We start from the raw sequence: 72,089 nt of genomic DNA on the forward strand, positions 1-72,089 counted from the left end.
GGCCTGAAGCAGCGCGGACCCGCCCCCGGCAACAGGAAATTATGCAACCGGGGATGGGGGGAGGCAACGGGACAGCGGCGTCGGCAATTGGTGCCTCTGCCCCTTCTCTCCCCCTGGCTGTCGGCGCCGGCAATGGGGCGCCGGCACGATAGTCAGGGGGACAGAACGGGCAGCGGCGGTGATAGCCAGGGGGAGAGAAGGGCTGGCAGCAGGGCTCTAGACCCCAAGAAAGGCAGGGGGAGAGAAGCTGGCAGCGACGGCCTCTCTCCCCCTGCCTTTCCTGGGGGGTGTATCGGGGTATACACGCGCACACACGCACCCTCATTTTACCATGGATATTTGGGTAAAAAACTTTTTTTACCCAAATATCCTTAGTAAAATGAGGGTGCATGTTATAGGCCGGTGCGTGGTATACCCCGATAAATACGGTAATCCATTAAAATTCAGGTTTTATCCTTTGATTCTGTTTCAACTGTCCATCCCTTTCTTTTGTGAGTCTTTTTTTATTTTTTTAATTATTATTTGTTGACATGGCTTGTTTTTTGTAGAACAAGTTCCATTTTTAATGACATGTTATAATCTATATATATATAAAACTCAATGGGGGGGGGATTAATCAATCTATATAGAGCATTTTTAAGTGTATTTTCTCACGCAAAATCTTGTGCAATGATATTTTCTGCGTTCTTTTTGTGCGTATTTTTGTGGAACTTTTTCTAACGATGTCACCTTTCGGGTGTACCGTAGAGTAATTTTTCCTGTACACATCGATTTACTAACTGCATTTTTTTTGGGGATGCACAAAAAGAACACGTCTCATTTTTTGTGCAAATATACACCACCTCAGAGGACACGTACCAAAGTGTCTATTTTCACACAGTAAGGACTGCAACTCCCATCATGGACAGACTCTGCCCATGATGGGAGCTGTAGTCCAGGGGTTGAGGTGCAGATAGCAGCAGGTCATTATCCAGAGACCCGCTGCGATCCGCATTTATTAACTGTAAAAAAGCCGGCGGTACATGCGGCTACATCGCGCTGCTGCCAACTCTTGTATATACTGTCATAATTCATAATCCCCGCCGCCGGAACACGGGAGCTCTGATTGGTCAATAGCTATTCACCAATCAGAGCTCCCCTCTCCCGGCAGTGATTATGAATTATTACAGTGTATGCAGGAACTGCATGTACCGCCGGCTTTTTAACTTAAATGCGGATCGCAGCAGATCATACTCTGGAGATCTGTTGCGATCCGCATTTATTAACTATACAAGCCGGCCTTACATGCGTCTTCACTGCGCTGCTGGCAGCTTCTATATACACTGTCATAATTCATAATTTGCCGCCGGAACACGGGAGCTCTGATTGGTGGATAGCTATTGACCAATCAGAGCTCCCCTCTCCCGGCAGCTGCGATAATGAATTATGACAGCTGTGTATAGAAGCCGGCGGCAGCACAGTGGAGACGCATGTACAGCCGGCTTGTTATCTTAATAAATGCAGATCGCAGCGGGTCTCTGCAGAATGACCCGGTGCGATCTGCACCTCAGCCCCTGGACTATAACTTCCATCATGGGCAGAGTCTGTCCATGATGGGTGTAGTAGTCCTAAAAGTCCCGCAGCTGGGCTATGTGCTAGTGCCATCCCTCAGCAGTGCTGCGGTACTACAACTACTCCCATCATGGGACAGGCTCTGTCGCTTGATAGGAGTAGTAATCCAAGGGCAGAGGGACATATCTCTGTTCACATTATGCGTTTTGCACAATGGGAACAGAGCCTTTCTGGCAGTGTGTTCCCAAACAGGGAGACTCGAGCTGTTGCTTAACTACAGGCCCCCCATGATGGGAGTTTTAGTTTAGCAACAATTGGAGGATCCCTGTTTAGGAACACGCTGCATCATGTGCGCTCTTCCCAGGGGAGTGCAAAAAAAATGTAACCCATATTTCTTGTTTTTCTTTTCTTCTCATTTCAGATACCTGAATGATTTTTTTTTTGTTTTTTTTTTAATAAATAAAAAAAGTGTGTGGTTCCCTAATTTTTTCAGTATCAGCCAGATACCATCCAAGCAGCAACAGCATGATATTACCAGGGTAGGTGAGGACCATTGTTACTGGCCCTCCCCAGCCTAAATAACACCAGCCTGTTACCGCCAAGGCCAAAGAGCGCCATTTTTGACGCTCTGGGCCTGTTGGTACCAGCTCTTCCCGGAACCCCTGTGGCGGTGGGAACCGGGGTAATAATTGGAGATTAGCGCTAGCTGTTTTGGGGGCTAACGCTAAGCCCCAGCTTAGTAATGGATTCTTTCTACAAGACGCCTTCCACTACTAAGCCAGAAAATTCAATTATAAAAAAACATAACACATTAGAAAAAAAAATATAAAAAAAAAAAACACTCCCCCGCAGCCCTCGTTAACCCTTTTATTGACATTTAAAAAAACGCTGTTCATCATCGCAATCCACAAAATTTGGCATAGTCCTCTACATTCACGTATCTAAATTTCGAAGAAAAAAAACAACAAAAAGTTTAGTACATTTTTTTGTTTCCACACAAAAACGCAAGAAAAAAACCCAAGAAAAATGACAAAACACAGGAAAAAGCTGGGACAGTTTTTCTGGTGTTTTTTATGATGGACAAAAAACCTCAATGGAATCCTGGCCTCGAGGCAATAGAACAAAATCCCTACGTCCACTTTTCCTGTGAGGTAGATGTCACGATGCCGGCTGGCAGGTAGTGGATCCTCTGTGCCAGAGAGGGATTGGCGAGGACCGCGCTAGTGGACCGGTTCTAAGTCACTACTGGTTTTCACCAGAGCCCGCCGCAAAGCGGGATGGTCTTGCTGCGGCGGTAGTGACCAGGTCGTATCCACTAGCAACGGCTCACCTCTCTGACTGCTGATGATAGGCGAGGTACAAGGGAGTAGACAGAAGCAAGGTCGGACGTAGCAGAAGGTCGGGGGCAGGCGGCAAGGTTCGTAGTCAGGGTGGATAGCAGAAGTTCTGGTACACAGGCTTTAGACACACAAAACGCTTTCACTAGGCACAAGGGCAACAAGATCCGGCAAGGGAGTGCATGGGAGGAGGTCAGATATAGTCAGGGACCAGGTGGAAGCCAATTAAGCTAATTGGGCCAGGCACCAATCATTGGTGCACTGGCCCTTTAAGTCTCAGGGAGCTGGCGCGCGCGCGCCCTAGAGAGCGGAGCCGCACGCGCCAGCACATGACAGCAGGGGACGGGAACGGGTAAGTGACCTGGGATGCGATTCGCGAGCGGGCGCGTCCCGCTGTGCGAATCGCATCCCCAACGGCCGTGACAGTGCAGCGCTCCCGGTCAGCGGGACTGACCGGGGAGCTGCAGGGAGAAAGACGCCGTGAGCGCTCCGGGGAGGAGCGGGGACCCGGAGCGCTAGGCGTAACAGTACCCCCCCCCCCTTAGGTCTCCCCTTTTTTTTGTCCGGTGACTGCCTCCCCTGGGATGAGGACACCGGGAAGGAATGGATGGTTTCCTCAATGGCAGGCAGTACAGCAGGAGTGGGAATGGGGAGGGAGGGCAGAGGGCGAGGCCTGGCACGGGGCAGTGTGACACCAGGACGAGGGCCAAGAGGAGGCACCGAGGCTTGCCTGAGTGGACTGGGAGGGAGGGAGAGGCATTTTCTGTGGCAGGCAGAGTCCCTAACGACCTTAGGGGGACCGGATACAGGAGGAACCACAGGGTCACGGCAGGGAGTACTGGGAACCGGTTTAAGGCAGTCCTTGGAACAAGAGGGACCCCAACTCTTGATCTCCCCAGTGGACCAGTCCAGGGTTGGGGAATGGTGTAGAAGCCAGGGTAGTCCAAGGAGAATTTCGGAAGTGCAATTGGGAAGGACCAAAAATTCAATTTTCTCGTGATGAGGTCCGATGCACATTAGGAGGGGCTCCGTGCGGTAACGCACGGTGCAATCCAACCTGGCTCCGTTGACCGCGGAAATGTGGAGTGGCTTGACAAGACGGGTCACCGGAATGCGGAATTTATTCACCAAGGACTCCCGAATAAAATTCCCAGAGGCACCAGAGTCCAGGCAGGCCACGGCTGAGAGGGAAGAGCTGGCTGAAGTAGAAATCCGTACAGGCACCGTGAGACGTGGAGAAGCCGACTTAGCATCAAGAGACGCCACACCCACGAGAGCTGGGTGCGAGCGTGCGTTTCCCAGACGTGGAGGACGGATAGGGCAATCCACCAAAAAATGTTCGGTACTGGCACAGTACAGACAAAGATTCTTTTCCTTACGGCGATTCCTCTCTTCCAGGGTCAGGCGAGACCGATCCACTTGCATGGCTTCCTCGGCGGGAGGCCTAGGCGCAGATTGCAGTGGAGACTGTGGGAGAGGTGTCCAGAGATCTAAGTCTTTTTCCTGGCGGAGCTCTTGATGTCTCTCAGAAAAACGCATGTCAATGCGAGTGGCTAGATGAATGAGTTCATGCAGGTTAGCAGGAGTCTCTCGTGCGGCCAGAACATCTTTAATGTTGCTGGATAGGCCTTTTTTAAAGGTCGCGCAGAGAGCCTCATTATTCCAGGATAGTTCAGAAGCAAGGGTACGGAATTGTATGGCGTACTCGCCAACGGAAGAATTACCCTGGACCAGGTTCAGCAGGGCAGTCTCAGCAGAAGAGGCTCGGGCAGGTTCCTCAAAGACACTTCGAATTTCCGAGAAGAAGGAGTGTACAGAGGCAGTGACGGGGTCATTGCGGTCCCAGAGCGGTGTGGCCCATGACAGGGCTTTTCCAGACAGAAGGCTGACTACGAAAGCCACCTTAGACCTTTCAGTAGGAAACTGGTCCGACATCATCTCCATGTGCAGGGAACATTGCGAAAGAAAGCCACGGCAAAACTTAGAGTCCCCATTAAATTTGTCCGGCAAGGACAGGCGGAGGCTAGGAGTGGCCACTCGCTGCGGAAGGGGTGCAGGAGCTGGCGGAGGAGATGATTGCTGCTGAAGTTGCGACTGAAGTTGGTGCACAATGGTGGACATTTCCGACAGCTGGTGGGTTAGATGGGCGATCTGTCGGGATTGCTGGGCGACCACCGTGGTGATATCAGAGATATAAGGCAGAGGGACCTCAGCGGGATCCATGGCCGGATCTACTGTCACGATGCCGGCTGGCAGGTAGTGGATCCTCTGTGCCAGAGAGGGATTGGCGAGGACCGCGCTAGTGGACCGGTTCTAAGTCACTACTGGTTTTCACCAGAGCCCGCCGCAAAGCGGGATGGTCTTGCTGCGGCGGTAGTGACCAGGTCGTATCCACTAGCAACGGCTCACCTCTCTGACTGCTGATGATAGGCGAGGTACAAGGGAGTAGACAGAAGCAAGGTCGGACGTAGCAGAAGGTCGGGGGCAGGCGGCAAGGTTCGTAGTCAGGGTGGATAGCAGAAGTTCTGGTACACAGGCTTTAGACACACAAAACGCTTTCACTAGGCACAAGGGCAACAAGATCCGGCAAGGGAGTGCATGGGAGGAGGTCAGATATAGTCAGGGACCAGGTGGAAGCCAATTAAGCTAATTGGGCCAGGCACCAATCATTGGTGCACTGGCCCTTTAAGTCTCAGGGAGCTGGCGCGCGCGCGCCCTAGAGAGCGGAGCCGCACGCGCCAGCACATGACAGCAGGGGACGGGAACGGGTAAGTGACCTGGGATGCGATTCGCGAGCGGGCGCGTCCCGCTGTGCGAATCGCATCCCCAACGGCCGTGACAGTGCAGCGCTCCCGGTCAGCGGGACTGACCGGGGAGCTGCAGGGAGAAAGACGCCGTGAGCGCTCCGGGGAGGAGCGGGGACCCGGAGCGCTAGGCGTAACAGTAGAGAAGGAGTGTACGGTAGAGCGAGGGGGGGGGGGGTTTCTATATTTGCACAAGATTTATCAAAGGAGTGTACAGCCTTAGTAAATTCTGAGCAAGAGTGTACAATAGAAAAGCAGTGTAAAGGGGTAGACCTGTGTCTACAATAGACAAATAATGATAAATCTCCCCCAATGTGTGTATGTATGCCAGCATCTCGTCTAAACGGCTAAAGATGAAATATGAAACTCTGCACACATGTTACTTATATGTAAACAACAAACATAGGATAGGATGCACACCCAATCTGACAAAGACATACCCACATTTTAAGCCCCTCCCCTTTTATTATCTACTCTTTTTGTGCATCCGTCTGGCTTGCAAATCATGCCCAGGATAGGAGGTCGGGATAGGAGGTCAGGATAGGAGATCGAGATAGGAGGACAGGATATGAGGTTAAGATAGGAGGATGGGATAGAAGGAAGAGATATGAGGACGTGATATGAGGTAGTGATATGAGGTAGTATTATGAGGCCGGGATAAGAGGTCGGGATATGAGGATGGGATACGGTATTGGGATGACAACAATGAATGAGGACGGGATATGAAATCAAAAGCTTCCTTCTTTGTTGATTTTCTTCCCAAACAAGGATTAGGAAGGAAAAACCGGGCAACACTGGGTAGTCAGCTAGTATACCATATAAGTTGAGGAACTTAAAAATATTATTTGTTGTTGTTTTTTTTCCACTTAGCTTTATTGTGTAATAAACTTTAAATGTTTACTTTATTCTGTCGGTTAATATGATTACAGTGATATCAAAGTTGTTTTTTTACAGGTTTATATTTTATCTTATATTGCTCTTGTCTGGTTACCATGAATCATAACTTCACGTTTTCTCTACAGTAGCTTCAAAGTCCAACAAGGAGCTTAAAGAGATTTTGGTTTACTGCTGGTTTTTAGAATTACATCAATTCATTTTAATTTGCAAGTGAAATGTTAAACTATACACCTCTGGGAGTTTTTGTTTCCTTAATGGCTACCTAGAGGTTTAAGAGAGGTTTCTTACTATCAACTCTTGTGATATGTCAATTATGTTAGTTTATTTATAAAGCAGTGTCATTATCTATGACATTTGTACCATAAAAACATTACTATAACAAAGCATTAGAAAAAAGACAGTAGCTTATAGTCTAATGGCATTGGGGACACAAGCATTGACTATTGGTTCTTTCCAAAGCCCCCAGATTGATTAACAATAGCTTTTATATGTAGGGGACATATTGTTGTTTACAAGGACAAATTTATATATATATATATATATATATATATATATATATATATATATAACATGATCACTTCTATATGTAAAGTGTCTTTCTATCTTATAACTAACTCCCATTTTTGGATGTATAAAGGAGCCACCTTTTAACATGAGGGGACAATTCTTACAGTTACCACAAGGGTAACAACCTGGTTTTAATTGAGAAGCTAAATTCATCTTTTCTTTAGTTAGGTCAGCTCTGACCAAACGGTCCCTCAAATTCCTTGGTCTCCTAAAGGAAAAAAGAGGGGGGACAGAGAAGTGCTCAATGTTGGGATGATTTTTGGAGAGTATAGCCCAATGGTGACGAATGACACCTGCAATCTTGTCCAGAATATGTAGAAATAAAGGGGATCCTATTAGTGGATTCCTGTCTCCTATTTTTGGGTCTCAATATCCCCTCTCTAGGGATTTCCCTTACTCTATCACACTCCTTTTTAATCAATTTTTTTTGGGTATCCCCTATCTTGAAATTTCTTACTCATCTCCTTAAATCTATTATCTAACTTCTCTGTATCCTCAACAATCCGCTTGACCCTTAACAGCTGACTATGGGGAGTGATTTTACAATTTTCCTCGGATGTTGACTTTCATATCCCAGAAGGTTGTTTCTATCCGTTGGCTTAACATATAGATCAGTCTGTAGTCTATCACCATGGCGATAGACCCAAGTGTCTAGAAATTGTATCCCCTCCACTGAACTAGTCATAGTAAATTTAATGTCCATGTCAATCTAATTGAGATAATCAAAAAAATTGCTGTAATGTCTGTTTATTTGTTTTTGCATTTGTCTGTTTAGGTGTGTATTCACACACTAGTTTGTTCAGAGCAGTTTGCTATGCTACCTGGATAGGGAATGGTTAATGCTCTGAACGAATGAGAAACTCAGGTGTGTCTATTTTAACAAGTTCTTCTGCATTCAGTGCTCGTTATTGAGTGCAATACTACTATGTCTGTTTGTGCTATATTCTGACTATGTCTGCTTGAGCATTTACCTTGTATTTATCTTGCCATTTTATTGTTGTTGTTTTTTTAGCCTTGGTTATATAGCATGATCCTTGTATTTTAATCTGTGTTACATTAGTCAGTTTTAGGATTATGTCTGTTCAGTTTTGTCGATGTTCACACTATTTCTGACTATGTTACCTGTGCCCTGTATGTTATATTCCTATTGTATTCAGTTCTAGTCTAGTGTTTCATGTATTATATTTCTGTTTCCTACTGCGTCAGGTTTTTCTCCACACGGTGGAGTGTGTCTGTTGGCCAGTAGCCTATTGTTAATGGCTACTCCTATAGTGGAGTGGGGAGTCCAATTTGTACGTTCTGTGTCCCAGTGTGAACAATGTCCTATATTTATATCCTGTTTGGTTGATCTGATCTTTATCCTTTGTACTTGTACCTGTTTGCAAACAGTGTCTTATGTTACCTGTTCAGGTTAGTGTTTTGGCTCTCATTTCTTCTGTTTATCCCCTTTATATCCTGGATTCTGCTGTATACTCATATCATGCCTAGTCTTGTTCATTTTATCATATCTGCCGTTTATCTGATATCCGGTTTATGAACTGTTTGTTAATTCACTATATTCTGCCCTGGTAGTATTTGTATTCTGTCTGGTATATCTGGTTGTCTAGTAGTTTTCTGTTTCTGCTCTGGTCTGTGACTGACTATGTATATTATATGTTTTTACGCCACTCCACTTTAGCGCAGGAAGGGACTGGCGCCCAGTAGTGTTGAGCGGCATAGGCCATATTCTAATTTGCGAATATTCGTGAATATATGGACGATTATTTGTCATATATTCGCTAAATTCGCATATTCGTAATATTCTCGTTTTATTTTCGCATATGCGAAAATTCGCGTATGCGATAATTAACATATGCGAAAATTTGCATATCCCAAATTAGCATAAGCGAAAATTAGCATATGCGAAAATTAGCATATGCACATTTTTGCATATGCAAAAATTAGCACGCCAGTCAAACACAGTAGTATTAGAGCCTTCTTTACACCACACAAGCTGGAAGCAGAGAGGGGTGATCACTGTGATGTGTACTGTGAAGGAAAAAAACAAAAAAAAAAATGAATATTTGTAATTACGAATATATAGTGCTATATTCGCGAATATTCACGAATTCGCTTATAAAATTCGAATTGCGAATATTCGTGAGCAAGACTAGCGCCCAGTTGTCGATCCATCATTTAGGATGAATGGGCAAGTAGGCAGGGAGAGATGTTTTAGGGTTAGTTTTGGGCTCACTTTCCCTGTCTCCCCAAACAGTTGCCTCCGATTGACTACTCACTTCCATCCCTTTCACAACAATTCTATTGGATTAAGGTCAGGATTTTGACTTAGTCATTTCAAAAACCTTGCCTTTATTCATCTTTAATCATTCTTTGGTAGAACAACTTGGTGTGTAAGGTTGCTCTCTGGCTTATGACCCATGTTCTCTTAAGATCAATGATGAAAAGCTTTCAAATACAGGTGGCCTAATGCAGCAAAACCGGCCAAAGCCATGATAATATGTTTTACAGATGCTATAATGTTTTTGTGCTGGAAGGCAGCCCCCCCCCCTTTAAACATAACACTTCTGTTTTAAGCCAAAAATCTCTGGTTTCATTTGGTTTCATTCAACCATAAAACATTTGTTTCAATAGCTTTCTGGCTTGGGCAGATGATCTTTAATGAACTGCAGATGGGCAGCAATGTCTTTTTTAACGAGCAGCAGCCTTCTCCTTGCAATCATGCAATGCACGCCATTATTGTGCAGTGTTCTCATGATAGGGGGCTCTTGATAATAAGCAATAGCTTATGTGTTGCTTATATGTTTGGTTTGCCTAGATGTGATTTGCTTCATTTTATCTACATCTAGGAATTGTGTAAAAATACGGTGTAGCTTTAGGTCAACATGTGCAGAAATATAGAAAATGTTTAAAAACGTTCCTTGTTGTTTATCTTTGACTTCAGGATAAGAGTAGAGTTATTTGGGTCTGCTACCAGGATATTATTTCTAGGTCAAGACTAGGTAAAGAAAGTTTTGTCACATGGACATTTTCTTTTAGGTCATGACTAGGTTCCAAAGTTAACAATTTACAGTCCTTCTTATACAGCTACTTAATAAATAGAAACCACCTTTTGGAATATACCATACATTGTATTCACAGAAAATGGGAATCAAGGGGATTTTTCCCAGTGGAACTTGCTTGGAATGTAAGACTCTACATAACTTTTGGTGATCTCTTCAAGAAGAACCTGCAGACTCACTATACAAATCATCTGCAGAACTGTGGTCAGACCCCAAAATATGGTAATCTATAGGAGAATAATAAGGACATTAAAATGCATTCATATTATAACTAGTAATGATTGTTTTTTCCATTTGAGATGCTCAGCAGTTTCGAAGCATACTATAAAACTTCAGCCCTCTTTCCAGTCCCAGAAATGTAATTCATCAGAAACACATGCAGTTTACTGAAAGCAATATATACATTTTAAAGTTGGTATTTTGATATATATGGTCAAATGACTTTCATTGAGTATTATTGTTTCAGTATGTTTTTGAGTATAATAAATATTCAAGGACTTTAGGTCTTGGTTAGAAATTAGCGAGCGAGAATAAAACTGTTTGCCAAACATTGGAACTTTTTCAGACTCGACTCGTGCAAGCCTGGAAACAGTACTATTATAGGAGAAGAGACATGGAACACATGGTCTTTTGGTACCATGTCAGTTTAAGATGAGGAAATAGAAACACGGAGATGACGTTAGGGTAGTCCAGCATACTTGGAAGCTCATAGCAAGATCCCATGACCGCAGGTTAGCCAATCAGTGCTTGCATGTAGCTCCCAGGCCATTCAGGAGGCAACATAGAGGAGGGTTTAAGAGGCTGATAAAACCATATGAACAAACAAATCAAAATCTCAAATAGCTAAAAATATATTTCTTTATTACAAATAACTTATTACAGAATACAGTATATATAAATCCCCATATGATAAAACCATATGCACTGCTTTGAGATCATCATCATGGAGAAAAAGTACACAGAAGAACTTATAATGGAACTGTTCCAAGAATGTCTTCGCAAATAAAATACAAAGGAATTTGAGCAATGCATTATCCAGTTCGCTGACATTAGTTCATGTGTGCAGTTGCTACTATATAAATCCCAGTAGTGTGAATGCAGAACTAGCCAATAGAACACTACCACTCTACAATACAAAGAAAGTTGAGCAAAGCATTGTGCAGTGGGCTGACCAGAATTTTAACATAATTTGTTAAGTATTTTCTGAGTTTAATTAAAAACATCAAATTTGTAGCTGGGTTTAGCATAAATATACTTTTCTAGCTTTTTGAGTGAGCCTGGAAAAGGCATTTTATCTGTATTTTCTGGGTTTAATAAAAAAATAAGCATTTATAGCTGGATTTAACATTCTGAGAGTAAACGTGGAATAGGCCTTCTTTTTTAATCAATTCTTTAGTTGTCCAAGTTAAGTCAACAACAACAACAGGGGGGGGGGATATCAAGGTGTATAAAACAGGTATAGTCATGGTATCATTAGGCAGTCAAGCCTGTAAAGAAAAGTACAAGTATAACCTGATTTGCTTTGTTGCACAAAAGGTCCTCACTCTAAAGAACAGCAAGGTAATATTGGATGTTTCTCATGTGGGAAGGGGGAAGCAACTACAGTAGATTCAAACAGAAAAATAAGACGAAGTGACTAAGACAGTTCAGTCTAAAGAAGCTGAAGTTAAATAGGGAGAAGAGAAGTAAAAGAGACAGGGAGGGATAGAAAAGAAACAGATAAGAGAAAGATAGTACAGAATTTAAAGAGGTGGAAGGGGAGAACCAGAGCTACCAAGGGAGCCCTCAATCTAGTCCGTGGGACCTTCCCTCCGGGAGCTGCAGCCAGTCAAAGTAGGGGCCCCAAACATTTTTTCCTTGTAGGGTAGAACCAGTCCTTTCAGGGGACCCCTGAACCAAGTCTGTGCGACCTTCCCTCCGGGAAGCGGAGCTGTTAAAAAACGATCAACTTCTGCAGGCCTTGGACGCACCCTTTCCCGTAAGGATTGTGCCAAAAGTGCCCTCCCCTGAAGGCGGTGCCCAGCAGCCCCCTTATGGGCTAGAGACACCTTTCCTTGTAGGTGAGAATGAGCAGATTCAGGGGACCCCTGAACCAAGTCTGTGCGACCTCCGCTCCAGAAACGGTAGCCTTGAAAGCCGATCAATTTCTTCGGGCCTCGGGCGCACCTTTTCCCGCAAGGAATAGTGCCAAAACGGCCTCACTTGGAAGTCACCCCCAGCGGCCCCCTTATGGGCTATGGACCCCAAATTTGGAGGGGTGGTAGGGTACCAGGGGAGCCCTAGCTAGTTAGTGGAACCTTTGGTTCCTGGGGTACCACAAGCTTGAGACCACCCAAGCTTGCAGGGGTGGTAGAGGAGAACCATACCTACCAGATGAGCTCTGAACCAAGTCTGTGGGACCTTCCCACTGGGAACGCTAGCCAGTGAAAACCGGTCAATTTCTGCGGGCCTCGGGCGCACCTTTTCCCGCAAGGATTTTCCCAAAAGTGCCCCCCCTGGAAGTCACGTCCCTTTATGGGCTAGGGACCCCAAATTTGGAGGGGTGGTAGGGGTTGTCTAGACAAACCAGTGGAGACCTCAAGCTAGTCTGCGCAACCTTCCGTCCGGGAGCGGCAACCGTTCAAAGTCTGGGACCGCTGGTGTGGCCCCCTTTGGGGTTAGGTTTTTTCCTTGTAGGGGAGAATCAGACCTTTCAGGAGAGTGTGGGTGAAGAGGAAGAAAGGAGGGGGGTAGTTCAGAATGTGGTCTGGATACAGGTAATAAGAATACGAAGGATAAGATAATGGGTGATGTTCTGAAGGTATTAATGTATAAGAATTGCTATTATAAAAGAGTAATGAGAGAAGATGAGGGAGTGGGGGATAGAGGAGCAGATGTAGAGAAAGATGTGGACGTTGGGGGAATCCCAGGTCCAGTGTCCCAAAATCCCAAAACCAAATCCATGGTGCCCATATAGTCCAATATCTATTGTACTAATGATCGCTCCAACTAGAGAGCTCTTCAAGTCTACAGATCCGAGACACCTTGGCCATCCACAGTTGGATCGAAGGGGAGGGGTCTCCTGATGTCAGTGCGGGGGACAAGCGCTTTTGCTGCAGAAAGCATGTGCCTATTTAATGACTTCTTGGTCAGAAGACAGTCTTTACTAGACAGACGCAGCAACACAGACTCAGGAGTTAATGGGACATGCCTACCCATGACAATGTCAATGATGGAGCCCACTTCTGTCCAATATGATTTTATTTTGGAACACTGCCACTATATATGTGACAGGGAGCCCACATTATTGTGACATCTCCAGCAAACGACAGATTCAGCTAGTCCCCAATGATGCAAAAGCTCAGGAGTTCTGTACCATCTAGCTACAAGTTTGTAATGATTTTCTTATAGTTTGACGCATTTAGAGAAGGAATAGGCAAAGTTTTTACATCTGGTATTCCACCCTGACATGAGTCATCACCAAATAAATATATTCCACCTTCTGAACAAAGATGATGCATACCTAAGCTGTGTTCTTTCTTTGACAGACACCATAAGCCCAGACTCCATGGATTTATGGGTCACCAGATATGACCATTGGTCAGTACTTTTCCAGTTTGCCATAGGTGTTCTATTTTGTCTACCCCTTAGTGTAGCATCAAAAAGTATTCAACGCAGCAGTAGAGGCATCACCCCTAAGAGAACAAATCAGGCATGGATCAGTAATTAATTTAAAACTCCTGTGTCAGATATTACTGATTAGATGTAGTACCACAGCTACCCCCCATCTCCCTCTACTGTTCACTGGATACTACAACTCCCACCAGTCCCCCACTGCCTGCTGTCTACTTGCTACTACTTCATCACTGGTCAGCCAACCACTATATTCTGTCCTGTCCGCTGGTTAAAACCGTCACTAATCTACCCACCACTGCCAGCTGGCTACAACTATCACTAGTCCACCAAGGCCCACTGTCCACTTCCACCAGCCCACCACTGCCTTTTGTCCACATACTACTATAACTATCACTAGCCCACTCACCACTGCCTGCTGACCTCTGTCTACTAAAACTGCAACTAGTTCACTACTACCTGTTGTCTGTTGGCTACAATTAACACAAATCCACCACCCTTGCTGTCGTTACAACCAGCCAGGCCTTCACATACACAACCCATGATGCCCCAAAAAAGGGGTAATTTTTGGGCTTTTATATAAAAGCTATTTATTCTTTACTATTTTGAGACAACAATCTTGCTGCAATTCCAAAAAGGAAGAATTGTTGGAACACTTTGAAAAATGTATTGCATCTTCACTTGCCAGCTTCAAAACCTCTTACTACTCTCAAACAGGGAGAATTTTGTTGAATGCTCAGAAAAGGCCATTGCATCTTTGGTGCATTTTAACACTAGATGTCGTCATAACTTTGACATTAACATAGCTTTTAGACTACTTTAAAACTATTTGAATACCTATTTAAGTGACCCTTGCAGTTTTATACAGGGCTTTAGAGCTCCTAGGCAGTGGTATACACATACATTCATGGTTATTGCATTGCCGTTTAGCAAAGTATTTGTTCATCAAACTTCTTTAAACTTTCAAAAAGTTTTCTCAACTCTAGTCTTTTAGACTATTCAACTATTAGTTTTGCAGTTGTGTAGATTGTGTTTGTATTTCTTTCATATGTTTGTGTATGTTTTGTCCGGTACTTTATTATATGCAGGACAAACATAAATGGTTGTAATATTTTGGTAAAGTTACTTTTATGTACTGAGCTCATTGCTTGAATAAGCATAGAATAAAATAAAACAATCTGATAACAGAATGTGACATTAACTAAAATGCCATGTAAATTATGCAGGAGGTCCACTAAATAATGCAGGTTACCAAAACACACGTCATGTATTCATGTATGCAACATTCTATTATTCATTTTATAACCAAATTCATTACATATTTATCAATGAGGTCCACATCACCACTGAAAGTAATTATTATTATTTTTTGACAGATGTCTAATAGTACAAAGAGTTTAGAAACAAACAAAATGGACAAATGTATTTTATGCTGTCACATTTTCTTTGTAGTGTCAGAAAATGTATTGTAGTGTGATTTTTAACTTAAAAGTACAATGATGCCCTGGCAGAACCACATGCACATGCAGAGAAAAATGAAAATCATTATATTTGTTAAAATGTGCTGCACCAAACAGTTCAATAACATCATTATAAATCTTCCTTCACTTTTGTTATCCTCCTTCCTTTGATACAGTTCACAGAGGGAAAGGTGTAACAGTCAGCAAAATAACAAAGTATAAAGTAGAGAAAATGACACTTTTTATGTATGGCTAGAAAACACTAACTATTGAAGCTGCCACAAGTTTTGAAAAGCCTTTAGGGTCTCAAGAGATTATAAATGTACGTTTAGTGTACTCAGAATGCTGTTTGACAAACAGTTTTTGCTAAGCTCGTACTTTTTCCCAGGCATATTTTTGAGCAATATAATTTATAAGTCAGATAGACTTTTTCTTTGGTACAAATAAAACTTTTTTGCATTGTCACATGTTACAAGTAACATTTTCTAATACTCTAAAACTACAGGTTAAGTAGAGTTACATTCTGTAAGAGTAAGTAAAGTGTTAGTAAAGAACTATATTACTGTTGTATACAAAACCATAGTCAACAAAACATTGCATGAAACAAGCATACCTGTAAGGCAAGTAAATCTAACACCTTTTTCCTACTGTACCTAGTAGGATCACACATCTCATCCCCTATCCTCTGGGTAGGGGATAAGATGTCTTTGGCCGCAATACCCCTTTACGCCTAGCATAAATTAAAAGGGTATTCCCATCTCAACTAAAAGTAGGACGGTCCAGCCAGACCACCACTTTCAGAGTAAAGCGGCGGTCTGTTATCTAAGCCACAAGTTGTCAACAGGGGGAGAAATGAACAAGAATATCAGGAGAAGTAGGCAAATTTGGTAACTGAATGTATTTGAAAACATATTTAGCTTGACATACCCTACAAGTTTAACTACTTTAGTTGAGATGGAAAAACCCCTTGAAAAAGCATAACTAGGGTTAGAAAAACATAGCTGCTTTTTCCCAGAAAGAGCACCACTCTTGTCCTCATTTTGTTTATGGTATTGTAACTCATTTGTAATACCAAAGACAACTTGAAGGCATATTTTTCTAATCCTGGATAACCCCTTTAAGACAAGTTACTATATAAGTTGGGGTAGTTCTGATTATGAAGTACAATTATTGTGGATAAATCAAATTCTCATGACATTTCTGCAGCCTATAAGCAATGCATGACAACCTAAGGCATTATCTATGTTGCTAATACTTCTCACTGGAGTTATTCTGATTATGTACATATGTTAACTTGTTAAGGAAATAAGGAGTAAAGGTACTCCCTTGTGTACTAGTACCAAGGACATATATGTACGCCCTGAATCCTTAAGTGATTTTGAAGCGAGCACAGGAGCTGCACTTGCTACAGAGCAATGAGTGTTGGCTAATATTATTAGCCAGACACTCACTGCCTATGACAGCATTTAACCCTTTAGACACCATGATCAAGACTGATCACTGTGCCTAAAGTGAAAGAGGAAGTTGCTGGTAGCTCAGTGGAACTCACCAAACCACCTCAACAAGATCCCGGGGGGCTCTGTTAGCTAAAATGGAGGAGGTGGGTTCCCTTACCTGCCTCCTGCTGCCGATCTAATGTTGCAGCCTGGCTTAGATAGGCTGCATCAGTGTATCATCAGTCATACTATATAATGCTATGCCATAGGCATGGCATTATACAGTAAATGCAATCTAATGATTGTACAGAAAAGTCCTCTATCTTGAAAAAGTCTATAAAAATAAATAAAACATCATGATAATATTCGTGCTAACATGTCCAAACTATTAAAATATAATGTTTATGTAAAAAAACTACCAAACAACAAAAATACTTATTTTTAATCACATCTTATATCAGAAATAATAATAATAATAATAATAATAATAATAATAAAAGTGATCAAAAATTCCCATCAAAACAAAAACGGTACTGATAAAAACTACAGATCACTGCGCAAAAAATGAGCCCTCATACATCCTTGTTTATAGAAAAAGATAATGAACAATTTTTACACTAAAGTGCAAAAACAAAGCCCCCAAAAGTTGCAAAATTGCAATTTTCTATTTTTTTCCACAAATAATTTTTTGGTTTTGCGGTACATTTTGTGGTAAATTAAAGATGTCATTACAAAGTACAATTGGTCGCACAAAAAACAAGCTCTTACATGGTTCTGTAGGCTGAAAGATGTGTGTTAATCAAACCACTGGTGTTTGTCTCTGAGCGCTCCATGAAGTCCATCTTCTCCCAGACCCTCTGCCTGGCTGATATGAGCAGTTGAAGCTACAGGTTTATTGCATTGAGTCCGGGACTAATATATTCTACATTTACCTTTGAAAATAAAAGAGAAAAATAAGAGTTATAGATTTTAAAAGGAGAGGAGAAAAAAAAAATGAAGATGCAAAAATGAAAATTGGCTGTGTCCTTAAAGGGTTACTACTCTCCTAGACATCTTATCTCCTATTCAAAGGATAGAGGATAAGATGTCTGATCGTTAGGGGTCTGGCCGTTGAAACCCCTGCGATCTCCCGGCACCCACATATATGTGGTTAAGACATCATGCTCCCTCCCTTGATGTCTATGGAAGGGGGTGTGGCGGCTGCAAGAAAACCATGTCATTTAATATACAAGAGCTGAGACACATAATCATTTTGTAGAGATGACTGGTAGAGCACATAAACAACTTTTGCGTGGCTCTGAGATATGACAGGAAATTCCTACACAATCTTTATGTTTCAAATTTTTTGTAACAAACATCATAGGAGGCAGTAATAGCAGAATAACCATGGCATACATGTTAACTAAACACCTCATTTGTAATTTTTATGACTAACAACTAAGGAAAATGTTAAATAATTTACAATTAATTTTAGATTAGTAGAGCAGATTTTCATTTAAATCAGCCATATAATAATATAGGAGTGTTTTCTAACATTTAACCCCTTAAGGACCAGGCCCATTTTGGCCTTAAAGGACAACTGTAGTGGAACACTTTTATATATTCCCGAGCCCAGGCCTCAAAAATAAACAAAATGAACTTATACATACCTTTCTATGAGCCCCCGTTGGTCTGGCACAGGCCTCACGGTCCGGCAGTGCTGACCTCATTCCACTTCCTGGGGACGGGGACGCCGCAGAGCCGTCAGCGTATCACCGGACGCAGCAATGTCCTGCCCCGGCCAGTGATAGGCTGAGCCCACTGTCATGTAAGAAGCCGGCCAGAGATCCTTACATGACAGTGAGCTCAGCCTTTCCCTGGCCGGGGCGGGACATCGCTGCGGCCGGTGATATGCCAACGGCTCTGCGGCGTCCCCATCCCCAGGAAGTGGAATGAGGTCAGCACTGCCGGACCGTGAGGCCTGTGCCAGACCAACGGGGGCTCATAGAAAGGTATGTATAAGTTCATTTTGTTCATTTTTGAGGCCAGGGCTCGGGAATATATAAAAGTGTTCCACTACAGTTGTCCTTTAAGACCAAAATGGGCCTGGTCCTTAAAGTTATCCTTTAAGGACCAGACCAATTTTATTTTTGCATTTTAGATTTTTTCTTCCTCGCCTTCTAAAACTCATAACTCTTTTATATTTCCATCCACAGACCCATATGAGGGCTTGGTTTTTTACGTCACCAATTGCACTTTGTAATGGTATCACTTGTTTTACCATAAAATGTATGGCGCAACCAAACAAATATTATTTATGTAAGAAAATTAAAAAGAAAACCGCAATTTAGCAAATTTTGGAAGGTTTTGTTTTGACGCTGTACACTTTCCGGTAAAAATGACATGTTTTCTCTATTCTGTGGGTCAATACAATTATACCCATGTTATTTGCTTTTCTATAACTGTACCGCTTAAAAAAAAATTGTATGTTTGAAATTGCCCTATTTTGACCACCTATAACTTTCAAATTTTTCCACATATGGGGCGGTATGAGGGCTCATTTTTTGTGCCATGATCTGTAGTTTTTATCAGTACCACTTTTTTGCTTAGGTTTTACTTTTTATACATTTTTTATTAAAAAAATTGGAATAAAATGTGACAAAAAAGCAGCAATTTTGGACTTTTTTATTTTTTTACGTTTACGCCATTCACCGTATGGGAAAATGAACAATATATTTTAATAGTTCAGACTGTTATGCACATGGCGATACCAAATATGTGTATAAAAAATTTTTTTACGCTTTTCAGGGGGTAAAATGGGAAAACCGGACGTTTTACTTTTTTTATCGGGGGATGGGATTTTAATTTTTTTTTACTTTTATATTTTACATTTTTTTAAACTTTTTTTTACATTTCAATAGTCCCCATAGGGGACTATTTATAGCAATCATTTGATTGCTAATACTGTTCAGTGCTATGTATGGGACATAGCACTGATCAGTATTATCGGTGATCTTCTGCTCTGGTCTGCTCAATCTCAGACCAGAGCAGAAGACCCCGGGAGATAGCCGGAGCCAGGTGAGGGGACCTCCGGCTGCCATGCTGGATGATCAGATCGCCGCGGTAGCGCTGCGGACGATCATCCACTCAAAGTACCGCACTGCCGCAGATGCCGTGAATTGTATTGATCACGGCATCTGACGGGTTAATGGCGGACATCTACACAATCACGGATGTCCGCCATTACCAGCGGATCCCTGGCTGCTAATAGCTCTGGTGTTCATGATCATGGCAGCGCGTAAATGTACGTCATGGTGAGTTAAGCACCACAGCACAATGACATACATTTACGTCCATTGTCGTTAAGGGGTTAAGGTTATGGTGTGGCTTTTGATGCCAAAGCCAGAAACATGAATCGAGTATTTATAAATATGAGAAACTGAAACTTCTCTCTTAAAATCCATTCCTGACTTTGGCTTTAAGCCAAACTGTATCCAAAATACCAAATCTGAAGATAGAAACGTACCCTCTATTTCAATATTCCTTACCTTTTTTTGGGGATTGTTAATGATAATAGTTCTGTCCATAATCATTTTTTTTTTTCAGTCATAAGATCCTGTCCACAGAAGAATATACCCGGCACTGTTACGTCACACATAAATGCGTAACTGTACTCCTCTAGCTAAGGGACCATTCAGGTGCTCACATGTAGAGTAGAAGATACCTCCAATGCAGAGATATAGAAGAATGGAGCACTCACCTGGTCTTGGCGTGAGAAAAACTTCCTTATTGTATCACGGCATGCTTAACGTTCCATGATATGTGGGAGAGTGGACAGAAAAAAGGAGGTGGGGAAGTGGGATGGGCAATGGTCTGTATTATGCAATCAGCGTTTCAAGGGCATGATGAAGCGCTGATTGCATGATACGGACTGTCACCCATCCCACTCCCCCACCTCCCTATTTCTGTCCGCACTCCCACATGTCATGGAACGTTAAGCATGCCATGATCCAATAAAGAAGTTTTTCTTATGCCAAGACCAGGTGAGTGCTCCATTCTTCTATATCTCTGCATTGGATGTATCAGTCATGAGATCATTGTGTGTTTTTTGAAGATATGGAGGTTTATAACCTTTAGTTTTCGGTGCCGTTTTTTATGTTAGTTTTTGAGTCAGAGCAGGAAATAATATTAACTATTTATTTATATAGCATACACAGATTGCAAAGAGCTGTACACTGAAATTGATCCCTGTCCCCATTTGGGCTCACAATCAGTATGTTTTGAAGTGTGGTAGAAAACCATTGTACCCAGAGGAAACCCATGCAAACACGGAGAGAACATACAAACTTGTTGCAGATGTTGTCCTTGGAGGGATTTGAAACTAAGAGCCCAGCGCTGAAAAGCAACAGTGTTAACCACTGCACCACAGAAGCATCTAAGGCTGGGTTCACATACATCAGGCATCCGGCATAGTTTCCCTGCGGCGTGCACTAGAGGGAATCTGATGCTAGAACTGATCCCATTCATTTGAAGGGTTCACAATCATCCAGCATCTCTATTTTAACGCCAGATGGTTGGACACGCCTGAGGGCACCGGACAGGGGAACATAGCTTGATGCGTTCCCCTGTCCGTCATCCAGAAAAAATGGATGCCAAATGACAAACAGCTGATGGCAACTTGCCATCAGTTGTAGCATCAGTTGCGTTGAGATCTAGGCTGAGTTCACCTATGCTGGATGCCAGACATGTGTGAACCCAGCCTAAAAATACTGCACCACAACAGCATCTAAAGCAGTGATTCTAAACCTTTTTTGTGGCTGTCCCCCCAAAGGGTGAAAGTATGTCCTCGGGTCCCCCTTGCGCGTAAATTTGTGCGGAACTTACCTGCGGACAAAATAAGTCATGAAAGTACTTAATTTCATAATGGTGTGTGCTTACCTTTCTAATGAGATACTAATGCGATACTTAATCCCCTTGTGCCATTATTCCCCCTCCATCTTAATCCTCTTGTGCCATTATTCCCCCTCCATCTGATCCACTTTTTCCATTATCTCCCCCTCCATCTTAATCCCCTTGTGCGAACATTTGCCCCTTCATCTTAATCCCCTTGTACCATTATTCCCCCACCTTCTGATACACTTTTGTCATTATCCCCCTCCATCTTAATCCCCTTGTGCCATTATTACCCCTTCCAATCACCCTGGACCAATATATAAGATACATACATTAACACAGTCACATACTGTGGTGTTACACTTAGTTTAACATGCTTACCAGGCCTGTGTCTATCCTGTTTGGTGGGAGTCGGAGGGCTGCACTGAAGACCGACATCCTTCTGCACTGTGCCAGCATCTACGTGCAACGTCAGGGATGTCACACGTCAGGCCCAAACCCCGCTCTGCTCTGACAAATACTGGCCAATGCATGGCCGGTATTTGTAAGTGAATTGCCGCACTCCCGCACAACCCTTGGGGTACTCCTAGGAGTATGCGTACCTCTAGTTGAGGACCCCTAATCTAAAGCACATGTGTTATTTCAGTTAAACTCATTGCAGAAATATCTGCAGACACTCCACTAGAAAAAGTTAAATATCTTTTTATGTATTTTTCAACCAACATAATTATATAAACTTGGAGACTTTTGAAGTTAAACTGTAAACAATAATCAGTTTCCTTCACTACACCAAGGTGTCAAGCTTTAGCTTTGACTGCCTACTGTCTTGTTTTAAAGGTTGAGCAATGGGAAAAAGCATTGCTAAGGGGTAATTGATTTTTCATATATTGTTTTTTTTTTCTATTCTTGTAGCTTCATGCAATAGAACTATTGATTTAGATCTTTTGCTATTTTCATCAAATATATTGTTTCAGCACTGAATCTAAAAGTTAAACAATAAGAAAATGTCACATTTTAACTATAGGTTTGAATTCATTACCAAGGCTGAACACAACCACTTCTAATACAACTGTAGCAGCCTTTCAGTTCTACACATAGATGTAGTGTAGGGATTTTTTTTTCTTATAATTTCAGCTTTTCAAACATGCAGAAACCTTTTATTTCGCATTTGTATTGTGCACATATCAAAATGTATTGATAGAATTTAAAACTGCTAACTTTTCTTTTTAATATCTATTATTATATCTAGTCTTGTATTGATCCATTCGACTGGCTAAGTATATGAGAAAAGTAAGTAGTGGCCTTTTTCTTAAACCCTCAAGGTATAGGATGGTGACCTACAGTAAAAGTGTTGCAAGGGACCTGAGGGGGAATGACCATCCTGATGAGTAGATGTCACAGCAATAATTGGACATACACAGTCCTACGTTTGAAACTTTGGAACACTTAGATGAAGCACATCAAGCTTTGTGGTTACAGGGAACATATAGCCAAATTCTCAGACCTTGGCATTCTCTTGTAAATAATGATATTTGCGGGGGGAGGGGGGTATATATATATATATATATATATATATATATTGATTCCAGCAAAGTTTCTGCTTTAACAATTGACCTACTTTAGGGATAACACTGCACCGTCTCTGAGCTACTCCAGTGCCACATACTGTACTCAGATGATATTGTAACGGCAGTGGAGAAGTGGATCCGCTGAGCCTGTGTGGATGATGACATGGGCCGTACCAGGGAGCGGAGTCTCAGGTGCCGCTGGTTTTCACCAGAGCCCACTGCAAAGCGGGATGGACTTGCTGTGGTAGGTGGCACCCAGGTTGCTACCCCTGATGCGACTCGTCCACACAGGCTGCTGAGTCGAAGCGTGGCACAGGAAGCATATGGCAAACTTGTAGTCGGGGACAGGCGGGAAGGTCAGGACAGGTGGCACTGGGGCGTGGTCAGGAAACATAGCAAGGAGGTTTGGTACTCAGTAAGGTAGAGCACAAGTATCGAATGCTGCGGGACACAAAGATCCGGCAGGGGTAAAAGGAATTTCAGACATATATAGGGGCAAGAAACAACAAGGACCTATTAGTGGCGTACTGGCCCATGGTAGCAAATTTTCCCAATTGTCCTGTTGTGCAGAGACAAAGTGACGGAGGTAATCACCAGAATTTGATTCACCCTCCCTATCTGTCCATTGGTCTGCGGATGACATGCAGAAGAAAAGTCCAACTTGACTTTGAGGTGAGAACAGAGCACCCACCAGAACTTGGAGACAATTTGGACCCCTCGGTCAGAGACAATGGGTAACGGCAAACCATGTAAACAAAAAATATGCCTAAAAAATTGATCTGCAAGCTGAGGAGAAGAGGAACATAAAGGCAAAGGAAGAGAAACGATCTGTGACAACCCAAATTACTGTGTTGTTAGAGGAGGATGGTAGGTCAGTGATGAAGTCCATGGCAATGTGTGTCCAAGAGCACTCTGGAATAGGCAAAGTTTGAAGAAGACCTGCAGTTTTGAAACGTGAAGTCTTGTCTCCGGCACAAGTAGTGCAGGAACGGACAAAATCCGAATCCAAGTTCCAAGTTCGGCCACCAATAATGAGAGGAGAGATGAGCTGAGTAGACTTTCGAATTCCGGGGTGAGGGGCAATAGAGAAGACATCTACTTCGAGGAAGAAGGGTTTTTCTGGAGCAGAGGCAAATGCCGATTTCAATCAGGAGAAGGTTTCTTCGGCCTCGGGAGGCCAGGATTTGGGGTTACTGTTCTTAGAGCCACTATCGGAGCAACAAAGGAGAAGTGTAGAATAAACTGCTGATAATAATTGGCAAACCCCAGAAAGCGTTGTATAGCCTGCAGGCCAGAAGGTCGGGGCCAGTTAAGACAACTTATCAGTGTCCATCTGGTGGCCTTGATTGGACACTAAATATCCAAGAAACGGAAGACTTGTCTTCTCTAAGAGGCATTTCTCGAGTTTTCTGTAGAGACGATTGTCCCGTAGGCATTGCAGGACCTGTCGCACATGTGTGCGATGAAGCTCCAAGTTGGGTGAGAAGATCAGGATATCATCCAGATACACCACAACACATGTGTAGAGAAGATAACGGAAGATGTCATTGATGAATTCTTGGAAAACGGCCGGGGGTTACATAGACCAAATTGCATCACAAGGTACTCGAAGTGCCCATCACAGGTATTAAAGGCCATCTTCCATTCGTCTCCTTCCTTAATTCTGATGAGGTAGCATGCTCCTCGCAGATCCAACTTGGAGAAGACCTAGGCACCCCGCAGGCGATCAAAGAGCTCAGAAAACAAAGGTAAGGGGTATCGGTTTTTGATTGTGATCTTATTAAGTCCTTGGTAATCAATGCAAGGACGGAGAGACCCGTCCTTCTTTTCTACAAACAAGAATCCAGCTCCGGCAGGGGATGAGGACTTCCGGGTGAAGCCCTTCTGGAGATTCTCCTTTATGTATTCTGCCATAGCTTGTGTTTCTGGAACTGACAAGAGATAGATTCTTCCCCAAGGAGGCATAGTCCCTGGCAGAAGGTCAATCGGACAATCATAAGGCCAATGTGGAGGAAGACTTTCAGCCTGCTTTTCGCAGAAGACATCAGAATAGTCCTGATAAGGAAGAGGAAGACCAGGCAGGGAAAGAGACTGAAAGACACTCTTGGGTAGTGGAGTCGCCAGACAGTGGTTCTGGCAGTAGGATCCCCAGCCGGTGATCTCACCAGTTTGCCAGTCTAGAGCCGGGGTGTGACATTGTAGCCAAGGGAGACCGAGAAGAAACTCTGAAGTACAATGAGGAAGCACATAGAACTCGATCTTCTCCTTGTGCAAAACTCCCACTTGCAACAAAAGTGGCTCATAGTTGCGGCATTCTCCGTTGATGGAGATGTACAAGGGATTAAAAAGTGTGACCGGTAGACAGTGTTCATGGACCAGGGAGGCATTGGTAGTTTCCAGCAGATCCTGAATCCAGGAAGGCTGTGGTGGGGAATGATGCTCCGGTAGGGATAAAGACTTGAACAGGTAAGGTCAGTCAAGGAGAGGTGGAATTCACACCTAGGGATGCCTCTCCCATGTTCCCTAGGTGTGTGCGTTCCCCGGACATGGAGGTCGCAAAGGACAATCTTTGAGGAAATGCTCCGGGCTGGTACAGTAGAGACACAAATTTTCATTTAGTCGGCGGAACCTCTCCTACAGGGTTAGACGGGCACGATCCACCTGCATAGCTTCTTTTTGGCTGAGGGCAAAGAGGGTGGTTAAGGTGGCTGCTGGAACACAGGCACCAAACAGAGAGGATGACGTGTCCGAACTGGTTCATGTTCTTGGTGAAATTCCTCCTGCCTCTAGGCAAATTGCACATCTATTCAAGTAGATAACTGAATGAGGTCGCTCAGGGAAGATGGAGGATCCCGTGCAGCAAGATCATCCTTCACTCTACTGGAAAGTCCTTTTTTAAAGGTAGCACAAAGGGCCTCATCATTCCAGGCCAATTCGGAGGTAAGGGTGCGGAACTGGATTGCGTTGTCACGAACAGTAGACTCCCCTTTGTGGAGGTTCAGTAGTGTGGTTTTGGCCAAGGAGGCCCGTTCAGGCTTTTCAAAAACACTGTGCAAAGCTGAGAGGAAGGCTTGCAAGTTGGAAGATACAGGATCATTTCAGTCCCAGAGAGGAGTAGCCCAGGCCAGGGCTTTTCCGGAGAGTAGATAGACCACAAATGCCACCTTAGCTTGCTCTGTCGGAAACTGGTCAGCCATTAATTCCAGATGCATGGAACACTGAGTCACAAACCCTTTGCACAATTTTGGATCCCCTTCATACTTTTTCGGGAGGGACAGACGTAGCTTGGAGCCAACGGAGACCACGGAAGCTGCAGACACTGAAGAAGTCACAGGAACAGGATGAGGCTGCTGCGGCTGTTGAACAAAGAGGAGCTGCTGCATCATGGTGGATAATTAATTCAACTGTGGATCCGCTGAGCTTGTGTGGATGATGACTTGGGTCATACCAGGGAGAGCGAAGTCTAAGGTGCCGCTGGTTTTCACCAAAGCGGGATGGACTTGCTGTGGCAGGCGGCACCTAGAACATTACCCCTGATACGACTCGTCCACACATGCTGCCGAAGTGAAGCATGGCACAGGAAGGATAAGGCAAACTCGTAGTCGGGGATAAGTGGGAAGGTCAGGACAGGCGGCACTGGAGCATGGTCAGGAAGCATAGCAAGATGGTCTGGTACACAGTATGGCAGAACACAAGCATGGAATGCTTTCTCTAAGGCTGTGGGGCACAAAGATCCGGCAGGGGTAAAAGGAATTTCAGAAATATAGGGGAAGGAAACAACAAGGACCAATTATTGGCATACTGGCCCTTTAAATTTCAGAGAGGCAGGGATGCACGTCAGCAGGCAGGAAGAACAGAGGAGACACAGGGACGATGGGGAAGGTAACGGGCAGTGGGCTGGGCACGATCACATTGCGGGATGCGAATCGCAGTGCAGACCGCGCCGGCCAGCGGAGAAAGAGTGCGTCCGGGGCCAGCATGTCTGGCCGCGGTGAGACTCCTAACAGATATTATTAATAATAATAATAATAATAAATATTATTATTATTACTATTATTGTAATTATTATTATTATTATTTTTAGAGCACCAACATATTCAGTTTACTTTGCTGTCTCTGATGTTGTTCTGACTACACCGTCAGTTATTACACCTCACCCAGCAACCCTGGCTTATCCCATTGTAAGTTGAGTAGGGGACTACGGTCATTATTTGACAGAATCCCCTGCTCCACATACGGTACACAGTTTCCATGGTGCTTTATGCTGTAGCGGGTACCACAGAAACTACTGTGAATGAGGATGTCTATTCATTGCCTATAAAATATTGTGCACAGCTAAACTGTGTCAATCTGTGTACTGTAGTCAGTGCAAAGGATGTCATGCTGGTGCACTGCAGCACCAAAACTCTTGCGTGACATCTTTGGTGTTGGTTACATCGGTGCATCAAATTTATTTCTAAGGGGAAGAGGACCTGACAGCATGGAGGGCATCTGACAGTTAAGGTCAGTCAGATGAAGAACATGGCAGTAGGGTCATTAGCCCCCTAATGGCCAGGCCATTTTACACCTTAGGACAAGAGCGTTTTTTGAACATCTGACCACTGTCACTTAAAACATTAATAACTCTGGAATGCTTTTAGTTATCATTCTGATTCCGGGATTGTTTTTTCACGACATATTCTACTTTAACATAGTGGTAAAATTTTGTGGCAACTTGCATCCTTTCATGATGAAAAATCCCAAAATTTGATGAAAAAATGAAAATTTTGCATTTTTCGAACTTTGAAGCTCTCTGCTTGTAAGGAAAATGGATATTCAAAATACATTTTTTTGGATCACATACACAATATGTCTACTTTATGTTTGCATCATAAAATTGATGAGTTTTTACTTTTGGAAGACACCAGAAAGCTTCAAAGTTCAGCAGCAATTTTAAAATTTTTCACAAAATTTTCAAACTCACTATTTTTCAGTGACCAGTTCAGTTTTGAAGTGGATTTGAAGGGTCTTCATATTAGAAATACCCCATAAAAGACCCCATTATAAAAACTACACCCCCAAAGTATTCAAAATGACATTCAGTAAGTGTTTTAACCCTTTAGGTGTTTCACAGGAATAGCAGCAAAGTGAAGGAGAAAATTCAAAATCTTCATTTTTTACACTCGCATGTTCTTGTAGACCCAATTTTTGAATTTTTGCAAGGGGTAAAAGGAGAAAATTTTTACTGGTATTTGTAGCCCAATTTCTCTCGAGTAAACACATACCTCATATGTCTATGTAAATTGTTCAGCGGCCGCAGTAGAGGGCTCACAAGGGAAGGAGCGACAAGGGGATTTTGGAGAGAACATTTTTCTGAAAAGATTTTTGGGAAGCCCCTAGGGTGCCAAAACAGCAAAAAAAAAAAAAAAACACATGGCATACAAGTGAGCCTTAATACCCCACAGGTGTTTAATGACTTTTGTAAATGTAAAAAAAAAAAAAAAATTACGGAAAATGCTTGTTTTCCCAAAAATTTTACATTTTTAAAAAGCCCAATTTCTCCCGATTCAGAAAACACTCCATATGATGGTGAAAAGTGCTCTACTGGTGCCCTACAGGTCTCAGAAGAGGAGTAGTCACATTTGGCTTTTTGGTAGCAAATATTGCTCTGGGGGCATGCCGCATTTAGGAAGCCCCTATGGTGCCTGAACAGCAAAAAAAAAAACACACGGCATTATATTTTGGAAACAAGACCCCTTGGGGAACGTAACAAGGGGTAAAGTGAACCTTAATACCCCACAGGGGTTTCAAGACTTTTGCATATGTTAAAAAAAAAATTACCTAAAATGCTTGGTTTCCCAAAAATTTTACATTTTTACAAAGGGTTAAAGCAGAAAATACCCCCCAAAATGTGAAGTCCAATTTCTCCCAATTCAGAAAACACCCCATGTGGGGGTGAAAAGTGCTCTGCTGGCGCACTACAGGTCTCAGAAGAGGAGTAGTCACATTTGGCTTTTTGGAAGCAAATTTTGCTCTGGGGGCATGCCACATTTAGGAAGCCCCTATGGTGCCAGGACAGCAAAAAAAAAACACATGGCATTATATTTTGGAAACTAGACCCCTTGGGGAACGTAACAAGGGGTAAAGTGAAACTTAATAACCCAAAGGGGTTTCACGACTTTTACATATGTTAAAAAAATAATAATAATTTTACCGAAAATGCTTGGTTTACCAAACATTTTTCATTTTTACAAAGGATTAAAGCAGAAACTACCCCCCAAAACTTGAAGCCCAATTTCTCCCGATTCAGAAAACACCCCATAAGGGGGTGAAAAGTGCTCTGCTGGCGCACTACAGGTCTCAGAAGAGGAGTAGTCACATTTGGCTTTTTGGAAGCAAATTTTGCTATGGGGGCATGCCACATTTAGGAAGCCCCTTTTGTGCCAGGAAAGCAAAAAAAAACCACATGGCATTATATTTTGGAAACTAGACCCCTTGGGGAACATAACAAGGGGTAAAGTGAACCTTAATATCCCACAGGGGTTTCACAACTTTTGCATATGCAAAAAAAATATATATATAATTTACCTAAAATGCTTGTTTTCCCAAAAATTTTAAATTTTTACAAAGGGTTAAAGCAGAAAATACCCCCCAAAATTTGAAGCCCAATTTCTCCCGATTCAGAAAACACCCCATGTGGGGGTGAAAAGTGCTCTGCTGGCGCACTACAGGTCTCAGAAGAGGGGTAGTCACATTTGGCTTTTTGGAAGCAAATTTTACTATGGGGGCACGCCGCATTTAGGAAGCCCCTATGGTGCCAGGACAGCAAAAAACAAAAAAAACACATGGCATTATATTTTGGAAGCTAGACCACTTGGAGAACGTAACAAGGGGTAAAGTGAACCTTAATACCCCACAGGGATTTCACAACTTTTGCATATGTAAAAAAAAAAATTCACTAAAATGTGGGTTTCCCCACAAATTTCACATTTTTGCAAGGGTTAATAGTAGAAAAGACCCTCCCAACATTTGTAACCCCATCTCTTCTGAGTATGGAGGTACCCCATAAGTGGACATCAAATGCACTACGGGCGAACTACAATGCTCAGAAGAGAAGGAGTCACATTTGCAAACTTTGCTGAAATGGGGGGGACATGTCGCATTTAGGAAGCCAGGACAGCAAAATACCCCCCACATGGCATACCATTTTGGAAACTAGACCCCTTGAGGAATGTAACAAGGGGTAATGTAAGCCTTAAAGGGGTATTCCAGGAAAAAACTTTTTTATATATATCAACTGACTCCAGAAAGTTAAACAGATTTGTAAATTACTTCTATTAAAAAATCTTAATCCTTTCAGTACTTATGAGCTTCTGAAGTTAAGGTTGTTTTTTCTATCTCAATCCTCTCTGATGACACCTGCCTCGGGAAACACCCAGCTTAGAAGAGGTTTGCTATGGGGATTTGCTTCTAAACTGGGCATTTCCCGAGACAGGTGTCATCAGAGAGGATTTAGACAGAAAAGAACAACCTTAACTTCAGAAGCTTATAAGTACTGAAAGGATTAAGATTTTTTAATAGAAGTAATTCACAAATCTGTTTAACTTTCAGGAGCCAGTTGATATATAAATTTTTTTTCCTGGAATACCCCTTTAATACCCCACAGGTGTTTCACAACTTTTGCATATGTAAAAAATAATATTAATTTTTCACTAAAATGTGTGTTTCCCCACAAATTTTACATATTTACAAGGGTTAATAGCAAAAAAGACACCCCACAATTTGTAAATACATTTCTTTGGAGTAAGGACATACCTCATTTTTTGATGATTTAGGCTTGACGGGTGCACAGCAGGTTTTGCTTGAGTGGGAGCGCAGTCAGGGACCTTGATATGGAGCCAGGATGTGGGACCCCCCCTCAAGGAGCGTTAATGGGGGGAGCACTGAGCCCTAAAATAGGGGAACACTATGGGGGACAACGGGCCGTAACTGGGGTAGACAGGTGGGGTACAGAGGCCCGTAATATGGGGTACAGTAGGCCAGAAAATTATAAAACATAATAAAACAGGATATGTTCCCAGAATGATGACCCAGAGCAAAGCCAAAACTAAAAAAAATATGCCCGCCCCAAACCCTATGCTCTGAATCATCATTCTGGGAATGTGATGTGTGTGGCCGTCCCTAACGTGCTGCCTCAAATGCGCACCCGCTCAGGTGGAGAGAGAGCGCTGCACATTTGAGGCAACATAAAAAAGTCCCCGATGATAGTGACTCAGTAACCTATGACCCATTTTTGACAAAACACCCCCAGAGGTCTTATTAGGGTTTTTTTTTTTTTTTTTAAGGTTTTTTTGCGCAATTTAGTGATTTATGGGGGTTATATTTTGGAATGTACACTGGACTTGGTACATTGGTCAAATCATGGAAAATTCAAATAAAAAGGGAAAATTTAGGGCTCCATGAAAGTGTGATACTCCCTGAAGCAGCCTATGCAAAGGCCCGGATTATCTGGGCAAGGGTCACACTGAATGGTGGTGTCCCTCCGTCTCCCCTTCCTGTAACACACTCTGCATTTTTTCTGGGATCGTCCCTTCTTTCCACTGGGGGAGGGGGGACGGGGGAACCTCACCTGGAAAGTGTTGGCCTGGGACGATCCTGGCATCTTTAACTCCAGACCCTTGGGAAGTCCGGCCTGATCAGGAACCTTTGGACTTCTTCTTGGTACTGGAGGAATGTCCCTGTGTTGCCAGCGTACTGGGATAGTACAAAAGCGTTGTACATGGCAACCTGTACCAAGTAGACCGCAACTTTTTTGTACCATGCCGTGTTTTCCACATGGCGTTGTATGGCTTGAGGACTTGATCTGAGAGATCTATCTTATCCTTATACTTCACCAACAACAGGTTATCATGGGTGAGGGCACGGGACTCACCCTTGGGGATAGGCGTCTTAGCAAAATTTAGAGGGAGGCCTCTCTGGTTCTTCCGCACGGTCCCACAAGCGGACGTGGATCTGGCGGAAAGGGATTTGAACAGAGGGATGCTGGTATAAAAGTTATCCACGTACACGTGGAAACCCTTATCCTGCAATGGGTGCACAAGGTCCCAAACGAGTTTCCCGCTAACACCCAGAGTAGGGGGACATTCTGGGGGTTCAATACGGGAATCTCATCCCTCATATACTCTAAACTTGCAAGTGTACCCGGAGGTACTCTCGCAAAGTTTGTAGAGTTTCACACCATACCGCGCCCGCTTCGAGGGAATATACTGGCGGAAGATGAGTCTCCCCTTAAAACTGATGAGAGACTCATCTACCGAGAGGTTCCTGAACGGTACGTAGCCCTCCAAAAATTTGGCCCCCTTCCTTTGTAAAGCCGGTCATGGGCGGGATCACCTCGGGGCGGACATGTCGCATTATCTGCATAATGCAGGCATTTCCGAATGGCCTCGAACCGCCTCCGTGTCATCGCCATACTGGAAAGCGGGGTCTGATAGAGGACGACCCCGCTCCAGTAATGACGAGCACTTGGTTTTTTGTCCAGGCCCACATGCAGCGTGAGGCCCTAAAATGTCCTCATTTCCGCTGCATCAATGGCGCGCCATTCATTGGGCCTGGCCAAAAGCGAATCAGGGTGGGGGGCAATGAACTGCTGGGCATACAAGTTTGTTTGCTCCACCATGTGATTGACCAAGCAGTCACTGAAAAAAAACTTAAAAAAGTCCAGATCAGTGAAGCCAGCATGGTCAATCCGGATTCCTGAGTCGCCAACAAACTCAGGAATCCGTGGCTGATAACCCTCTGGGGGGCTCCAGACAGGGTCACCGGAAGGGGGCTCTGGTGCACTTGTCTGGGGGGGCCGGACTCCTATTACGAGCGGCATTGCCACTCGTACTAGTGTCGGCCACTGGGTCACTCTCATGGGGGGTGCGTGGTCTCGCCTGGCGGCGTCTCCGCCGCCGTACAGGGAACTCATCATCACTACTAGATGATGAGGAGGGCGAGGAATAACACAAAAATGTAGGATCTTCCTCGTCCTCACTGGCAGATTCGGAGTCGGAGGCTAAAAAAGCGTAAGCCTCCGCTGCCGAAAATGCCCGGCGGGCCATCGCCTTTTTTCTACGGTGGGGGTGTGTGTGTGCGGGGGGGGGCGGTGAAGTATGTAGTGTGTGGTGCTTGGTGTAATAACAGTAATAGAAAAAAAAGCTGCGGCCCCAAAAAAAAGGGGTGGCAAACAAAGCTCCCTGAACCCCTAATAGGACTCGGGGTAAGCGATCAGACCCTAATAGGACCCTGGGGAACCTATTAGGTGGTCAGGGTTTTTTTTTTTTTTTTTATAAAAAAAAAGCTGCGGCCAAAAAAAAAATGGATGGCTCACGCAGCTCCCTGAACCCCTATTAGGACCCGGGGTCAGGGATCAGACCCTAATAGGACCCTTTTTAGGACGTATTTTTACTTTTTTTTTTATTTATTTTTACTTATTTTACTTTATTAAATCCTACCTGTCCCTGCAATCCACTGTTCCTATTTTCGAAGGCTCCTGAGGGGGCTCCGGAACTCTGAGGGGGGATCCACGGTCTTCTCCTCACTGCTGCACCCGCTGACTGAACACAGAGAGCGGGTGCAGCAGCGGGAAGGGACCGTTAACCCCTCCTCTGCCGGACTGCTATTGGCTGGACGATCGACGGCCAATAGCAGCGTTGCTGGGGCGGTGACAGTATTGTCACCGCTCCCCAGCAACGGCAGTTGATTGGCGGTGAATTGTACACCGCCGATCACCATTTATTACCGGGTCCCGAATGACCTGAATCGCTTGCGTGACCGCCGACATGCGGGGGTCCCGGGACCCCCCTAGGCATTTGCACGGCATGCCTGCTGAATGATTACAGCAGACATGCCGTTCCGATCTATGCCCAGCGCGCGGCAGAGACCGGAGAAACACCAGGACGTTCTGGAACGTCCTTGGTCCTTAAAGCCCAGGGTGCGGGGACGTTCCAGAATGGCCTTGGTCCTTAAGGGGTTAATAGTAGTGGGCATCACTGCTAGATAAGTGGGCAAAGAATTGAAAAATCAACATCTAGTCCTAAAATAGAATCCTTCAGCAGCTGCCTGCTACAGTGGTCTTCTTAACCACTATTGTTTTAGCATATGTCACATTCCTACAAAATAACTTAACCCTTTGGGGACAGAGCCCATTATGACCCTAAGGGCGGGAGCCTGTTTTGCAAATCTGACCTCTGTTACTTTATGCATTAATAACTCTGGTATGCTTTTACTTATAAATTTGGTTCCATGTTTGTTTTTCAAGACATATTCTACTTTATGTTAGTGGTAAGTTTTCATTGATATTTGCATCATTTCTTGGTGAAAAATGTGAACATTTCAGGAAAAATTTGAAAATTTAGCATTTTTCTGCTTGTAAGAAAAGGGGACATGTCAAATAAATTATATATTGATTCACATATACAATATGATAACTTTATGTTGGCATCATAAAGTTGACATGTTTTTACTTTTTGAAGGCATCAGAGGGCTTCAAAGTTTAGCAGCAATTTTCAAATGTTTCACAAAAATTTCGAAATCTGAATTTTTCAGGGACAAGTTACGTTTTCAAGTGAATATGAGGGTCTTTATGTTGGAAATCCCTTATAATGGACCCCATTATGAAAACTGCACCCCTCAAAGTATTCAAAATAACATTCAGAAAGTTTGTTAACCCTTTAGGTGTTTCACAGTAATAGCAGCAAAATGGAAGAGGAAAATCCAAATCAAAATTTTTTTACACTAACATGGTATTGTAGCCCCATTTTTTTCATTTTTACAAGGGGTAAAAGGTAAAAAGGTCCCCCCAAAACTTGTAATTCATTTTCTCTCAAGTAAGGAAATACCATATGTGGATGCAAAGTGCTCTGTAGGTGCACTAGAGGGCTCAAAAGGGAAGGATCAACAATGGCATTTTGGAGAGCGAATTTTGCTGAAATGGATTTTGTGGGGCATGTCACATTTAGGAAGCCCCCATGATGCCAGAACAGTGAAAAAAAAAAAAAAACACAAGACACACTATTTTGGAAACTATACCCCTCAAGGAATGTAAAAGGGGTAAATTGAGTCTTTATACCCCACCGGTGATTGACAAACTTTCACTAAAATGGGACGTGAAAATTTTTATTTTTAACACTAAAATGCTGGTGTTACCCCAAACTTTTCATTTTCACAAGTGGTAATAGGAGAAAATCCCCCCCAAAAAAATTTGTAAAGCCATTTCTCTCAAGTAAGTTAATACCTCATATGTGGATGTAAAGTGCTCTGTAGGTGCACTAGAGGGCTCAGAAGGGAAGGAGAGACATTGGGCTTTCAGAGAGTGAATTTTGCTGAAAGGGTTTTTTGGGGGGGCATGTCGCATTTAGGAAGCCCCCATGATGCCAGAACAGCAAAAAAAAAAAACACACATGGCACTCTATTTTGGAAACTACACCCCTCAAGGAACGTAACAAGGGGTAAAGTGAGCCTTAACACCCCACAGGTGATTGACAAATTTTCGTTAAAGTGGGACATAATATTGAAAAAAAAAATGTTTTCAATAAAATGCCGGTGTTACCCCAAATTTTTCATGTTCACAAGGGGTAATAGGAGAAAATGCCACAAAAAATGTGTAACCCCATCTCTTCTGATTATGGAAATACCTCATATGTGGATATAAAGTGCTCTGCAAGCGAACTACAATGTTCAGAAGAGAAGGAGTGTCATTGGGCTTTTGGTGAAAGAATTTGGTTGGAATAGAAGTCGGGGGCCATGTGCATTTAAAAAGCCCCCGTGGAGCCAGAACAGTGGACCAACATGTGACCCCATTTTGGAAACTACACCCCTCATGGAATGTAATAAGGGGTGCAATAAGGATTTACACCCCAATGGCATTTGACAGATCTTTGGAACAGTAGGCTGCGCAAATGAAAAATGTAATGTTTCATTTTTTTGGACGACAGTTCAAAAAATCTGTCAGACAACAGTGGGGTTTAAATGCTGACTGCACCACTTGTTACATTACCTGGAGGGATGTAGTTTCCAAAATGGGGTCACATTTGGGGGGGGGGGGTTGTCCACTGTTCTGGCACCATGAGGGCTTTGTAAACGCACATGGCCTTCAATTCCAGCCTAATTCTCTCTCCAAAAGCCCAATGGCGCTCCTTCTCTTCTGAGCATTGTAGTTCGCCCGCAGAGCACTTAACATCCACATATGGGGTATTTCCTTACTCAGAAAAAATGGGGTTACAAATTTTTGAGGGCTTTTTTCCTATTACCCCTTGTGAAAATGAAACATTTAGGAAACACCAGCATTTCAGGAAAAAAAACACATTTTTAATTTTCACATCCAACTTTAACAAAAATTTGTCAAAGACCTGGGGGGGTGTTAAGGCTCACTATGCCCCTTGTTACATTCTTTGAGGGGTGTAGTTTCCAAAATGGGGTCACATGTGGGTGTTTTTTGTTTTGCATTTGTCAGAACTGCTGTAACTATCAGCCACCTCTGTGCAAATCACCAATGTAGACCTCAAATGTACATGGAGCTCTCTCACTCCTGAGCCGTGTTGTGCGTCCGCAGAGAATTTTACGTCCACATATGGGGTATTTCCGTACTCGGAAGAAATTGCATTACAAATTTTGGGGGTCTTTTTCTACTTTTACCTCTTGTGAAAATGAAAAGTATGGGGCAACACCAGCATGTTAGTGTAAACATTTTTTTTTTTTTACACTAACATGCTGGTTTAGCCCCTAACTTTTCCATTTCATAAAGGGTAAAAGGAGAAAAAGCCCCCCAAAATTTGTAAAGCAATTTCTCCCAAGTATGGGAATACCCCATATTTGGCCCTAAACTGTTGTCTTGAAATATGATGTGGTTCCCCACCACTGAGTTAGGAAACAGACTCTAGCTCAGTGTTTCCCAACCAGTGTGCCTACAGCTGTTGCAAAACTACAACTCTCAGCATGCACTGACAGTCGAAAGGCATGCTAGGAGTTGTAGTTATGCAACAACTGGGGAAGAACAGTTAGGAGACCGCTAAGTCCTGGCATGCTGGGACTTGTAGTTTGGCAACACCTAAAGGGCCAGATGTTGCAGCACTACAACGCTTATCATGCTTTGCTGTCAGGGCATGCTGGGAATTGTAATTTTTCATCATCTGGAGGTCTACAGTTTGGAAACCACTGTATAGTGGTCTCCAGACTGTGCCCATCCAGATGTTTCAAAACTACAAGTCCCAGCATGCCAAGACTGTCCAGGCATGCTGGGAGTTGTAGCTCTGCAACATCTGAAGGGCCAGTTGTTACAGAACTACAACTCCCAGCATACCTGGACTATCTGGGCATGCTGAGAGTTGTAGCTTTGCAGTTTTGCACCCCCTTCCGCTCTGCCTGGACTTCTATGGGTGGGCAGAGCAGGGGATCAAAACTTACCAATGGAAGAGCGGGGTCCTGACTGACCAAAGGCAGGGGATTGGATGAGGTGGCATTCCTGTCACCTCACTCCCATCCTTAACCTCTTCAGGACATAGGGCGTATGGATACGCCCTGCATCCCGAGTCCTTAAGGACCGAGGGCGTATCCATATGCCCGTGGGAATTCCGGCCCCCACCGCTAGCCGGTTGGGGACCGGAGCCGGATGCCTGCTGAAACCGTTCAGCAGGCATCCCGGAATATCGCCCAGGGGGGTCATTATGCCCCCCCATGTCGGCGATCGCCGCAGATCGCTGGACAATTCAGTCCAGCGATCTGCGGCGATTCCGGGTCAATCGGGTCTCCAGTGACCCGGTGACCCGGAATTACTGGCTGTTCGGGGCCGTCTCTGACGGCCCCGAACAGCCAGAGCCTGCAGGGGTGAGGTGGCACTGGTGCCACCTCACGATCGCCCTGATTCGTCGGACGGATTACCAGCCGACCAATCAGGGCGCCTGCTGCGGGTGTCACTCCCGCACCCGCTCCGCCCCTCTTCCGGAGGACGTGAGCGAGTGCGGGACGTGCACCCCGGGTGCTGGGGACCCCGATCCCCGGCGTCAATGTTGGGATCGGGGCCCCAGGAGCAGCGGCGGCGGCGGTGACGACGAGGGACTGACTCCTGCTGTTGCTTAGCAACAGCTCCCAGCATGCAAAAAGGGCAAGCTGGGAGCTGTAGTTATGCAACAGCAGGAGGCAGACAACCAAAACTCCCAGCATTCCCTTATGGGCATGCTGGGACTTATGGTTTTGCAACAGCTGGAGGCACATTTTTTTATGGAAAAGTGTACCTTCAGCTGTTGTATAACTACAACTCCCAGCTTGCACAAACAGCTAAAGTGCATGCTGGGAGTTGTAGTGGTGCATCTGCTGGTTGCATAACTACAACTCCCAGCATGCCCGTTGGCTGTCGGTGACTGCTGAGAGTTGTAGTTTTGCAACAGCTGAAGGCACACTGGTTGTGAAACTCAGAGTTTTTTTTTACCTAACTCAGTGTTTCACGACCGGTGTGCCTCCAGCTGTTGCAAACTACAACTCTCAGCAGTCACCGTACACCATGCACCGTACATGCTGGGAGTTGTAGTTTTGCAACAGCTGGAGGCACACTGGTTGTGAAACACTGAGTTAGGTCACAAACTCAGTGATACATAACCAGTGTGCCTACAGTTGTTGCAAAACTACAACTCTCAGCAGTCACCGACAGCCAACGGGCATGCTGGGAGTTGTAGTTATGCAACAGCTGGATGTCCCCCCCCCCCCAATGTGAACGTACAGGGTATACTCACATTGGCGGAGGATTACAGTAAGTATCTGGCTGCAAGTTTGAGCTGCCGCAAACTTTCTGCTGCAGCTCAAACTACCAGCGAGAAACTACTGTGAACCCCCCGCCCGTGCGACTGTACCCTAAAAACACTACACTACACTACCACAAAAAATAAAATAAAAAGTAAAAAACACTACATATGCACATACCCCTACACAGCCCCCCTCCCCTCCCCAATAAAAATGAAAAATGTCTGGTACGCCACTGTTTCCAGAACGGAGCCTCCAGCTGTTGCAAAACAACTCCCAGTATTGTCGGACAGCCGTTGACTGTCCAGGCATGATGGGAGTTTTGCAACAGCTGGAGGCACCCTGTTTGGGAATCACTGGCGTAGAATTCCCCTATGTCCACCCCTATGCAAGTCCCTAATTTAGGCCTCAAATGCGCATGGCGCTCTCACTTTGGAGCCCTGTCGTATTTCAAGGGAACAGTTTAGGGTCACATATGGGGTATCGCCGTACTCGGGAGAAATTGTGTTAAAAATTTTGGGGGGTATTTTCTGCTTTTACCCTTTTTAAAAATGTAAAATTTTTGGGAAAACAAGCATTTTAGGTAAAAATTATTATTTTTTTTTTACATATGCAAAAGTCGTGAAACACCTGTGGGGTATAAAGGTTCACTTAACCCCTTGTTACGTTCCCCGAGGGGTTTAGTTTCCAAAATGGTATGCCATGTGGTTTTTTTTTTGCTGTCCTGGCACCATAGGGGCTTCCTAAATGCGGCATGCCCCCAGAGCAAAATTTGCTTTCAAAAAGCCAAATGTGACTCCTTCTCTTCCGAGATCTGTAGTGCGCCAGCAGAGCACTTTTCACCCCCATATGGGGTGTTTTCTGAATCAGAGAAATTGGGCTTCAAATTTTTAGGGGTATTTTCTGCTATTACACTTTTTAAAAATAAAACATTTTTGGGAAAACAAGCATTTTAGGTAAAATTTTTTTTTTTTTTTTTTTTTTTACATTTGCAAAAGTCGTGAAACACCTGTGGGGTATTAAGGTTCACTTTATCCCATGTTACATTCCCCGAGGGGTCTAGTTTCCAAAATGGTATGCCATGTGGTTTTTTTTTGCTGTTCTGGCACCATAAGGGCTTCCTAAAGGTGACATGCCCCCCAAAAACCATTTCAGAAAAACGTACTCTCCAAAATCCCCTTGTCGCTCCTTCGCTTCTGAGCCCTCTACTGCGCCCGCCGAACACTTTACATAGACATATGAGGTATGTGCTTACTCTAGAGAATTTGGGCTACAAATACAAGTAACAATTTTGTCCTTTTACCCCTTGTAAAAATTCAAAAATTGGGTCTACAAGAACATGTAAGTGTAAAAAATGAAGATTGTGAATTTTCTCCTTCACTTTGCTGCTATTCGTGTGAAACACCTAAAGGGTTAAAACACTTACTGAATGTCATTTTGAATACTTTGGGGGGTGTAGTTTTTACAATGGGGTCATTTATGGGGTATTTCTAATATGAAGACCCTTCAAATCCACTTCAAACCTGAACTGGTCCCTGAAAAATAGTGAGTTTGAAAATTTTGTGAAAAATCCGAAAATTGCTGCTGACCGTTGAAGCCCTCTGGTGTCTTCCAAAAGTAAAAACTCATCAATTTTATGATGCAAACATAAAGTAGACATATTGTATATGTGAACCAAAAAAAAATGTATTCGTAATATCCATTTTTCTTACAAGCAGAGATCTTCAAATTTAGAAAAATGCTAAATTTTCTAATTTTTCATCAAATTTACGGATTTTTCACCAAGAAAGGATGCACGTATCGACAAAAATTTACCACTATGTTAAAAATTTACCACTATGTTAAAGTAGAATATGTCACGAAAAAACAATCTCGGAATCAGAATGATAACTAAAAGCATCCCAGAGTTATTAATGTTTAAAGTGACAGTGGTCAGATGTGCAAAAAACGCTCCGGTCCTTAAGGTCAAAATGGTCTCCGTCCTGAAGGGGTTAAGGATGATCGGGGCTGTCTCTGATCACCTCTGATCATCCCTATTTTCCAAGCTATCAGGTCATCAGAGACCCAGAATTGCCGCAAATCGCCGATCTGAATAGGCAATGTCACGGGATGCCTGCTGATAGATATCAGCATTAGTGATGTCGCGAGCATAAAATTTTCGGTTCTCGAACCACGAACGCGAACATCCGCAAAAGTTCGCGTACCGGCGAACCGGGGGAACCGGTATTGACTTCAATGGGCAGGCGAATTTTAAAATCCACAGGGACTCTTTCTGTCCACAATAGTGATTTAAAAGTTGTTTCAAGGGGACTAACACCTGGACTGTGGCGTGCCGGAGTGGGATCCATGGCAAAACTCCCATGGAAAATTACATAGTTGATGCAGAGTCTGGTTTTAATCCATAAAGGGCATAAATCACCTATTATTCCTAAATGGTTTGGAATAACGTGCTTTAGCCCCCTTTAGGCAGCACATAGAGCCCCCCTTTAGGCATCACATAGTTAGATTCCCCCCTTTAGACAGCACATAGATTCACCCATATTAGGCAGCACATAGTTAGATCCCCCCTTTAGGCAGCTCATAGATTCCCCCATGTTAGGCAGCACATAGTTAGAGCTCCCCTTTAGGCAGCACATAAGATTCCCCCATATTAGGCAGCCCATAGTTAGAGCCCCCCTTGAGGCAGCACATAGTGGGATTTGAACAAGGCCCCAGCGCCGCAAGGCAGCAGTGCTAACCTCTGAGCCACCATGCTACCCTTAGCATACATCTAATATCCACGGTTGCAAAAATGGACAGAGATGTCAGCAGAGAGTACCTGAAAAATTAGTCATGTACACATGCCTGAAAATTTGGTATTGTTGCAGACGCTTCTGTAGCAGCGGCCATAAAAATTGCAGCACCATAACAATTGCAGCAGCAGAGGCCAGAAAAATTAGCCATGTACACATGGATGAAAAATCAGGTATTGTCGCAGCTGCATCTGTAGCAGCAGCCAGAAAAATTGCAGCACCAGAAAAAGTGCAGTAGCAGAGGCCAGATAAATTAGGCATGTACACCTGGCTGGAAAATTTGGTATTGTCGCAGCTGTAGCAGCGGCCATAAAAATTGCAGCACCATAACAAGTGCAGCAGCAGAGGCCAGAAAAATTAGGCATGTACACATGGATGAAAAATTGGGTATTGTCGCAGCCGCAGCTGTAGCAGCAGCCAGAAAAATTGCAGCACCATAACAAGTGCAGCAGCAGAGGACAGAAAAATTAGGCATGTACACGTGGCAGGAAAATTTGGTATTGTCGCAGCTGTAGCAGCGGCCATAAAAATTGCAGCACCATAACAAGTGCAGAAGCAGAGGCCAGAAAAATTAGGCATGTACACCTGGCTGGAAAATTTGGTATTGTCTCAGCCGCAGCTGTAGCAGCAGCCAGAAAAATTGCAGCACCATAGCAAGTGCAGCAGCAGAGGCCAGAAAATTTCTGTTTGTTTTGCCAGGCAGAAAGTGCCCTAAAACATTGCGGCTTGAACCCTAGTTGGTGGTGGATAAGTCACGCAAGTCATCCGGCATTCAGAGTTCAAATACAGCAGCGTGTGGACCATTTTCAGGCCAAGGCAGCTCATCTGATCAGGCCTTGTTCAGTCAAATGTATCGCCCAGTGTCAGTCCCTTCGGGATCCATCCCTCATTCATCTTGAGAAAGGTGAGGTAATCCAGACTTTTTTGACCAAGGCGACTCCTCTTCTCAGTGACAATACCTCCTGCTGCACTGAAGGTCCTTTCTGACAGGACACTTGAAGCGGGACAGGCAAGAAGTTCGAGTGCAAATTGGGATAGCTCAGGCCACAGTTCAAGCTGACAGACCCAGTAGTCAAGGGGTCCATCGCTCCACAGAGTGTCGATATCTGCGGTTAAGGCCAGGTAGTCTACTACCTGTCGGTCAAGTCGTTCTCTGATGGGGGTGGACCCCGAAGGGCTGTGGCGATGCGTAGGACTTAAAAAGCTCCGCATGTCCTTCATCAACAGCATGTCTGTACAGCTTCCTGTCCTTGCCGGTGTGTTCGTGGGAAGAGGAGGAGGATTACTTTTACCTCTTCCCCTGTTAGATCCCTGTTGTGCTGTGACATGACCCTTATACGCTGTGTACAGCATACTTCTTCATTTATTTTGGACCTGCTGAATCCTTTCTGCCTCGCTGTAATGTGGTAACATGTCAGGCACTTTATGTTTATAGTAGTGTGGACACCTAGTACAAGTCGTTCTCCTTCATCCTTTTTATACGAGGGTCCTTCAACAGGCACGACAGCATGAAAGAACCCATTTGCACAAGGACGGATGCCGAGCTACTCATGTCCCGTTCCTCGTCCTCAGTGATGTCAGGGAAGGTATAATCTTCTCTCCCCCAGCCATGTACAACACCACGGGGACAAGATAGGTGACAAGGAGCACCCTGGGATGCCTGCTGTGGTTGGTCTTCCTCCTCCTCTTCAAAGCCACATTCCTCCTCTGACTCCTCCTCCTCTTCCAGTATTGCCGCAGGTCCAGCAAGCGATGCTGATAAGACTGTTTCTGGTGGTGATGGTGTCCTCAACTCTTCCTCTTCACGCTCATCTACTGCCTGATCCAGCACTCTTTGCAGTGCACGCTCCAGGAAGAAAACAAACGGTATGATGTCGCTGATGGTGCCTTCGATGCGACTGACCAGGTTTGTCACCTCCTCAAAAGGACGCATGAGCCTATAGGCATTGCGCATGAGCCTCCAGTAACGTGGCAAAAAAATTCCCAGCTCCGCAGATGATGTCCTAGCACCCCGGTCATACAAATATTCGTTGACGGCTTTTTCTTGTTGGAGCAGGCGGTTGAATATTAGGAGTGTTGAATTCCAATGTGTCGGGCTGTCGCAAATCAAGCGCCTCACGGGCATGTTGTTTCGCCACTGAATATCTGACAAGTGCGCCATGGCGGTGTAGGAACGCCTGAAATGGCCACACACCTTCCTGGACTGCTTCAGGACAACCTGTAAGCCTGGGTACTTGAGCACAAAGCGTTGTACAATCAGATTACACACATGTGCCATGCACGGCACATGTGTCAACTTGCCCAACCTCAATGCTGCCAACAAATTTGTTCCGTTGTCACAAACCACTTTGCCAATCTCCAGTTAGTGCGGAGTCAGCCACTGGTCCACCTGTGCGTTCAGGGCCGACAGGAGCGCTGGTTCGGTGTGACTCTCCGCTTTGAGGCAAGTCAACCCCAAGATGGCGATACACTGCCGTATCTGGGATGTGGAATAGCACCTGGGGAGCTGGGGGGGGGGTGCCGGCGATGTGGAGCAAGACGCAGCAGTGGAAGAGGACTCGGCCGAGGAGGTTATGGAAGAGGATGGAGTAGGAGGAGTAGAGGAAGTGGCAGCAGGCCTTCCTGCAAGTCGTGGCGGTGTCACCAACTCCTCTGCAGAGCCACGCATTCCATGCTTGGCAGTCGTCACCAGGTTTACCCGATGAGCAGTGTAGGTGATATACCTGCCCTGACCATGCTTTGCAGACCAGGTATCAGTGGTCAGATGGACCCTTGCACCTACACTGTGTGCCAGACATGCCATAATTTCCTTTTGCACAATGGAGTAAAGGTTGGGGATTGCCTTTTGTGCAAAAAAAATTTCATCCGGGTACCTTCCACTGCGGTGTCCCAATGGCTACAAATTTTTTAAAGACCTCAGACTCCACCAGCTTGTATGGTAAAAGCTGGCAGGCTAGCAGTTCCGACAAGCCAGCTGTCAGACGCCGGGCTAGGGGGTGACTTTGAGACATTGTCTTCTTGCGCTCAAACATCTCCTTGACAGACACCTGACTGTGGGCAGATGAGCAGGAACTGCTCAAGGCGAGAGACAGAGAGGCGGACAGTGACGACTGATTTTATTTAACAGCCAAAAAAGGTATTTTTTTTTTAATTTGCACAACTGTCACACCTAATGTGATTTGCACTAGGGTGACACAATTTGCCCTGCAGGCAGGAAAAATGGCAACTGTGACATGAACTAACAGTGACGGCTGATTTTATTTAACAGCCAAAAAAGTAATTTTTTTTTAATTTGCACAACTGTCACACCTAATGGAATTTGCACTAGTGTGCCAATGTGCAAAAAAAACTTGCCAGCAGAGTTCCCCTTTTATGCAGTGGTCCCCAACCAGGGTGCCTTCAGCTGTTGCAAGACTAACGGACTGATATCTTTCAGCCCTTTGAATTCTGTAGTAGTTAGTTGCTTTAAAGAAAAAAAGCTTGCCAGCGGAGTTCCCCTTTTAAGTAGTGGTCCCCAACCAGGGTGCCTACAGCTGTTGCAAAACACACGGACTGATATCTTTCAGCCCTTTGAATACTGTAGTAGTTAGTTGCTTGAAGGAACTTAAGTTTGATTCTGGAGTACCCCTTTTAAACAGCGGTTCCCTCCCAACCAGGGTGCCTCCAGCTGTTGCAAGACTAACGGACTGATAACTTTCAGCCATTTGAATACTGTAGTAGATAGTTGCTTGAAGGAACTTAAATGGGCACTGTCATGAAGTACAAAAATTGATATGTTGTAGTACTTAAGTACTACAACATATCTCTAATATACTTTAATTAAAAAAAGTGATTTTAAACAAGTCTAAAATCACTTTTAAATTCGGCCACTAGGGGTCGCCCTCCTAGTGGCCGAATGCATTCAGCAGTGACGTCACCACTGAATTTTGACTAATTTCAGCCTGGCAATGAGTCGAAATTCAGGCACTGCTGTGCTCGCTCCCGCCTGTCAATCAAACAGGCAAGAGCGAGCACGCTGATAGCTGGGGCTGCGCGCTTTGGCCAGCAACACTGGCCTTGCGCGCGGCCTTGCCCGCCCACCCCCGTTACCCTGTCCGGAGGCAGCGCTAGCACTCATTGCTGCGCTGATCCTCCGGATGGGTAAGTCTGATCTGAGGTCTTATATTAGCCGGTGTGAGGTGGACGCATGGATCTACGGGCGCAAAAAACCACCTCACACCGGCTGTAATATCGTGCACGGCAGGCCGGCGATGCTCCTCTACTCCTCCTCCCTGGATAGCACATGCACAGCTAAACAGGGAGGAGGAGACCCCGGAGCTGCCTGCCGTGCTATTGTCAGATCGTCTATGCAGCGCTCCTGACAGGAGCGCTGCATAGACGATCTGAGGGCGGAAGCAAGCGCCCGGAAAGGCATCAGTGACGTCGTGCCTGCTGGGAAGCACTGCTTCCTGCCCTGCTTGATAGAGCAGATTTAGAAGCACTAAATCTGCTCTATTAAAGCGATTTAAAATGTTTTTAAAGCCAGGTAGGGGGTTAGGGCTAGATTATTAATAGGTAGGGACATATTAGATTATATATAACTTGGTGGGAGCTACACTTTAAGTTTGATTCTGGAGTACCCCTTTTAACCAGCAGTTCCCTCCCAACCAGGACTGATATATTTCAGCCCTAAAAAGGGCTTTTTTGGGTGCTGTCCTTAAAGCAGATGTTACACTAGTGCTTTAGGAGTAAACTGGACCCTGAATACACCACCTAGCAGCAACCTAGCTATCGCTTTCCCTATACAGCAGGAGCAGCTTCTCTAACCCTCCACTTCCTAAGCCTGCAGCATGCTGAATGAGGCTAAAATGGCGTCCGTGCAAGAGGTAGGAGGGTCTGGAAGGGAGGGACTGCTGCTGATTGGCTGTAATGTGTCTGCTGACTCTGACTCACAGGGTCAAAGTTTACTGCAATGTTAAAGTATAGGGGCGGATCGAACTTCACATATGTTCACCCGGCGATGTGAACGCGAACATGCAAAATTCGCCGGGAACTGTTCGCCGGCGAACAATTTGCGACATCTCTAATCAGCAGTAATCCCGGTCCGATCACCGCCTGGCAAGCAGGTACGCCCTCTATCCTTAAGTACCAGGACATATACGCCCTCTGTCCCCAACAGGTTAAAGGGGTACTCCACTGGAAAACATTTATTTTTTTTATTCAACTGGTGCCAGAAAGTTAAACAGATTTGTAAATTACTTCTATCAAAAAATCTTAATCCTTCCAGTACTTTTCAGCTGCTGTTATGATCCACAGGAAGTTGCTTTCTTTTTGAATTTCCTTTCTGTCTGACCACAGTGCACCTTGGAATTGTGTGACACTGTGCACTCCACCATTAATACGAGAAGCAGCAATTATGACCAATCACAGTACATGTTGTTGGCCAAGGGCTTATAGTAACATGTCTGGAATTGTGCACATCTGGTACAAACACTGCATGCTTTTCTGCCTAATCCACTTCTTCCTAAATGGTCACTCCATCTCTCTCCTTTAATATGTGTATGCTAAAGCACTGCCATGCACTTGATGAATCAGGGTAAGAGAAGCCACACAGCGAGTCGGTTACTGTTCTGTATTGATCGGCAAATTAACTGGGCAACATAGACAGAGACAATAGTAGGAACACTGCACTGCTTTTAGAGAATATGACATGGCTGCGTGGCTCATGTCATAAATTTGTTGGTTCAGTGATTTCTAAAAATGTATGTTGGCTTGAAAAGTTTCCTAGCATGTTTGGGAAAAGCAAGCTCTGCACATTTCAGCTGTTCTTACATGGCTAGAGGACTCCATACATAATAGTTAAAATTTGACTGACTTTGGTGGGACAGGATGACTGTCTAATATGTATAGAGATTATCTTAAATAAATAATGAGAGCATTGATGGTGTAGAGACTTGGGAAAGCTTAAAGGGGTACTCCGGTGGTCAACGTGTTTTTCCGTTTGTGACTTACCCTATTTATTTTGTTTCATTTCTATTCTTGTTGTTTAGCCTATTCTATTTCCGTTCTTTGTTGTCTTTTTATCCCCCACTTTGTTTTCCTATCTTTGCTTCTATTTCCTGTTTCTTGCTGTGCTGAAAACTACAAATCCCAGCATGCCACATGCCTTGCTGGTTTGGGGCGGCTCATTATTTTTTTTGTTTGTTACGCCCTTTACCCATCCTACTATTTTACCGGGTCAGCCCCCTTATACACAGCACACTAATATAATCAGCCTTGGTTGGGATACACTGTCATACACACAGAAAAGGGACTACAACTCCCAGCATGTGTCATTCAGGAGTCTTCAGTCTGTGGTATAACACCAGCATGCTGCCTCTGTAGTCTCCTGGGGGTTGTAGTTCACCACACCTCTGTAAGGCATACACCAGTGTTTCCCAACCAGGGTGCCTCCAGGTGTTGCAAAACTACAACTCCCAGCATGCCCTGACAGCCTTTGGGCATGCTAGGAGTTGTAGTTTTGAAACAGCTGGAGGCACACTGGTTGGGAAACACTGGTGTAACATGATGTGTATGCTGAATAGGCTAGAACAGTGTTTCCCAACCAGTGTACCTCCAGCTGTTGCAAATCTACAACTCCCAGCATGCCCAAAGACTGTCAGGGCATGCTGGGAGTTGTTGTTTTGCAACAGCTGGAGGCACACTGGTTTGTAAACACTAGCATACACACACACACACACAACAGGGGCTACAACTCCGAGTATGTGTCATTCAGGAGTCCCCCCCCCCCTCCCCCTTCACATATAGGGGGAGATTTATCAAAACATGTGCAGAGGAAAACTTGCCCAGTTGCCCATAGCAACCAATCAGCTTGCTGCTTTCATTTTTATGAAGGCCTGTGAAAAATGAAAGAAGCAATCTGATTAGTTGCTATGGGCAACTGGGCAAGTTTTCCTCTGCACATGTTTTGATAAATCTCCCCCATAGAGATCATTCCCAGTATGAGATTTATTCCCCTGCAGTCCATACATCCCCAGCCCGTGCACCTTCTCATCCTCCCCTTCACTTATCTTCTCTGTGTTCTTTCTCCTGTGCAGACCTGCGTCCTTAGAATACAGAGCAGGGGGAGGGGAAGTGAGGAGCTGTGTACCCAGCTGGATGAGATGAGGGGGCGTGGCTTATTTCTCCTCATGCAGACAGAGAAAAAAAAAGCTATGACATCTTGTCCACAACAGACTCAGAACTGTGGACAACAGTAAAAGAAAACCCTTTGAACTACAGAACTTCCTGCCAAACAAACAGGTAAGAAAAACACACACATGCTGCCAAAACATATAACACATGTATATTGCAAAAAAACTAAACTTACAAAGAAGAGGCCATATAGTCAAAAAATTAACCACCGGAGTACCCCTTTAAATTCACACAAATGTAACTGTGTTTACCAGATCAGGTTGTGTATTAATGATGAAAGGCAAAGATGCTGCCCTTCCTGATTTTCACAACTATATAACAATACCAAAATTATTTAACCCCTTAAGGACCAAGGGCGTACAGGTACGCCTTTGCTCTCTGGTACTTAAGGACCAAGGGCGTACCTGTAAGCCCGTGGGAATTTCGGTCCCCGCCGCGCGCCGGACGGGGACCGGACCGGGGTGACTGCTGATATCTATCAGCAGGCAACCAGCACAAAAGCCCAGGGGGGTCATCAGACCCCCCCATGTCAGCGATCGCCGCAAATCGGAAGTGAATTCACACTTGCGATTTGCGGCTATTCCGGGTCACACGGGTCTATAGTGACCCGGTGACCCGGAAAATAAAGGGGATCGCGGATGTCCTTGACACCCACGATCCCCTTGAAGCAATAGGAGTGAGGTGGCAGGGGTGCCACCCCTCCTATCTCTGCTATTGGTGGTCTAGACGCTACCACCAATAGCAGATCGGGGGCGGGGGGCTTTATTTTCGGTTTCCCCATTCTGCCCACCCACAATAGGCGGGGCAGGACGGGGAAACCGACAGGGACCGACGCCGAAGATCCACTTACCCATCGGCGACGGCAGCAGGCGGCGATCGGCGGCGGCAGAGGGCGACGATCGGCGGAAGAAGAGGACGGCGACGCAGCTCCCTGGATCCGACGGAAGCCGGTGAGTTACTTAGCAACATCTGGAGGGCTACAGTCTGAGACCACTATAGTGGTCTCTAAACTGTAACCCTCCAGATGTTGCAAAACTACAACTGCCAGCATGCCCAGAGAGCTGTTTAGGCATGCTGGGAGTTGCAGTTTTGCAACAGCTGGAGGTCTACAGTTTGAGACCACTGCACAGTGATCTCTATACTGTGCACCTCCAGATCTTACAAAACTACAACTGATAGCATGCCCACACAGCAGTTTGCTGTCTGGGCATGCTGGGAGTTGTAGTTTTGCAACATCTGGAGGTCCACAGTTTGGAGACCACTGTGCAGTGGTCTCTAAACTATAGCTCTCCAGATGTTGCAAAACTGCAACTCCCAGCATGCCTAAACAGCAAACAGCTGTCTCTGCATGCTGGGAGTTGTAGTTGTGTACCTCCAGCTGTTGCATAACTACATCTCCCAGCATGCCTTTCGGCGATCAGTACATGCTGGAAGTTGAAGTTATGCAACAGCTGGAGGCACACAGGTTGGAAAATACTGAGTTAGGTAACAGAACCTAACTGAAGGTTTTCCAACCAGTGTGCCTCCAGCTGTTGCAAAAGTACAACTCCCAGCATGCATTGTCTGTCAGTACATGCTGGGAGTTGTAGTTTTGAAAAAGCTGGAGGTTTGCCCCCCCATGTGAACGTACAGGGTACATTCACACTGGCGGGTTTACAGTAAGTTTATTACTTCAAGCATGAGCTGCGGCAAATTTTTTGCCACAGCGCAAGCTCCTAGCGGTAAATTCACTGTAAACCTCTGCCAGTGTGAACGTACCCTAAAAACACTACACTACACTACACTAACACATAATAAAGGGTAAAACACTACATATACACCGCCTTACACTGTCCCCCCAAAGAAAAAAAAAAACGTATTGTACAGTAGTGTTTCCAAAACAGAGCCTCCAGCTGTTGCAAAACAACAACTCACAGCATTTCCGGACAGCCACTGACTGTCCAAGCATGCTGGGAGTTTAGCAACAGCTGGAGGCACCCTGTTTGGGAATCACTGGCATAGAATACCCCTGTGCAATTTCTAATTTAGTCCTCAAATGCGCATGGCGCTCTCTCACTTCAGAGGCCTGTCGTATTTCAAGGAAACAGTTTATTGCCACATATGGGGTATCTCCGTACTCGGGAGAAATTGAAATACTAATTTTGGGGGCTTTTTTTCCTTTTCCCCCTTATGAAAAAGAAAAGTTGTGGTCTACACCAGCCTGTTAGTGTAAAAAATTTTTTTTTTTTTTTACACTAACATACTGGTGTTGTCCTTTACTTTTATTTTCACGAGAGGTAAAAGGAAAAAAAGACCCCCAAAATTTGTAACGCAATTTCTCCTGGGTACAGAAATACCCCATATGTGGGCGTAAAATGCTCTGCGGACGCACAACAAGGCTCAGGAGTGAGAGCGCACCATGTACATTTGAGGCCTAAATTGGTGATTTGCCCAGGGGTGGCTGATTTTACAGCGGTTCTGACATAAACCCAAAAAAATAAATACCCACATGTGACCCCATTTTGGAAATGACACCCGTCATGGAACATAACAAGGGGTATAGTGAGCCTTAACACCCCACAGGTGTTTGACGAATTTTCAATAAAGTTGGACGGGAAAATGAAAAAAAAAAAAAATTCACAAAAATGCTGGTGTCACCCTAAATTTTTCATTTTCACAAGGGAAAATAGGAAAAAAGCCCCCCAAAATTTGTAATCCCATTTCTTATGAGTAAGAACATACCCCCATATGTGGATGTAAAGTGCTCTATGGGTGCACTACAATGCTCAGAAGAGAAGGAGCGCCATTGGGATTTTGAAGAGAAAATTTGTCCGGAATTGAAGGCCACTTGTGTTTACAAAGCCCCCATGGTACCAGAACAATGGACCTCCCCCCACATGTGACCCCATTTTGGAAACTACACCTCTCATGTAATGTAATAAGGGGTACAGTGAGCATTTACGCCCCACAGGTGTCTGATATATTTTTGGAACAGTGATCCGTGAAAATGAAAAATTTTATTTTCCATTTGCACAGCCCACTGTTACAAAGATCTGTCAAACGCCAGTGGCGTCTAAATGCTCACTGCACCACTTATTAAATTCTGTGAGGGGTGTAGTTTCCAAAATCGGGTCACATGTGGGGGGTCCACTGTTCTGGCACCATGGGGGCTTTGTAAATGCACATGGCCCCTGAGTACCATTCCAAACAAATTCTCTTTCCAAAAGCTCATGTTACGCCGAGCGCTCTGGGTCCCCGCTCCTCCCCGGAGCGCTCGCAGCATCCTCTCATTCGCAGCGCCCCGGTCAGACCTGCTGACCGGGTGCGCTGCAATATCTCTCCCAGCCGGGATGCGATTCGCGATGCGGGAGGCGCCCGCTCGCGATGCGCATCCCGGCTCCCGTACCTGACCCGTTCCCCGTCTGTCTTGTCCCGGCGCGCGCGGCCCCGCTCCTTAGGGCACGCGCGTGCCGAGTCTCTGCAATTTAAAGGGCCACTGCGCCACTGATTGGCGCAGCAGGCTTAATCAGTATGTTCACCTGTGCACTCCCTACTTATACCTCACTTCCCCTGCACTCCCTCGCCGGATCTTGTTGCCATTGTGCCAGTGAAAGCGTTTCCTTGTGTGTTCCTAGCCTGTGTTCCAGACCTTCTGCCGTTGCCCCTGACTACGATCCTTGCTGCTTGCCCTGACCTTCTGCTACGTCCGACCTTGCTCTTGTCTACTCCCTTGTACCGCGCTTATCTTCAGCAGTCAGAGAGGTTGAGCCGTTGCTGGTGGATATGACCTGGTTGCTACCGCCGCTGCAAGACCATCCCGCTTTGCGGCGGGCTCTGGTGAATACCAGTAGCAACTTAGAACCGGTCCACCAACACGGTCCACGCCAATCCCTCTCTGGCACAGAGGATCCACCTCCAGCCAGCCGAATCGTGACAGCTCAATGGTGCTCCTCCTCTTCTGAGCATTGTAGTTCGCCCGTAGTGCACTTCAGGTCAACATATGGGGTACCTCCATACTCAGAAGAGATGGGGTTACAAATTTTGGGGGTATTTTCTGCTATTAACCCTTGCAAAAATGTGGAATTTGGGGGGAAACACACATTTTAGTGAATGACATTTTTTTTTTTACATATGCAAAAGTCATGAAACACCTGTGGGGTATTAAGGCTCACTTAATTCCTTGTTACGTTCCTCAAGGGGTCTAGTTTCCAAAATGGTATGCCATGTGTTTTTTTTTTTTGCTGTTCTGGCACCATAGGGGCTTCCTAAATGCAACAAGCCCCCCCAAAACCATTTGTGAAAAACCTACTCTCCAAAATCCCCTTGTCGCTCCTTCGCTTCTGAGCCCTCTACTGCGCCCGCCAAACAATTTACATAGACATATGAGGTATGTCCTTACTCGAGAGAAATTGGGCTACAAACATAAGTACACATTTTCTCCTTTTACCCCTTGTAAAAATTCAAGAATTGGGTTTACAAGAACATGCGAGTGTAAAAAATGAAGATTGTGAATTTTCTCCTTCACTTTGCTGCTATTCCTGTGAAACACCTAAAGGGTTCATACACTTACTAAATGTAATTTTGAATACTTTGGGGTGCAGTTTTATAATGGGGGTCATTTGTGGGGTATTTCTAATATGAAGACCCTTCAAATCCACTTCAAACCTGAACTGGTCCCTGAAAAATAGTGAGTTTGAAAATTTTGTGAAAAATTGGAAAATTGCTGCTGAACTTTGAAGCCCTCTGATGTCTTCCAAAAGTAAAAACATGTCAATTTTATGATTCAAACATAAAGTAGACATATTGGAAATGTGAATAAAAAAAAATTGGAATATCCATTTTCTTACAAGCAGGGAGCTTCAAAGTTAGAAAAATGCAAACATTTTTCTAATTTTTCATCAAATTTTGGGATTTTTCACCAAGAAAGGATGCAAGTTACCACAAAATTTTACCACTATGTAAGTAGAATATTTCACGAAAAAACATTCTCGGAATCAGAATGATACCTAAAAGCATTCCAGAGTTATTAATGTTTAAAGTGACAGTGGTCAGATGTTCAAAAAACGCTCTGGTCCTAAGGTGTAAAATGGCCTGGTCCTTAAGGGGTTAAACCAGGGGAACAAATGAAATGGAACTGACCAGACAACGGAGAAACAAAAAGTGAAAGCTGAAGAATCAAAAAGTGAAAGCCATGTTTTATTGTCATGCTGGAATCCGTTGTTAAGTTGATACGATCTCTTTGACAGGCATGTTAAGAATGAGCAATTAGACACATAAATAGAATACAAACATTCAGTCTCACAAAGGTGACTTGAAAGTATTAAAACATACAGAGAGCAAAAAAACTGAAATGATAATTAGATTTAAAGGGGTACTCCGGTGAAAAACTTTATTTTTTTTTTTAATCAACTGGTGCCAGAAAGTTAAACAGATTTGTAAATTACTTCTATTAAAAAATCTTAATCCTTCCTGTACTTATTAGCTGCTGAATACTACAGTGGAAATTCTTTTCTTTTTGAAACACAGAGCTGTCTGCTGACATCACGAGCACAGTGCTCTCTGCTGACATCTCTGTCCATTTTATGAACTGTACAGAACAGCATATGTTTGCTATGGGGATTTCCTTTTACGCTGGCAGTTCCTAAAATGGACAGAGATGTCAGCAGAGAGCACTGTGCTCAGGATGTCAGCAGACAGCTCTGTGTTTCAAACGGAAAATAATTTCCACTATAGTATTCAGCAGCTAATAAGTACAGGAAGGATTAAGATTTTTTAATAGAAGTAATTTACAAATCTGTTTAACTTTCTGGCACTAGTTGATTTAAAAACAAAAGTTTTTCACCGGAGTACCCCTTTAAAGAAAAAAATACCTGTACACATGAAATGATACACAACTCAGTAAAAACATCTGAAATAAAACCCAACCAGTATTTTTAATAGTTTTGTTTGGACCGTCGGGAAACAAATAAGATAATTTAAATATCTAAAATAATGGAAGCTTGCGGGTTGCCTTCCTTTTACTCATAGAGCTTCAGGTTCTTAACAGCCCTATTTCTTGGAAGAGCTGTCAAAAACTGTTGAACACATGTTCAAAAGACAATCCCCTGGCCAGTAATTTTTGGATATTTCGGCCCCTCATTTACTGCAGTTGTTTAATTCCTTCTTAATGGGTGACCCCATCCTGACCCCAATGTTGGACTCTTATGCCATAGTATTTGCCAAACCTGGTAAGAACCTGACACACCAAAAAGGAAATTATTTTTCACAGCTTGTAATAAGCCATAGCTTCTTTCCTTTCCAGGCACAAAACCTGTTATTACTCCTAAAAAAAGAATACAAACACTGGCAGGCATCTGTCAGAGAAAATTTTAGGACATTCGTTTTAAAAAGAAAAATACAAATCCTAGTCCAGTTTGTTTTTGTTTAACCTGTTAGCACAAGGTACCATCCTTGCACCCATAGCCATACATGTTGCCATAACTTTGTAATTAACGTAACCCCTTAAGGACACAGGGCGTATCCATACGCCCCCATTTCCAAGTCCTTAAGGACACAGGACGTATGGATACGCCCTGCGCATTTTCCGGCCCCAGCTGCTAGCTGGAGCAGAGCCGGTGCCGGATGCCTGCTGAAATCGTTCATCAGGCATCCCGGCATATCGCCCAGGGGGGTCATTATGTACCCCCATGTCGGCGATGGACGCAGATCGCTGGACAATTCAGTCCAGCGATTTGCGACGGATTCCGGGTCAATCAGGTCTCCAGTGACCCGGAATTACTGGCTAATCTCTGACGGCCCCGAACAGCCATAGCCAGCAGGGGTGAGGTGGCACTGGTGCCACCTCACGATCGCCCTGATTCGTCGGCCGGTTTCCCGGCCGACCAATCAGGGCGTCTGCTGCGGGTGTCACTCCTGCAACCCGCTCCACCCCTCTTCCGGCGTCTCTGTTGGGATCGGGGCCCCAGGAGCGACGGCGGCTGCAAGGGACTGACCTGCGCGGGGGCGTGGAGCAGCAGTTGGAGGTGAGTGACAGCCTCCTGCTGTTGCTTAGCAACAGCTCCCAGCATGCAAAAAGGGCATGCTGGGAGCTGTAGTTATGCAACAGCAGGAGGCAGACCCCCACAACTCCCAGCATTACCTTATGGGTATACTGGGACTTATAGTTTTGCGACAGCTGGAGGCACTTTTTTTCTATGGAAAAGTGTATCTTCAGCTGTTGTATAACTACAACTCCCATCTTGCACATTCAGCTAAAATGCATGCTGGGAATTGTAGTGGTGCATCTGCTGGTTGCATAATTACAACTCCCAGCATGCCCGTTGACTGTCGGTGACTGCTGAGAGTTGTAGTTTTGCAACAGCTGGAGGCACACTGGTTGTGAAACACTGAGTTAAGTAGCAAACCAGTGTGTCTCCAGCTGTTGCATAAATACAATCCCCAGCCAAAGTAGTATGCCTCCAGCTGTTGCATAACTACAAGTCCCAGCATGCCCTTCCACTGTCCGTACATGCTGGGGGTTGTAGCTTTTGCAACAGCTGATGGTACACTGGTTGCAAAACACTGAGTTTGCTACCAAACTCTGTGTTTCACAACCAGTGTGCCTCCAGCTGTTGCAAAACTACAACTCCCAGCATGCACTGATAGACCGTACATGCTGGGAGTTGTAGTTTTGCAACAGCTGGAGGTATCCCCCCCCCCCCCACCCCAATGTGAATGTACAGGGTACACTCACATGGGCGGAAGTTTACAGTAAGTATCCGGCTGCAAGTTTGAGCTGCGACAAATTTTCTGCCGCAGCTCAAACTGCCAGTGAGAAACTACTGTGAACCCCCGCCCGTGCGACTGTACCCTAAAAACACTACACTACACTAACACAAAATAAAATAAAAAGTAAAAAACACTACATATACACATACCCCTACACAGCCCCCCTCCCCTCCCCAATAAAAATGAAAAACGTCTGGTACGCCACTGTTTCCAAAACGGAGCCTCCAGCTGTTGCAAAACAACTACTCCCAGTATTGCCAGATAGCCACTGACTGTCCAGGCATGCTGGGAGTTTTACAACAGCTGGAGGCACCCTGTTTGGGAATCACTGGCGTAGAATACCCCCATGTCCACCCCTATGCAAATCCCTAGTTTGGCCTCAAATGCGCATAGCGCTCTCACTTTGGAGCCCTGTCGTATTTCAAGGCAACAGTTAAGGGTCACATATGGGGTATCGCCGTACTCGGGAGAAATTGTGTTACAAATTTTGGGGGTATTTTCTGCTATTACCCTTTTTAAAAATTTAAAATTTTAAAAAAAACCAAGCATTTTAGGAAAAAAATTTTTTTTACATATGCAAAAGTCGTGAATCACCTGTGGGGTATTAAGGTTCACATTACCCCTTGTTTTGTTCCCCCGAGGGGTCTAGTTTACGTAATGGTATGCCATGTGTTTTTTTTTTTTTTTTTGCTGTTCTGGCACCATAGGGGCTTCCTAAATGCGGCATGCCCCCAGAGCAAAATTTGCTTTCAAAAAGCCAAATGTGACTCCTTCTCTTTTGAGACCTGTAGTGTGCCAGCAGAGCACTTTTCACCCCCATATGGGGTGTTTTCTGAATCAAGAGAAATTGGGCTTCAAATTTTGGGGGATATTTTCTGCTATTACCTTTCTGGCACCATAGGGGCTTCCTAAAGGTGACATGCCCCCCAAAAACCATTTGTCGCTCCTTCCCTTCTGAGCCCTCTACTGCGCCCGCCGAACACTTTACATGGACATATGAGGTATGTCCTTACTCGAGAGAAATTGGGTTTCAAATACAAGTAAACATTTTCTCCTTTTTACCCCTTGCAAAAATTCAAAAATTGGGTCTACAAGAACATTCGAGTGTAAAAAATGAAGATTTTGAATCTTCTCCTTCACTTTGCTGCTATTCCTGTGAAACACCTAAAGGGTTAAAACACTTACTGAATGTCATTTTGAATACTTTTGGGGGTGCAGTTTTTATAATGGGGTCATTTGTGGGGTATTTCTAATATGAAGACCCTTCAAATCCACTTCAAAACTGAACTGGTCACTGAAAAATAGTGAGTTTGAAAATTTTGTGAAAAATGTCAAAATTGCTGCTGAACTTTGAAGCCCTCTGGTGTCTTCCAAAAGTAAAAACTCATAAATTTTATGATGCAAACATAAAGTGGACATATTGTATATGTGATCCAAAAAAAATTATTTTAAATATACATTTTCCTTACAAGCAGAGAGCTTCAAAGTTAGAAAAATGCTAAATTTTCAATTTTTTGATCAAATTTGGGGATTTTTCACCAAGAAAGGATGCAAGTTACCACAAAATTTTACCACTATGTTAAAGTAGAATATGTCATGAAAAAACTGTGTACAGAGCCCTGCTTTCCCTCAGTGTAGAGAGCCCTGTTTGTCCTCGGTGCACAGAACCCTGCTTGTCCTCAGTGTACAGAGCCCTGCTTGTCCTCATTGTACAGAGAACTGCTTGTCCTCAGTGCACAAAGCCCCGCTTGTCCTCAGTGCTCAGAGTTCTTCTTGTCCACCTACACTTCTTGTTTTTGGTCTCTTTACAGACACACACAGACAATAGCTGCAGATACTCATTTTTAACCAATGTATATTACACATATACATATAATGTTATTTTCTACAGTACATAAAATATTTTGCTAATAAGGCTTCATTCACACAACCGTTATGCCCGTCAATAACTCTCTCTCATTAAATTTGTCACACTCTGCACTCCGTTCCCAAGCTCCGTCCGTGAGCGCAGTGTCCCGGGGTCCCCGTCTGCCGGTGTGGCTGCAATTCACATCACGGGATGCGCCCGCATGCGAATCACAGCCCGTCACTCACCTCGCTCTGCCGCCTCTGTGTTTCAGCTCCAGCGCGTGCGTCCCCATCTCTTAGGGCCTGTATGCAGGAGCTCTGAAATTTAAAGGGGCAGTGTGCCCATAATTAATGACACCACATTATAAGTCCTTGCCCCTCCCACACTTCCCTGCTGTATCTTCAATGGCCCCCTCTTATTGCCTGTTTGCCTTACCCGTGTATCCAGACCTTCCCGCTACGTTATTTGACTCCGCACCTTTGCCGCCTGCCTTGACCTTCTGCTATGTTTGAATACGCTACTGCCTTATCTTTTGGTACCACGCCTTGCCCAGCTACCTATGTGGTCAAGCCGTGACCTGGGTGTCGCCTGCCGCAGCAAGCCCATCCTGCCTTGCCGTGGGATCTGGTGAAGACCGGTGGCACCCTTTGACTTCGCTCCCCAATATGGTCCATGTCATTAGCCACACAGAATAGAGGATCCACATCCAGCTCTGTTAAAAAGTCAATGGGGTCCGTCGGGCGCCACTATTTTCAGAGAGAATAGTGGGAGAAAAAGACAGCGCAAGCGCTATTTTTCTCCCGCTATTCTCCCAGACGGTCCTGACGACCGTCACACTATTGGGTCAGAAAGGTAGTGTGAAAGGGGCCTAACAGGTACACTTTAATGGGGTGGACAGGTTACATAGGGGTCAGATTTTACTGCTGAAACATAAGTGGGCACATGAGAAATTAGATCCATGTGTTATACACAACACTAAAAGGACTCCAACAGAAAACGGCAGTTAGTGATAGCAGTTGCTATGTTTTAATATAAAAAATACCCCAAAATAGAAAACACGAGCAACAATATATATATATATGTACATATATATATATATATATATATATATATATATATATATATGTGTATATATATATATATATATATATATATATATATATATATAGAATAAAGTTATCCTTTTTAAATGCAATCTTTTTTTAATATTTCTAATATATATATATATATATATATATATATATATATATATATATATACCGTATATACTCGAGTATAGGCCGAGTTTTTCAGCACGATTTTTCGTGCTGAAAACACCCCCCTCGGCTTATACTCGAGTGAACTCCCCCACCCGCAGTGGTCTTCAACCTGCGGACCTCCAGAGGTTTCAAAACTACAACTCCCAGCAAGCCCGGGCAGCCATCGGCTGTCCGGGCTTGCTGGGAGTTGTAGTTTTGAAACCTCCGGAGGTCCGCAGGTTGAAGACCACTGCGGCCTTCAACATCATCCAGCCCCCTCTCACCCCCTTTAGTTCTGAGTACTCACCTCCGCTCGGCGCTGGTCCGGTCCTGCAGGGCTGTCCGGTGAGGAGGTGGTCCGGTGAGGAGGTGTTCCGGGCTGCTATCTTCACCGGGGAGGCCTCTTCTAAGCGCTTCGGGCCCGGCCTCAGAATAGTCACGTTGCCGTGACAACGACGCAGAGGTGCGTTCATTGCCAACGTAATTCTGCGTCATTGTCAAGGCAACGCCTCTATTCCGGGCCGGAAGCGCGGAGAAGAGGCGCCCCCGGTGAAGATAGCAGCCCGGACCACCTCCTCACCGGACCACCTCCTCACCGGACAGCCCTGCAGGACCGGACCAGCGCCGAGCGGAGGTGAGTACTCAGAACTAAAGGGGGTGAGAGGGGGCTGGATGATGTTGAAGGCCGCAGTGGTCTTCAACCTGCGGACCTCCGGAGGTTTCAAAACTACAACTCCCAGCAAGTCCGGACAGCCGATGGCTGCCCGGGCTTGCTGGGAGTTGTAGTTTTGAAACCTCTGGAGGTCCGCAGGTTGAAGACCACTGAGGGCGAATGATGAGAAGAGGATGATGAAGGGGGGGGGGGGGGTGTGGGGATGATGAAGGGGGGTGGGGATGATGAAGGGGGGGGGTGTGGGGATGATGAAGGGGGGTGGGGATGATGAAGGGGGGGGTGTGGGATGATTACAAGGGGATGATGAAGGGGGGATGTGTGGGATGATAAGGGGATGATGAAGGGGGGATGTGCGGGATGATAAGGGGATGATGAAGGGGGGATGTGTGGGATGATGACAAGGGGATGATGAAGGGGGGATGTGTGGGATGATAAGAGGATGATGAAGGGGGGATGTGTGGGATGATGACAAGGGGATGATGATGAGGATGTTAATGACGGGTCTGAATGATGACAGGGGGGGATGAGGTATTTCCCACCCTAGGCTTATACTCGAGTCAATAACTTTTCCTGGGATTTTGGGTTGAAATTAGGGGTCTCGGCTTATACTCGGGTCGGCTTATACTCGAGTATATACGGTATATATATATATATATATATATATATATATATATATATATATATATATAGCAAACAAAATGTAGAGCAGCGCCCAAGTGGATAGTAGATGGTGCAGGCAGCGGTGAAAAGGTCCAAGGTCAAGGTAGGTAACACATCCAAGAAGAGGCTGCAGCACTCAAGGTTATGAGTGTAAAAAAGGTGTTTATTCCATATCAATACAAAAAGTGCAACGTTTCTGCTGCCAATGCAGCCTTTTTCAAGCTTGAAAAAGGCTGCATTGGCAGCAGAAACGTTGCACTTTTTGTATTGATATGGAATAAACACCTTTTTTACACTCATAACCTTGAGTGCTGCAGCCTCTTCTTGGATATATATATATATATATATATATATATATATATATATATATATATATATATATATATACACTGCTCAAAAAAATTAAGGGGACACTTAACCCCTTAAGGACCAGGCCATTTTACACCTTAGGACCGGAGCGTTTTTTGAACATCTGACCACTGTCTTTTTAAGCATTAATAACTCTGGAATGCTTTTACCTATCATTCTGATTCCAAGATTGTTTTTTCGTGACATATTCTACTTTATGTTATTGGTAAAATTTTGTCGATACTTGCATCGTTTCTTAGTGAAAAATTCCAAAATTTGCTGAAAAAATAGAAAATTTAGCATTTTTCTAACTTTGAAGTTCTCTGCTTGTAAGGAAAATGGATATTCCAAATAAAAAAAAAATTTATTCACAAATACAATGGGGGAGATTTATCAAAGGATTTAGACTGGTTTTTCTTGTCTAAATTTGTTGCACAGAAAGTCGCTGTCTAAATCTGTGCGACTTTTCTGCGACTTTTGCTCTAGAGGATTTTTAGAACATGATGCATGCAAGTCTATTTTAGACTGAAATGCATTGAAAAATGCATTGGTGCTGAATTTATCAAAAGCGACTTTTCAGCGACAAGTCGCATAGGCTGAAACTACGCCGAAATGTCAGACCATGTTGGAGCACGTTTAAATATACACTAAAGCATAGATCATGCAGTCTGTGCACAGAATTTATCAAGAGCTGTGCGCCATTTGATAAATTAGGTGCACAATAGACCAGACTAACCCTCTGTAGTTTGGTCTATATTGATGCGGGGCATAGACAGCTTTGATAAATATCCCCCAATATGTCTACTTAATGTTTGCATCATAAAATTGATGAGTTTTTACTTTTGGAAGACACCAGAGGGCTTCAAAGTTAAGCAGCAATTTTCCAATTTTTCACAAAATTTTCAAACTCACTATTTTTCAGGGACCAGTTCAGGTTTGAAGTGGATTTGCAGGGTCTTCATATTAGAAATACCCCACAAATGACCCCATTATAAAAACTGCAACCCCCAAAGTATTCAAAATGACATTCAGTCAGCGTTTTAACCCTTTAGGTGTTTCACAGGAATAGCAGCAAAGTGAAGGAGAAAATTCACCATCTTCATTTTTTACACTCGCATGTTCTTGTAGACCCAATTTTAGAATTTTTACAAGGGGTAAAAGGAGAAAATGTATACTTATATTTGTAGCCCAATTTCTCTCGAGTAAGGACATACCTCATATGTCAAGGAAAAGTGTTCGGCGGGCGCAGTAGAGGGCTCAGAAGCGAATGAGCGACAAGGGGATTTTGGAGAGTATGTTTTTCTGAAATGGTTTTTGGGGGGCATGTTGCATTTAGGAAGCCCCTATGGTACCAGAACAGCAAAAAATCCCCACATGGCATACCATTTTGAAAACTAGACCCCTTGGGGAACGTCACAAGGTGTTTCACGACTTTTGCATATGTAAAAAAAATATATATTTTTTTCACTAAAATGTGTGTTTCCCCCCAAATTTCACATTTTTGCAAGGGTTAATAGCAGAAAATACCCCCCAAAATTTGTAACCCCATCTCTTTTGAGTATGAAGGTATGCCATAACGGGACCTGAAGTGCACTACGGGCAAACTACAATGCTCAGAAGAGAAGGAGTCATATTTGGCTTTTGGAGAGCAAATTTTGCTCGGGGGGCATGTCGCATTTAGGAAGCCCCTATGGTGCCAGGACAGCAAAATAACCCCAACATGGCATACCCTTTTGGAAACTAGACCCCTTGAGGAACGTAACAAGGGGTACAGTGAGCATTTACCCCCCCACTGGTGTCTGTCAGAACTTTGGAACAGTGGGCTGTAAAAAATTTTTTTATTTGCACAGCCCACTGTTCCAAAGATCTGTCAGACACCAGTGGGGTGTAAATTCTCACTACACCCCTCATTACATTCCGTGAGGGGTGTAGTTTCTGAAATGGGGTCACATGTGGGGTTTTTTTTTTTTTTGCGTTTGTCAAAACCGCTGTAACAATCAGCCACCCCTGTGCAAATAACCTCAAATGTACATGGTGCACTCTCCCTTCTGGGCCTTGTTGTGCGCCCCCAGAGCACTTTGCACCCACTTATGGGGTATCTCCGTAGTCGGGAGAAATTGCATTACAAATTTTGGGGGGGCGTTTTTCCCTTTTACCTCTTGTCAAAATGAAAAGTATAGGGCAACACCAGCGTGTTAGTGTAAAAAAATTATTTTTTTACACTAACATGCTGTTGTAGACCCCAATTTCACCTTTTCATAAGGGGTTAAAGGAGAAAAAGCCCCCTAAAATTTGTAACACAATTTCTCCCGATTACGGCGATACCCCATATGTGACTGTTGCAAACTGTTGCCTTGAAATACGACAGGGCTCCAAAGTGAGAGAGCGCCATGCGCATTTGAGGCCTGAATTAGGGATTTGCATAGGGGTGGACATAGGGGTATTCTACGCCAGTCAACGGCTGTCCGGCAATACTGGGAGTTGTTGTTTTGCAACAGATGGAGGCTCCATTTTGGAAACCGTGGCATTCCGGACGTTTTTCATTTTTATTGGGGAGGGGAGGGGGGCTGTGTAGGGGTATGTGTATATGTAGTGTTTTTTACTTTTTATTTTATTTTGTGTTAGTGTAGTGTAGTGTTTTTAGGGTACAGTCACACGGGCGGGGGATTACAGCGAGTTCCCGCTGCGAGTTTGAGCTGCCGCGCAAAATTTGCTGCATCGCAAACTTGCAGCCTGATACTCACTGTAAGCCCCCTGCCCATGTGAATGTACCTTGTACATTCACAGCGGGGGATCTCCAGCTGTTACAAAACTACAACTCCCAGCATGCACAGTTTATCAGTGCATGCTGGTAGTTATAGTTTTGCAACAGCTGGAGGCACACGGTTGGGAAACACTGAGTTAGGAAACAGACAATGTTTCCCAACCAGTGTGCCTCCTGTTGTTGCAAAACCACAACTCCCAGCATTCTCAGGCATGCTGGGATTAGTAGTTCGGCAACATCTTTAGAGCCAGATGTTGCCGAACTACAACTCCCAGCATGCTGGGAGTTGTAGTTTTGCAACATCTGGAGGACTAGTTTGCAGACCACTAATACAGTGGTTCCCAATCTGTGCCCTTCCAGATGTTGCAAAACTACAACTCCCAGTATGCCAAAACTGTCCAGGCATGCTGGGAGTTGTAGTTCTGCAACATCTGAAGGGCCAGATGTTACAGAACTACAACTCCCAGCATGCCTGGACAGTAAGGGCATGCTGAGGATGTGTAGTTTTGCAACATCTGGAAGGGCACAGTGGTCTCCAAACTGTGGACCTCCAGATGTTGCAAAACTGCAACTCCCAGCATGCCCAGACGCCAAGGGCTGTCTGGGCATGCTGGGAGTTGTAGTATACAGGGTCCCATTACAGCAATGCATGTCGCTTTACGGCGACGTGCATTGCTGTAAAGGGCCCGACCGCGGCTGAAGATTTACTCACCTGTCGCCGCCGCCGCCATCTTCCTCGCCGGGATCCGGGTCTTCAGGGACGAGGTAAGTACCGGGGCTGGTCCCCAGCACTTCCCCGTCCCCCGCCGCGTCCTCCGGTCTTCCTCCCGTCCTCTCCGGACTTCCAGGGGCCGGGCAGGGCGGGAGGAAGTAACCGCCCCCCCTCCTGCGATTGGTCGGTTTGTTAACCGACGGATCGCAGGGGATCGGAGGAGGTGGCAGGCTTGCCACCTCGCTCCGATACTTCAGCATGGTCCTGGCTGTCTGTGACAGCCGGGATCATGCGAAATTACCGGGCAGTCGGGTCCCAGAGACCCGATCAGCCCGGTATCGCCGCAAATCGCAAGGGCGATTTCCCTTGCGATTTGCGGCGATCGCCGACATGGGGGGCCTACATGGCCCCCCTCGGCGTTTGCCCTGGATGCCTGCTGAAGGATTTCAGCAGGCATCCAGTTCCGATCTCTGCCCGGTGTGCAGCAGAGACCGAAAATACAACAGGACGTTCTCTAACGTCCTTGGGCATTAAGGCCCAGGTAGTGAGGACGTTAGAGAACGTCCTATGTCCTTAACAGGTTAAACAAAACAATGTAACACTTATTGACAATCAATTTCACATGCTGTTTTGCAAATGGAACAGACAACAGGTGGAAATTATAGGCAATTAGCAAGACAACCCCAATAATGAAGTTGTTCTGCAGGTGGTAACCACAGACCACTTTTTAGTTCCTATGCTTCCTGGCTGATGTTTGCACTTTTGAATGCTGGCGGTGCTTTCGCTCTAGTGGTAGCATGAGATGGAGTCTACAACCCACACAAGTGGCTCAGGTAGTGCAGCTCATCCAGGATGGCACATCAATGCAAGCTGTGGCAAGAAGGTTTGTTGTGTCTGTCAGCGTAATGTCCAGAGCATGGAGGCGCTACCAGGAGACAGGCCAGTACATCAGGAGACGTGGAGGAGGCCGTAGGAGGGCAATAACCCAGCAGCAGGACCGCTACCTTCGTCTTTGTACAAGGAGAAGCAGGAGGAGCACTGCCAGAGCCCTGCAAAATGACCTCCAGCAGGCCACAAATGTGCATGTGTCCACTCAAATGGACAGAAACGGACTCCATGAGGGTGGTATGAAGGCTCGACATCCACAGGTGGGGATTGTGCTTACAGCCCAACACCGTGCAGGACGTTTGGCATTTGCCAGAGAACACCAAGATTGGCAAATTCGCCACTGGCGCCCTGTGCTCTTCACAGATTAAAGCAGGTTCACACTAAGCACATGTGATAGACATGACAGAAAAAACTATAAAAACAATGTATATTTTATGCTTATAACACTTTAAATTACTTTAAAACAGCTATCGGTTTCCTTTCATGGCTTCTGGAATAAATATGCTTTCTGTGATAACCTCTTTAATTCTTTATAATTATTTGGTTTTTACCCCTGTTCCAACAGTAGACAGGTGACCCTAGTTTTATGTTCACAATACATAGAAATTCAAGCACTTCTCAAAAATTAACATGCCAAAGCCTTTAAATACCTACTTTGTCCTCAGACTTTAATGCTGATATTGTAAGAATAATATGAATAGATTTAAATATTCTAAAGCTCTATGTGAATGAAGTGCTATTATAAAAAAGAATATGACCACTTTTAGTTCCCTAAATAATATGGTTTCAAACAATCAGGACAGCTATACCTGCTGGACACTTGATAATGTTGCCTAAGTAGTACATTTCCTTTGTTTCTGTTGTCTAGAAAATACATTGTACAGAAAATTTGAAATGAGAAAATTGAACTTGCTAGTGTGGAACTTACGTGGGCTTTTCCTTGGTAACAAATGTCAATACGATACTTGAGTCCTTGAAGATGTGCTAACCATCTGTGACTAGAAATCTGTGTTTGATAGACAGTCTGTGATCTGTTCACTCCTTTAGTAATAAGCTAATTTGTAAGGTGCTGCCGCAAATACTTTTTTAAGGTGTGCCAATGAAGTGAAGCAAATTCTGCTCATGTCTGACCACTTAGACTTTTGAGAATCAATCTATTCTCAGTCAAAACTTTGTCAGGTTCCATTGAATGCCTTTGCTGAAGGTTACTGATTTTCCAATAAGGCTTCAAATGAACATTTAAGAGGTAAAGCATTCTGTGTTAAGATGTTTTATTAAAATATTCATAATTATCTAAAAAGAAACTGATAACATGTATATGGTATTACAACATATAGCTGTGGACAAATAAATCCATATTTGGTTTTAAGGGAAGGTTAAAAATCATTTAGATATTAAAGGGAATCTTTCATTTGATTTTACCATATATAACACGAGACATGTTATATAATGTAAAAATGTAATTTTTGCCATGTCCGGGAGACATTACTGCTGGCAGTGATACTGAAGATGAAGTTTCAAAGGGGCTGGATTCATCCCCGGGGCTGGAGTCATCCTCAGGGCTGGAGTCACCCATTCTCTTTTAGACCCATCTACTAGGGCTATAATCATGCCTCCTGAGCAAGATTGATAGCCCGCACCACTGCTCTGCTCTCCGAGTAAACAAAGCAGAGCAATGACGGGGGTTGTACCCAGACTGTCAACTGCTCCGTGGGGGCATGATTACAGCCCGGGCAGATATAACTAGAAGAGGATGGCTCCCGTCCAGGTGACTATTTATAGGCCGGCGGGGGACATCTTACAAACTGCAAGTGAGAATATCCAGGCATAATTAGGAACACAATTTTACCATATATACTGTATTGCCATGTGTTATATATAGTAGAATCTGATAACAGGTTCCCTTCAATGACAAATGCAAACTACCTAAAGTGATAAAAGAAATATCAGCAAAGCAAAAGTAGCCTCCAAAGAGTTAGTCCCTTTTATGTGTCCACCTTATGTTTGGATTACCATTAAAGGGGTAATCCGATGGCAAAAATTTTTTTTAAATCAACTGGTGCCAAAAAGTTAAACAGATTTGTAAATGACTTCTATTAAAAAATATTAATCCTTCCAGTACTTATTAACTGCTGTATACTACAGAGTCTATCTGTCCACAGTGCTCTCTGCTGACACCTCTCTCCATTTTAGGAACTGTCCAGAGCAGCATATGTTTGCTATGGGGATTTTCTCCTGCATGGGACAATTCCTGACATGGACAGAGGTATCAGCTGACACTGTGGACAGACAGATAGGAAATCCAGTAAGAAAAGAATTTCCTCTGTAGTAAACAGCCACTAATATGTACTGGAAGGATTAATATTTTTTTTTATAGAAGTTACTTACAAATCTGTTCAAATTTCTGGCACCAGTTGATTTAAAAAAAAAAAAAAAGTTTTCCACCTGTATACCCCTTTAGCAATGGACAACTATTTAGTTATTACAGAATGTGCTGTGTCAGCTAACACTTTCTAATAAGATGAAATTCCAAAACAATAATAGTGGAACAAGCTGGTAACCCTGAAAGGACACAGGGCGTAAATCTACGCCACGGACATCCAGTAATTAACACTCCAGGGTGTACATATACGCCCTGGAGCATCCACAATCTATGAATATTGCAGGAGCTATGCTTGCTTCATATGTGGTGATTACTTAGCTGTTATCTCACTGATGCCCATGAACCTTTTACATACTGGTAGAGATGGGCGAAATTTTGAAAAATTCAATTAATCCGATTCGCCGAATTTTCAGAATAAATTTGGTTCAATCCGAATTTATTTGCGGTGAATCTCTATAAAAAAATGCTATTTCCAGGCTACAGAGAGCCTCAATAGGGGTGCAGAACACTTTGCGTTGCCGTAACACGCATAGGGTTGTGTGCTGGGGTAGTGAAATAATACTGTTATTCAGTATGACATGAAGATTACAGTGTCACTATTAGAATCACTGCCGCAGAGCAGCACAGTGACAGAGTCTGGATGTGGCAAAAGGGTCGGGGGATCATATGGCATCACAATTGAAGAGATTAAAGAGATTTTTGAGATGTCAGTTGAAGAGTTTATAGAGATTAACAAGTTTAATGTGCAGCAGCATGACATCACATGGTGGCACAAAGACACAGTCTGGAGATGATGACAGCCTATGTAGGCCGCAGAGCGGCACAATGACAGAGCCTGGAGGTGGCAGCAGCATGACGAGACCATATGGCTGTACAATGTTTGAGCCTGGAGGTGGTGGCAGCATGAGGAGACCATATGGTGGCAGAATGACACAGCCTGGAGGTGGCGGCAGCATGAGGAGGCCATATAGTGGCAGAATGACAGAGCCTGATGGTGGCGGCAGCATGAAGAGACCATGTGGTGGCAGAATGACACAGCCTGCAGGTCGTATCAGCATGAGGAGAGCAAATATTGTCAGAATGACAAAGCCTGGGGGTGGCTTCAGCATGAGACCATATTGTGGCAGAATGACACAGCCTGGATGTGGTGGCAGCATCAGGAGACCATATGGTGGCAGAATGACACAGCCTGGAGGTGAAGGCAGCATGAGGAGACCATATAGTGGCAGAATGACATATTTTACACTTAGGATAGCAAAATATGCCCCAGTATGGTTACACCTGAATTATGTGACAAAAGCAGGTGTGTAGGTTTTATGGCCTTTAACAATAACTGGCCCCTATGAGTTTAACAGGAAAAAACGTAAAAATGCTGAGTGAGTATATATTACACTTAGGATAGGAAAATTTGCCCTAGTACGGTTACACATGAATTAGGCATTAAAAGAAGGTGTGTAGTTATTTATGACCTTTAACAATAACTGGCCGCTATGAGTTTAACAGCAAAAAATGTAAAAGGACTAAGTGAATATATTACACTTAGGATAGAAAAATACGCCCCAGTACAGTTACACCATAATTAGGCGCTAAAAGCAGGTGACTAGGTCTTTTAGTGCTCACACTAACTGACCCTATTAGCTTTAGAGTAATACACCCCAGTACAGTTGCAACATAAAGTTCTCTCTCTCTCTCTCTCTCTCTCTCTCTCTCTCTCGAGATGACTGCTGAACATATAGGGCTGTGACTTCACAGGGGTGGCTGGCTGCTGACAGTTGGCATGCTGTGTGTGATTCAGGGTCGTCCTGCCCACCCACCTTCCCAGAGTTCCTTGCCTCATGTCCTCACATGTGTGACCTCACTTAATTGAATTTAATGAAGTTCTATCCGTTTTATCGAATAGCGGCGATATTTGGATTCATTATGAATCACATTTTTCAGGAAATCCTATTTAAAGTGGGTCCCTAATGTCCCTAGCATAAAATGGCATAGCATTGGGCGGCGACCACCACCACCGCAACATCAGTGCCCACAGGGGGAATGACCCACCGGCAGAGTAGCCTCAATACCACTCATACCAGTCCTAGGGCCGTGCCTCCCCATAGAAACGGTGCCACGGCAGCAACGGATATAAAATGGTTATTGTTTTTACTGTATGGACCTACAGAATAAAGATAAGGTGTCTTTTTTGCCGAAAAGTGCACAGGGTAGAAACAGAAGCCCCCAAAAGTTACAAAATGGCGTTTTCTTTTCAATTTTGCCCCACAATTTTTTTTTTTTACTGTAGATTTTGTTATGAACTTATTGATGACACTACAAAGTACAATTGGTGGTGCAAAAACAAGCCCTCAAATTGGTCTGTAGGTGGAAAATTTAAAGCTTTATGATTATTTAAAGGGAAAGAAACGAAAGTGCAAACATTTAAAATTAATATGTCTTTAAGAAGAATTGAGAGGAAAGGAAGGTGAAAAAGAGAAGGAGAAAAAAAAGAAAATTGAGAAAATAAACAACTTTAAGTAAAGTAAGGAAATTGAGAGGAAGACTGAGGGGGGAGAGGTGTGGGGGAGGGGAGAAAGAAAAAATATATTTTTTTTCCTTTTTCCTTCTCATGCTATCTTTTAAACTTATGCCCTCTTTTAATTAATTGATTGATAAAAGAAGTAAAATAATTGGGAGAGGATGTAGGCTCTAGACAAAAAAAATTGTTTTTATATGTGGAGGGAGGGAAGAGTGAGGAACAATTTGATGTTTTGAAATATAAGTTTTGTATGTATAAGTTTAACCCCTTAAGGGTGCAGGGTTTGTCGGTCTTTACACTTTGTTTTTTCCTACTCACATTTTAAAAATCATAACCCTTTAAATTTTGCACCTAAAATTCCATATGATGGCTTATTTTTTGCGCCACCAATTCTACTTTGCAGTGACATAAGTCATTTTACCCAAAAATCTACAGCGAAATGGAAAAAAAAATCATTGTGCGACAAAATTTAAGAAAAAACGCCATTTTGTAAATTTTGGGGGCTTCTGTTTCTATGCAGTACATTTTTCAGTAAAAATAACACCTGATCATTATTCTGTAGGTCCATATGATTAAAATAAAACCCAACTTTTATTGGTTTGATCTTGTTGTACTTCTGGCAAAAATTATAACTACATGCACGGAAATGTATACGTTTAAAATTGTCATCTTCTGACCCCTATAACTTTTTTTATTTTTCTGCGTATGAGGCAGTATGAGTGCTCATTTTTTGCGCCGTGATCTGATGTTTTTAGCGATACCATTTTTGCATTGATCAGACTTTTTGATTGCTTTTTATTCATTTTTTCATGACATAAAAAGCGACCAAAAATACATCATTTTGGACTTTGGAATTTTTTTGCGCGTACGCCATTAACCGTGCACTTTAATTAATTATATATTTTTATAGTTCGGACATTTACACACGCGGCGATACCACATATGTTTATATTTATGTTTACATGGTGTTTTTTTTATGGGAAAAGGGGGGGTTATTTGAAATTTTATTAAGGAAAGGGTTAAATCACATTTATTAACTTTTTTTTACACTTTTTTTTGCAGTGTTATAGCTCCCATAGGGGGCTATAACATTGCATACACTGATTGCCAGCACCGTTCACTGCAAAGCCATAGCTTTGCAGTGATCAGTGTTATCGGCGGTCGATTGCTCAAGCCTGCATCTCAGGCTTGGAGCAATCAATCGCCGAAGGGACACGCCGGAGGAAGGTAAGAGGACCTCAGCTCGTGTCCCAGCTGATCGGGACACCACATTTTCACTGTGGTGGTCCCGATTAGCCCCATTGAGCAGCCGGGCAGCTTTCACTTTCGTTTTAGACACGGCATTCAACTTTGAATGCCGCATCTAAAGGGTTAATAGCGTGCAGCACTGCGACCGCTGCCGCGCACTATTAGCCCTGGGTCCCGGCTT

At 44.2% G+C, this 72,089-nt stretch overlaps 1 long non-coding RNA gene across 2 annotated transcripts; it reads right to left on the reverse strand.

Annotated features, from left to right (window-relative positions):
• Positions 1-10,312: 10,312 nt before the first annotated feature.
• LOC130272797 (uncharacterized) lies at positions 10,313-48,895 on the reverse strand. Of its 2 annotated transcripts, none has more exons than XR_008843751.1 (3): positions 48,737-48,895; positions 17,492-17,655; positions 10,313-10,442 (listed from the first exon to the last, which is right to left on the reverse strand). It is a non-coding gene; the product is annotated as an uncharacterized LOC130272797 (long non-coding RNA). The 2 variants fall into 2 exon arrangements; XR_008843750.1 differs by lacking the exon at positions 10,313-10,442 and adding an exon at positions 13,753-13,889.
• Between the last annotated feature and the right edge of the window lie 23,194 nt (positions 48,896-72,089).

Source organism: Hyla sarda, chromosome 5, assembly GCF_029499605.1.
Source record: "Hyla sarda isolate aHylSar1 chromosome 5, aHylSar1.hap1, whole genome shotgun sequence".
Lineage (NCBI taxonomy): Eukaryota > Metazoa > Chordata > Amphibia > Anura > Hylidae > Hyla > Hyla sarda.